Source organism: Cannabis sativa, chromosome 1 (assembly GCF_029168945.1).
Source record: "Cannabis sativa cultivar Pink pepper isolate KNU-18-1 chromosome 1, ASM2916894v1, whole genome shotgun sequence".
Classification (NCBI taxonomy): domain Eukaryota; kingdom Viridiplantae; phylum Streptophyta; class Magnoliopsida; order Rosales; family Cannabaceae; genus Cannabis; species Cannabis sativa.
In genome coordinates, this window is record NC_083601.1 from 41,066,558 (window position 1) to 41,138,220 (window position 71,663).

The window sequence follows — 71,663 nt, forward strand, 5'->3', positions numbered from 1 at the left end:
TATATTTATTTAAAATGATATTTTGTGCCTAGAACGTATACACGTGCCAAATGAACATAGAAGTAAGGTTATATTTCCTCTGAATTAAACCAGAAGAAGTGCATGTATATGATAAATAGTATTAATTAATTAATACTCTTTATTGCGATCGGCATTTATATGTACATAATCAGTAGCATCATCATGAAGAATATCATTAGTTTCTTAATCCTTGGACTGCTGCACTTCAAATTTTATAATGAAATAAGGAATGAATTATAGATGACAGACCCATCTCAGCAATAGCAATAGAAATAATAATAATAAAAAGAAACAGATATTAAGAAAAAGGAAGGTTAAACACATGTGCTAAGCAATATATATGAGTCTTTGGTGGGGTGATTTTCAAGAGCACGCTTTGGGTTGTATCAAGGAGACAGGACCACTGACTGGGACTCACAAGTTTAAGAGAATGTCTCGTGCATTGGTTAGCCAAATAAATGAAATTTAAAACAATAAAAAACCACCATAAAAGATCTCCAAGAAAGGTGAGCTTTAAGTACATTGATCCCGTTAAACAAATAATACAACAGAGTCTAAAGTGACAAATCACTTTCTAGCCCCTTGATCATAATCATAGGTGCCATAATTACTTACTTTTTTTTTCCTTTTTAAAGAAAAGGCAGACATCCCTCGTGGATATATATACTTATAACTCTTTGTACATTTAGTACTATTTCCACTCCTCTATCTTATATATATTCTACTTCCACCCACATATAATTTCTGATCATCATCGCAAAACAAACAACTTAAGAATATTATATGAAAGTGGAAGTATCAAAAGCAGTAGTGAAAATTGATTGCTGCTGACCCGGCCTTTTGATCGGTTGGTGAGACTGATCATGATGATGATGCACGATTATATTTGTAGAACCCTTTATACTCCTTAATTAACCATATATCACACAGAAGATGTAATGATGAAATTACATAAATATAGAGTTTTCTACTTTTCTTTTTTGGGCCAATTAATAATATAGAAAATGGGTTGGCTTTGATGAGGGTGATCTGGAATGTTAATCATTGGTAATGAAATTAATGATGATGAGAATGATTAAAAGGGCTACTACATATGGTTAGGTTATCATAACTAATGAAAAGGGTTTTTCGAAATGATGATTAATTAGTTTTTCTTTCTTTTTTCTTGATCATCTCAACACTGGTAGTGGCCGTGGTGGACATGATTAGGGTTTTGGAGTTGTAGTAGTGATGATGGGACATTATGGGTTTGCATGGGAAAAGAAGGGTTGAAAGAGAAAGCAATGTTTGTTGGAGGACAATTCATGGAGTCAATTTTCTGACCAAGATTTTCAAGTGCTTTGACCTGTGACCTAAGAAACTTAAGATAATTGGCAGCTTCATCAAGCATTGATGCAGTGTCCATCTTGCTACCACCGGGAACCAGCTTCTGCAAAACCCTAATCCTTTCACTAATCCTCTCTCTCCTTTGTCTGGCCGCCACCGTCTGAGGGTCCGTCGAGATTCTGACATTCTTCCTCTTTGGCTTCTCAACCAACTCCAAACCCAAGTTCACCGGCCTAAAAGCCGCCGCCCGGTATATCATCTCTTTCATTTGGGCTATGGCCTCTGGATCCGGCTCCTGGTCCACCGATGAATTCGAAATCGACGAATTACTCGGCTGCTGGAAATTGATGTTGGATGAACTCGGTGGACGTTTCTCTGTTCTGGGCTTCTTCGCTTTTGGCAAATGATCATGGTGATGACTTTCCGAGATTAAACGAAAGCCAGCTTGACCTTCTTTGTTGGTAGTCGGAGAAATTCGATCATCTCTCTGGTGGAGAAGATTGAAAAAACTCATGTTGTTGTTGTTATTGTTGTTATCATAATTCTGGTGATCATCACGGCTTCTCTTTGTAGAATTATTAGACAACAACTTTGACTGATCATGATGCAGGCTTTGGTCAACCTCATGATGATGATTAGTCAACGGACAAGTACTCATATTGTTGTTGTCGTTATTATTAGTAGTATTCTCGGACTCTCCAGAAGAGACTGCTGCACTAGTACTCCCAGCTCCAATATTGTTGTTCCATAAGCTTCTACTGTCGGAGAAAAGCATGGAAATCCCATCATCATCATCTTCTTCAGCTGAATTAGTGTCTGTGTTGCTATTTGTACCCGAAAGCAAACAATCCAACGACTCCAGATCGGAGCACGTTGTTGTCGTAGTCGTCGCCGCTGGAGCCTTTCCAATATTATTATTACTACTAACAACTTGTGAAGACTGCACCACTTTTCCTAAATCAGTAGTATTAGCAGTTCTAGTACTACTGATGAAACGAGGATTGTAGATGTTGTAAGGCGAAGAACACAGCTCACGAGAAGTCAAAGTTTGACCCCTCCAAGCTCCTGTTGTTGTTGTTGGTGGTGGTGGTGGTGATGGTGCTCCTACAGATTTGACAAAACTACGAGTACTACTGATCATAGATTGATCTTGGCCATTCGAGAAGCTCAAATTTGAGATAACATCAGCTGATGTTGATGATGATGATGAGTTATTAAACATGGGAAACGTGGACAGTTTGATCTGATGAGTAGTTTTATTCTGGAGTAGTTGTGGGGCTCGAATAGCATTGTTGTTACTGACCGAATAATTGGAGTTAGAGATAAAGAACCTTTCATCGATCTCGCGTTGATGATGATGAAGATGATTATTACTACTCCATATGGCCGGAGATGTATCCCAACCCAAATCCATGTTTTGATGATGATCGAGGATTTTTGAAAACTGTAATAATTTCAGCCACAGGAATAACGAAAAATGTAAGCCATACAAAATAAAAAATATATATATTATATATACTTTTAATTATGTGATTGCGATGATGATGACCTGTGCTATAAATATATATTAATATCTATATCAGTCTGGTACATGCATGTCAAATATATATCATAAACTGATCTAAAAAATCATTATTGCTATTGAGTAAATTCGAGGATATATATATATATTTATAAGACGTACCAATTATTCCAGGATTGATTTAGCTAGCTGCCACTTGATCGAAGAAGACGACAAAAGAAAAACAACAGGGAAAGTTTGAAGATTAATTGTTTCTTGATATGATCACTTCGATGCTAGCTTATTATATATACTACTGAAACCAACATTAAATGTAGCCTCAGCTTCTGGTTTTATTATATGTAACTTTGTCTGTGCATTCTGGTACTTTAACAAGCCGCCATATTTGATTGGATGACATCAAAACTGTGAAAGAAGCAACCAAATAATAACCATATATATAAAGCTAACGTCAGGCTCTCCTTGTAAACAGGGAAATAAAACTCAAAGAATATGCGTGATCCAGCAAAGATTTTATAAACTGAAACTTCATCATCGAAAACACTCAACTCAAAGACTTTACATTTATATGATAGAAAGAATTAATTAAAACTAGATAAGGATATACATGATAATTAACAAACTTGGTTTCTTTGCTTATAAATATATTTGATTACTGGGATTGAAGAGCTAATTAAGCTGATCGATAATGATTAATTTGAAAAAGCTAGCTTTCTAATTTCTACGTACCTTGAGCTAGCTGCTGTAATGGAAGTATCAAAAGTGGTATAGTATTATTATGTTCGTTTCACAAGCATGCTTATATGTATATATAGATATAGGGAAAACGAAAGCTGAAATAATTAATATAGTAATATTATATAAAAAGTATTGGTATTAGTAACATGTATTGTGATATGAAGGGGAGGAAAGAAAAAAGGAAGCCAAATAAAATATATATTTTCGAACACAGTTGAAAGAGTATAATGGGTTTTAAAAAGATAAGGCTTTTTGGTCAGTTTGGTGGGTGTGTAAGAGTATATTTTTGCAGATGGGGAGCATGAGATTTCAGAGTAGCATTTTGTATCTTAACTAATTAAATTGTTTAATATATATGTGTGTATATTTGTATTCTTTTAGTGGGGGGAAAGCTCTGACCTCCTTTTGGTTGTTTATGCCATTCCATGCGCACACTGTAAAGTGAATAATAAAGTGGCAGTCAGTAGTAAAAATATTACAGTAATGAGCATCTTTTACTGTGTACCACGCTTTATTATCCCCTTTTTTTTCTTCTTAAAATTAACAAAAATTAATTAAATTTAAATTAAAAACAGAATTCCATTAATCATAGTTTTAATCATAACCATATTAGTACTGTTCTACCTTTCTACTACAGTACTTTTTTCTTCATCATTATATTTGACGCCATTATATCTAACTTGTAAATCTCAATTATTAGTCTTAATTAGATACGCAGTCTCAGTTTGTGTAAAGAAGCAAAGTCACTTTTTATAAAGCTAATAAACCAGACCTCTTTTGTTTCACTTTCTTTTTTTGGGGGTTCAAAAAAGGTGTTGCTAGAGCTACCCTCTTATGTGAGGATTTCATTTTTTAAAAAAGAGGAAAGTTTATTGAAGAACAATATAAAGGTGGTGGTGTACATAAATATAAAAGAGAATGAATATGTAGAGAGTAGAGTAGTACTGTGGTATAGTATTGCAGAAAAAGAAAAGGCAGCAGCTAGCTATAGCATATAATAATATGAATCTATAGTAAACGGTCAAAGTACAATTTCCAACAGTAAAAAAAGGTAACAAACTTAAAATGAACTTCCAAATATATACTTGATTTTTATTTTGGAATTTATCCAATTTTTTGAAACATAAAAATTATAGTAGTGGGAGTTTAGATAATGAAAGTTGATGGCAGGCAAGAAAGACAGTCAGAGAAGAAGATAGCAGAAGCAAAAGCAAGTTGCTAACACAATTTTGTCTCATCATGCAAACCTAGTTCTCTTTCTTTTTCTATTTTCTTTTATTATTCATAAGTAATAATAATTTTTTATTATTAAGTAATAAATTTATAAAATGAACAGTTGCTAGAGAGAGAAAGGGAGAAAGAGATGTATATCAGCTGGGTTCTGAGTCCTACCCACATGCAACCCATCATTACAGCTCAGTGAAATGGGTTCCCATAGCAATTTTTGCTTATTAACATCTCTTATATATTGTCAACTCTCATGCATGTTTTTCTTCACCCTTTCTCCCTCCACATTAGTTTATAAATGTAATGTACATTAAAAAAGAAGAAACATAAGATTTCTTTAAAAGATATGATCATTTAACACCCCACTCATTTTCTATTGCAACAACAGCAAAATTATAGTAGTGAATTAATAAAATCAATTGAATACATATTAATTACCAAAATTTAGGACTCATGATGAGATTGAGATCTGCTGTAGTTACTATATATTAATTAGGCTGGACTTTAATTTCCTTTATTGCTTGTTTACTTCAGTAGTATATATAAGAGAAATGCTAAACGCATCACTAATGCCTAGCACTTCTTTATATGTCAATATCACTATTGGTCCAATTAAGTATCGAGTTCCATATAGTTTAATATAATAACTTTTAGAGAGTATCGCTAGCCAATCGCAACGCGACATGTCGAGAAAGTACTAATACTCTGGTGCCTAATAACAATGCTCTATATATAATTAGTAGTGATTATTACTTCTCTGTATATTTGAATTTGGGGGCATTATTATTATATATATAAAGGCTGGCTCATAACTAAGTTTGTTTTAGTATTGATAGATCTGATCACTCTCTCTCTTCTCTCTTCTGACTGCTGTACTTATCAGAGAAGTTAAGTTGGTGATCATGTGGTCTTAATCTTTAATTCTATTCAAGACAATTCTTAATGGAGAGATTGAGATTTTTTATTTGTCTTTATTAGCAGGCCTCTCTAAATAACAGATTAGTTTACATTAAATTCATTCTGTTTTTCTTACCGTTTATAAGGTATATATATTTTTGTATGAGTTATACAAAAATGAAGAATGTTCAAATGATTCTGTAATGCTTAAATAATTATTAATTAGATCTTCCAACGTTTAACCAACTAAATTATAAGACCATTATTAGCTTCAAGTACATTGTTCGTAAATGTGACATATAATAGAAGTAGAATTTGCTTGTGAAATGCCATTATTTATTTGATCATGCATGAATGATATTTTTTTTCTTAATTTTAACATTAAAGAAAACATTTTCTTCAAAACTTACATTATTTTTTTTGCCTTTCTTTCAGAGAGAATTTAATAAACTTGACCAATATTATTTTTTATAAATATACCAAAGGAAGAAAAAAAGTTTTTTTTATATTTTTCTTAACAAAAAAAAAAAAAATCAAGGTTCCAAAACTTTGACTTTCATATTGTTATGCAAACGATAAGATGTGAATTATCGTTTTATGAAATTATTGATACCATATTGGTCTTACACCTATTTTTTATAGCCGACATTAATTTAATTCAAGAGATACATTTAATTCATTAATAAATATATTATTGTTATTATTATTATTATCTTACAATCAGTAAGGCAATTGTTATGATTCAATTATAGAACATAAATCAAAACAAAAAGACATTTAAAAAGAAAAAAAAAATACTAAAATTAATATTTTCCCCAACAACTATCTTTTTCTTATCTTTTTTTATTGATGTGGATCATTCAAATTAGACTCTTCAAAAATATTCTTTCTTGTTTGTTTGCAATGAATTTATCATGGCAAAATTATCTTTTTTATTTGAAATAACATTCAAATTTATTTAACATTTTCTTTTTTTTTTTGGAATATTAATACATCCAAATTCACAACCCAGCTAGCCTTATCATCAGTCATCACATTATGCCCCGACGGTTAACCAAAGTTAGCTTCATCTGGTGGGCCCCCAATGTCTTGGGCCTGGCCTGGCCTGGCCGGTAAAGAAGTGGTCCATTTATTATCTCATTGCTCTAAAATGTCAAAATCTCAATAAATGCTCTCATTTTTTTTTTCTTTGAAAAAGACTCATGATTTTTAATTACTGTTATATTTTATTGGTGAAATACTGTTATCTCATTCTCACCCGCGTTATTTTTGGCTTTCTTCTAATGGAAAATGAGCTGTCGGCTCAGATAACCCAGGCTTTTAAGTTCCTAACTATGTATCGGCTCGGCTGCCATTGGTAATTGGTTGTGTGATGTGGTCCCCTAAAACTAAGCCAAAGTAGGTCCCGCCGAACTCTTCATTGTTCATCCCATTATTACTACGGCTCACACGTGAACATAACGCTCTCGTGCACACTTGGCGTGATATTATTGGTTGGAGACCAATTGGATAGAGGTTTCCCACATGGGAAATCGAAATTAGTGGAGCTGGAAGCCTGTGAGATGGGACCATCTTCTACTCCGAATCTCTCTTAGTTTAGCATTATCCTCCTCAATTTCAATCCATTTCACATTTGATGCGATTGTCTTACTCCAAATTATTTTACCTTTTCTATTTTTTCTTTCTTTCTTTCTTTCCTCTTAGCTATTCGAAAATTAATGGTTTTTACTTTTTACTCTCTTTTATTTCGAAGATTTGTTGGTGGAGAAAAAGAAAAGAAAGTGTTAATTTGCTCAAATTAAGCATAGTGAGGTGACGTAATGTTTAATTTTAGATATAACTGTAATCATAAAAAAAAACATTTCGAGGTTGTTATATTATAAAATTTAGTACGAAATAATATTACTGTGCTTTCTAGTTTTAAAAGAGTAAATTAATAAATTACATGCACGATATATACTAAGAAAGCTAGCTACTACAACTAGTTTCTGTTAATTAAGATAATTTTTTAAACTGAAACCTAGTCGTTATCTAATCATAGAAATATTTTTGGAACTTCAGAAGCCCAAGAGTAACTTTTAAAAGCCCAACAGGGTCTAATTCTAAAGATCCTATACTGTGTAATGTAACACAAGATTTTCCCTACGGTTTGAAACTGTGATATTACCTTGAATACCACCTTTGGATTTTGCCAGTTAAAGACTAAAAAAGAAAAAGAGCAAGAAAACAAAACAAAACAAAATGAAATGACATAAAAGGAGCATGGATGGACCATGACAGAGACTTGGTGTTGAAGAAGACACAGCAAATTTGTGCAGAGGTAGCTCAAAGCAAATCCAAATGGAGGGACCAAATGCCCCAATGAAGAGGAGGAATTTAAGAGAGTAGTAGTGAATTGATGAGTTTATATTTATATATATATATTGATAATGATTTTGGTTGGTTTTTTGGCGCGCGTACAATGCATGTACTCTATTTTGTCACATTCAATGGGTTTTATAGCTCAACAACCATAAAACAAAGGCCAAGAAAACTCTTACATATAATGCAATTCATTGAAGGGGTCCCATGTCCCCTTTCGTTACCAAGGACGTCACTTACACTTAACCAACAACGTTTCTAGAACTTCCAATACTCACTGTATATATACATACATATAACATAACATAATCCTAGATTTCCCAAGCTGGCTTCTTAGCCTCATCAATCATGATTTTGACTCCCACGTGTATGGGACACTATACCCATTATCACTTCACTATTTTTCTTCTTTTTTTTTTTATGTGACTTTTTCTATAATTGACCACTACTAATTCTCTTTTAATAAGTTGTCCCAATTCAATTCCACTACATATTTCCTTTTGGGTTTTGGCCATAACGACTATGTTGGTCATCACACTTTACAAATGATCTTTAATGCTTTTTAAACTTCATTTCAAATATTATTAACATAATAAATTTGGTACGAAGCTGTGATAATTGTGAGTTTAATTAGTTTCTCTTAAACACATGGCCTAACTGCAGTTAATTATTGATTTTTCCAATTGTTGGGCTTCTAGATCTTTTTATTGTTTCAGGCTTACTCCCACGCACAACTAGTTCTATAATCAATCTATATCTTTTGGTTGTTCTATATAAGCAAGTGTTACAAAAATTGTAAGAAATTAAAACAATCTAGACAAGTAATATTATTCTTATAAGTAATATTGGCAGGTACATTCCAATCCAAACATATGCAATCATCTACAAAACAAAAGTCTAAACTCTTTTCATTTTTTAACAGTTAAACAAAAGTGTAAAACTTATAAGTAACTTCCACTGCACGAGCATTTAATACTGGAATTTGATAACTTCGGCATCTTTATTTAAAATATCAGATAAATAAATAAATTATCTTCTCCTTAAAACTATCTTTTTTCACTTGTTATATATATTTAGAAAGCACAATATTAATGTCATATGACATATGATAGTTATAACTTGATAGTTCACATTATCATCATCATAATAAATTATAGTTAACCACGGGTATGTGATTGAGTTATGATCCACATGGAGGAAAGACCACTGGAAAAATAAGGACATAGAGGACTAGGTTTTAGTCATTACGAGGTGCTTGAAAACAAATGTCAGGTCTTTAATGAAATTCGAGATTTGGGAATAACAAAACTTGTTCACAAAAAAAAAAAAAAAAAGCTGAACCACAGAATCGACAGGTATCAAGAACAAGATTAATTTCCTCCAATATTTCAGGTGGCAAATCATAAAATCTTGCCATGATCTACATTAACCATACATAGACTTTCATATATTAAAATGTTGCTTAACTAGGACATATGATATGATGATATTCAACTTGTTTAACTATTACTTTTTAGACCAATTTCTAATCTCCATTGAGTTGTAAAATTATCCTAAAACCTAAAATCACACCAAGAACTAGACGAAGTTTCAAACTCTTGAAAGACATGTAATGAAATATGAATATTTTGGATACTAATAAGGTAATGATATAGTCTAAATATAGTATAAAAAAGTGTAACATTTTTAAATTAGGTGCCACTTTTAAGCATACAATTCAAATTTTAAGGGGGCATGAAATTTTTAATTTTCAACTCCCGTTATAAGTTAACGTGGTATAACTTTTTTAAATGAAAAAATCTCCATAAGATTGTTCTAGTAATAGAAAGTTAGTTGTCTCTCAAAAATTTTTTCTCGGATAGCTAACTTGTCCATCTGAAAGAAGTCTCGTGGAATGATAATTCGGAAGGGTGTTGTTCACTTTGGGTGTAGTCTTCAGGAAAGATACTCCTCCTCCGGAAAGGAGTTCCGGATAGCTAGTTGTTCCTCCTGGAAAGGAGCTCCAAATAGTCAACTCCAACTAGCTAATTTCCTATCCGGGAAGTCCCTTCAGCATACGCTTCGATCCTCTCTATTTTGGAAGCTCGTCCGGAAGCGCTTTGTCTTATGCTGACATGGAGATTCTGTTTTGAGGAGTTGTTAAGTTTGTTAAGTCGTAACTAACTTAACAGTTACAGCCACCAAATTAGGATCTTTATCCCGAGCCTATATATACCACCAACACTTATTAGTTCAAGGCGTGATTCATCATAAGAGTTTCAAGAGGTAATTTCAAAGAGAGAGATTGAGAGGTAGAGAGATAGAGATATAGAGAAAAAAGAGATATTAGATTTGGGTTTTGTATGAAAATTCTTCTATAGATGAAGAAGATTCTTGAGTAAGAGTGTGAGAGTAAACAATTTGAGAAAATCCAATAGAGAATCAATCTCGACTGTATTGTACCCTATTCTTGCTTAATCAATAAAGAGGATTTTGGTGGTGTTACGAAACTGGAGTGGAGCCATAGATCACATCGATATATTGGACTTAAACCAGTATATATCTTAGTGTTGTTTTTATTATTTTATCGCTTAGACAACTCTATTCATCCCTATTTTCTCTGATTACTATTTGCGTTTCATTAATCTTGTCGTTGCTAAACTGTTTGGTGATTGAAATTTTAGTTATTTTGATTATGCACTTTAGTCATATTTTTCACACAAATCAAAGCTTGGTAATCGACCAAGAATGCATAATCAAGATTATTTCCACTGCAATTCTTAAAGAAACAGTTAATGTCATCAATGGAGAGATTCGAATTGGAGAAGTTTGATAGAATTGAGGACTTTGCGCTATGAAGAGAAAGTTTAAAAGGGATCCTAGTGCATCAAAAGGTCTCTAAAGTCCTTGGTGATGAGAAGTTATTGGCTGAAAAGAAACAAGAAGAAAAATCAGAAATGGAGGAGATGGAATATTACACGATCATCATGTATCTGTCAAATAATGTTCGAAGAAAACTTGTAATACTCTAAGATTTAATAATCGGATTAGTAACCCTAACTAGATTAAATATGTATTAATGTGGAATTATATCAGTATATAATTTAATATGTGAAATTATTCTAGTTTATTGCACTTTAAGACCCCGTTGGTATGTGAGGAGCATTTTCGTAATTTTGATCCGAGAAGGGTAAAATCGTAATTTTATGGTATATCGTTCTTATGGACTATATTATTATATAGTATGTTTATTTTGTCTTTCTGCAGGTATTTTCTGATAAGTCGGCGCGGTACAGTCACAATCAGGTATTTTGTGGCGAATTAGGTTCGGGGCCCAAAATACATTTTCGAGATTTGTTTATGGAATTTTTGGGGGTTTCTAGGGCCCTTACTGCAGCCATGGCTGGGTTCGCCGCAGTGTGGGCAATCTGGAAGGTGCCGCCGTGGCTACGGCCTTGCTTGCCGCGGCGATGCCCTATTTTCCTCAAGAATTTTCGGTTTCTTATTTTTGCCATAAAACTTTTCACTCATGACTCCATTTTGGATGTTCTTGCGTTGGAAAGCTCATTTTGAGCTCTAAATGTTAATCTGTAAATGGAATGCTAATTATGTGTTTATATGAAATTGAATTTGGGATTATCCCTATATGTAAAATCTTAGGAATGTGTAATTAGGATTACAGGCTCTTGCTCAGGAACACTCGTGGATTTAGAATCTCCACATACTTGCAATATCAGGTAAGACAATAAACTAGCACGTAGAGTTTAGCACGGTGGCGCCCATGTATGCTATTTGTGTATGCTATGTAAGAAACCGAGATTAGGGTTATTACCCTAAACTTAGCGCTTAAGTGGTCTAGGGTTATTACCCTAGTATTTAAATAATTTTGAATGCAATATGATATGGTGTATGTTGATATAAAGAATTATGCACGTAAGGCATAATTAGGTTAGACTCGGTAATCAGAATCGAGATAAACTATTCTAAGGCCTTAATGTGATTAAATGTGTGAGCGTAACACATAGGTCTATGTTAAATAGACGATACATACGGGGGCATCAAATCTTATGTGATTTCTGATTATATTGCATATTGTTATTTATACTGTCTTGTTGGGCTTGGCTCACGGGTGCTCTATTATGCAAGAAATGGTAAATCTGTTACTGATCAACCATGAGTTCAAGGGATTGGCGGTGTATTGTACATGTTCGGGCTATACTAGACCACGAGGGTTGGGTCTACCATAAGAAATATTTTGTATTCCAGCTTTTGCCACCTACGTCGGCGTGTAAAATAACTTGTAATATTTTGTAAAAGTTTTTACGGGATCCCAGAACAAATGTAATCTTTTGGAATGTTTGTAAAGGTAATTAATTACAAGTTATAGTTTTACTCTCTATTTGTTTGAAAGTTTAAATTTTTCGCTCTTATGGCATGTTTACTAATAAGTAATGAGAATCAATGGTGAGGTAATCATCCCCTTATATTTGTTTACTTACATTATTAAAATTAGGAAAATGAGAACCTGATTAAATAAGAGAGAGAAAAGAAAAGGAGAACTTCCCCCACCAATTTTATAAGGAATGCCATTAAGGGTAATGGATTTTAATTATTTTTATTTTATTTTTTAATATTAAATATATAATGACAATTTTATTCTTTAAAATATATCTTACAAAATAACTACCATATATTATAGTTTAACTCAAAAGGGCAATTTAGTCAATTTAAGCAGTCCGATTACGTTTTCTAATAAAGTAAACAAGATAAATCACAACTATTCTATTTCCAAAAAAAAATTTAGTAAACAACATATTACAAATATTGATTCCGATTATTTTTCATTTATTCTTTTACATTTCTCCATTAATTTATTACGATTTTGAATACTGTATAGTAAACGTGCCATTAGCTTTAGTAATCTCAGTTTAGCGGGATCAACTTATGTTTAGTCACTATTCGTGGCGTTCTTATTGGTAGGGCATTACAAAACTCATCTCCGAGAAGACGACAAAAGGATTATGGAAAAAGTTAGAAGAATTATACTTAAAGACATCAATTGCTATTAAGATTAATTTTCTAGAAAGGTTATACGATTTTAGAATAATTTATTCCCTTTCTTTAGATGATAATATTGACAAGTTAATGAGATTATTGTAGGATTGGCTAATATAAATCACAAGATTGATGAAGAAAGTCAGGCCATCCTTTTTTTGAGATCGCTCCTAATCACATATCAAGAAGTTAAGGCTGCCACCAAGTATGGCAAAGACATAATTGCATTGGAGGATTTCTTGACGTACTCAAGTAGAAATATTTCAAATTACAATTGGAGAAGGAATCTAAGAAAAAGGAAGTGCATTTAGCAAGAGGAAGATCACCCAGGAAAGGAAGTTTGAAGAGTAAACACCATCATTCTCAATCAAGATCGAAGTCCAGAGAGAAAAAAAAAACTCGAAAGCGTTACTTCTGTGGAAGGTCTGAACACTTGCAAAGAATTTGCAAAAAGTACAAGGAGCAACAAGACTTCAACAAATCTCATATTAGAGATAGGAAGAACAATAGGCAACATCACCACATGAAGGATTCAACTGTAGTCGTAGAAAATCGTGACGAATGCTCAACAGATGGGGATCATTGTTCTCTATCTTAGAATCTTTGATAAATAGAAAGTGGATTCTTGACTTCAGATGCACTTATCACATGAGTCCAAGTCGAGAGTCATTTTTTGATTATAGATCAGATGATGGAGGTGGAATCAAGGTGTTGACGAATGTAAGGCACATTCCGAACTTAAGATGAAACATCATATCCCTGAGTGCACTTTAAGATAAAGATTACATATACAAATCTATGCACGGAAGCTTGAGAATCACCAAAGGTTCGCTTATATTGATGAAAGGTGAAATAATCAATGGTTTATATGTTCTCTTAGGAGAAATTGTTGCAGTCGGAGAAGCAAGTTTAATAAAAGGGCTACAATCAAATATGCAGTTGTGGTATCATAGGCTTGGGCATATCAGTGAACAAGGCCTCAAAGAACTGCACAAACAAGGTATAATTGAAAATTTAAATTCTTGTGTCTTATCATTTTGTGAAGCTTGTGTTTTAGGGAAACAACATAAGCTGAAATTCACTTCGGCAAGGCACACAACCAAGAAGATACTTGAATATGTGCATGTTGATATTTGGGGGTCATACAAAGTGTCTACTCATTCTGGTAAGCAATATTTTATTTATATAGTTGATGATTATAGTAGGTGTGTTTGGACCTATTTTCTAGCAACTAAGGATGATTGTCTGAAACAGTTTAGAATTTAGAAAACTCAGGTGGAGAACCAAACCGATCTAAAAGTTAAGAACTTTAGGACGAACAATGGGTTAGAGTTTGTTAACTTTGAATTTGACATGTTGTGTCAAAATTATGGGATCACTAGGCATAAAAACTGTAGTAAAGACCCCGAAATGAAATAGTGTTGCTGAAAGGATGAACCGAACCCTATTGAACAAAGTTAGATGTTAGTTGTTTAGTTCAAGATTAGACAAACCATTTTGGGGGGAATCTCTAGCAATTGATCAACCTTATAAACAGAAGCTCAAACCGAGTTATAAGCTTAAAAACCCCTTATAAAATGTGGTACAACAGAACTCCAAACCTAACATATTTAAGAACCTTTAGGTGTACAACTTATGTACACCTATCTATTGATAAGTTGGAACCTAGATCAGTTAAGGGAACTTTTCCAGGTTATTTCTTAGGTACCAGTGGGTATAGAATCTATATTTTCAAGAAAGGTAGACCAAAGGTTGTGATTGCTAAAAATGTTATTTTTAATGAGTTGGAATATTCTCACTTAACATCCGAGAAATGTAGTGTGTCTCCGTGTGATGCAGGAAAAGTAGGAAACAAGAACACTACACACATGGAAATGGAATACAGAATGAAACATCTAGAAGAAAGTTCATAGATGGAAGCTATTATGGAACCAGAAGATAGTGCGCTGACGGAAGCTGATTCTGAGCTAGAAGATAACAAAGACCAAATAGAGGTTCCAGAAGGATTCGGACAAACAGGTCTAGAAGATTATTAGTTAGGGCGTGATAGAACCATAAGAGATTTTCACCATCCGGCAAGATTCGTTGAAGTAGACTTAATAGCTTTTGCACTGGCAACAGTGCAACAAACTGAAATTGAAGAGTCTAGAAACTACGAAGAGAAAATTTTAGGTGGAAACAAGTCAAAATGGCTTCAGGCCATGGATGAGGAGATGGATTCTTTCAGGACGAACAAGACTTGTGTAGTTGTACCGAATCCAGAGAACAAAAAGATTGTGGAGTGCAAATAGATTCTCAAGGTAATAAAAGAGAGAATCAATGAGAATAAACTAGTGCGGTTCAAAGCCAGATTAATGGCTAAAGGCTCTTCTTAGATGGAAGGAATAGACTACATTGAAATCTTCTCACCTGTGGTAAAGTGCAAGACGATAAGACTAATGTTATCTTTGGTAGGTCAAATGGAGTTTAAAGTTAAACAACTTGATGTTAAAACTGCATTTTTGAATAGTTTCTTAGATGAATAGATCTACATAAAGTAACTACTTGGGTTTCAGGTGGAAGAGAAAGGAGTTGAATTAGTGTGCAAGCTTAACAGGTCATTATATGGTATGAAACAGTCCCCAAGATAATAAAATAAATGATTTAATACTTATATACAACAAATCAGATTCAAAAGATCAACATATGATCACTACTTATGTTTTAAGAATCCGAAGCAATTTACAACAGTGCTGTTATTGCTCTCTGTGGACGATATGCTCATCATGAACAAAGATAAATTCGTGATCAAAAGTATCAAAACCAAGCTTAAAAGAGAATCAATGCGTGTATTTTTTTTTTTTTCTAATGAGATTGTATAAAGCCCCTGCATTTTGCATCCAGTGAGGGGCGTTTCATCTTACTTGTATAGCTTTATGTGTTTCAAATTTGTATACTTAAATGTTAATATCCTTTTTATGAATATTTCAATTCAGTGAACATTAAGGGATGGCTTCAAATCCCCCAATCTGCTGCAACATCTTATATTCAAAGAAGAATCTTCTAGCAAATGGGAACTTCAGACGCCAGTAGGCTTTGTCATAAGTGGATTTGCCAGAGAGAGGTTAGATAAGATATAATTGTGATTCATTGCTTTCATTTCATTTCAATATTAGTTTCTTTTTTTTTTTTAATGAGCAACAGGAAAGCATTTTGTGAGGCGGTGTTAATGTGTTAATGTAATGAAAAAGTTTTCCCTTGCACAAATTAAAATGTGAAATGTTTTAGTTAAAATACTTGTATATATTTGTCTCAAATATAACCAAAAATTATTGTACATGATAGACATTTTTCACTTGTAAATGGTAAATTACTTGAATTCAATACTCCCAGACCAAATGGAAGAATACTTGATCGAAATCTCCAAGCACTGGCCATGTATCCGGCAACTGATTCCAACAATGAAGTCGCGGCTCATCTTCAGCATTTGTTCTTTGGGAGATCTTCATGCTTACACTTTTTAAGTCATGCCGCCAACATCTTCGGTTAAGAGAGACGCAGCATTCACTTGTAATTGCTCTCTCCAATAACACACGAAGAATCTAAACAAAATACACAAAAGAATTTTATATATTTAATCAATACATGAACAAATGAGAGACTACATCTTTACATGTGTACATATCTATCGTGTCATTACCAGTATGCAGTTTCTTTGGTATATGGAATCCGAGCAAATAGATACTTTTTTGGGGTAACAACTCCAGAGCAGCCCATCTATGAGATTTGCAAAACTGGTTATTGATCTCGAACATTTCAACACTAAATCCTCAATTTCGACCACCGGAGGAATAGCAACTTCTTGCAACTCTTCAACCTTAAAGCTAACCTTCAACATCCACAAATTAACCAATTATTTATAAAAATTTCAGGTACTAATCAAAATGATATAAATAATATTGTTTTATATATATATATATATACCTTGCTGTCTTCGAAGTATACGTGGAATGTTTTACTGTGAGTATAGAAAACTTGAAGAGATTCCCTTAGCTGAAGGAACCAAGAAGTTTCAAGCACATTGTGTCGGTCAATTTCATAAACAACTTCAGTCGGATGTTGTTCATTGTTGGGGAAGAATATAATTGGGTCTTTATAATTAGTATTATAAGATGTGTATTCAATTGATGCGAGTAAGGGAGCATTAACTCCAACACTCTCAATGTTGCCACTTCCACTAAGACAAAAGTTTTGGAGCCTTGGTGCTGAAATCCTTATCATATGCAACAAGTAACAGTCATTAATATCTAGGGATTCTAGGAGAGGCAACCTAGAAAGATTCGAATGAAGTGTGCGATCAGTAATGCCACATTGGGCCAACCTTAAGGATTTGAGGTTAGGGCAATTCAAACTCATCTCACAACAACGTCGTTGTTGGTGATTACTGTGAACATAAGAATACTCCAAACAAAAGGTGGTAAGATTTGGTGCATTGATGTTAACTCTTGACAAGTGTTCACGATTGCCCAAAACTTTCAAACACTTGAGTTTACTTAGATTGGAAATATCAAGAGATGATTCCAGTCCGTGGCAGCAATAAAGACCTAAAAATTCGATGTTGGAGCAGTTTTGTGTGATGTCTCTGATAATGTCTTCAGTTATATAAACAGAGTATAGTACAAGCCTTTGTAAAAAGGAAAATTTGGAATAAGAGGGGCCTCCGTTGATTGATGATTTTCCATGTTGAAAAGTATTTTCAGGCAGAATATAATATGGTTTACCACTTATGGAGATCTTTAAAAATAAATCTCGAACACCATTATCCATAACTGATTTGACCCATTTATTGACCGTTGAAACTAGAGAATCAGCACAATCAACACGAGGTATATTCAATGAGAGAGCAAATTTTTGGATTATCAACTTATCATTATGGAATATTGGTTTGTGGTGATGAAAGAATCTATATAACGAGTTGTTAACTATATTTATGAAGTCATGAAATTTCAACAAGTACTCTGGCGTTAAATTAGGTCGTTGTTTTGTAAAAAGAATTTCATGAAATTCAAATTCTGGGAAAGAATTCCATGCACAATTCCATTTTTTAGAGAGCACACAAGTTCTGGCAGCATCGATTTTGGGGAGTAATGATAATATACGATGCAAGATAAATGTAGGTAAGTCTGACACTTTGTCCCTGGCTTCGATTGGCTTTCCTGTAACAACAATAAAAATACATATTAATAATCAACATCGTCTTCATCGCATGAAAAATATATTTTTTTTTTATAATGTTAGTAAAAAGAACGTACTTCTTTTAAAGTAAATCATGGTAAAATCAATAGAGATATCTTTAGAATGTGATCGTGAGTTAGGTGAGCGAGAGTACGGTGTCAATTTTTTTCCACTAGATTTAATAGGAAATCACTTATATATAGTGAACAATATGGGCTTTAAAAAAATATAATAATGTATTCAATTTAAAATTTAGATATTTTAAGAGAAAAAAGATTTTACTCTAATATTATCATTTAAATTTAAACTCCCTACAAATATCTTTCTTATCTTTTATAAATATATAACATGATTTTTTTTAATAATACAATTCAAAATAAATTTTTTACAGATATTTAAACAAAAGTATTTTTTCTATTATTTTTTTTTTTTAAACTTTCGATGAAATCTTTTTTTTTTTTCTGTACATTTATATACACGTGTGTCGTATATCATAATCATTTTCTTTTTCTTTTCTTTCTAAATGAAAAAAAATACAAATTAAAAATTAGTAAATAGTTGATGTTGTACATAAAAAATGTAAAAAAATTTAAGAACAAAAGGCTACATTAAAATATAGAATTCATCCAAATTTTGATCAAGAGATTTGGATGAACTCATTTTAAACCCAAAAATCCTTTCCTTCAAGAAAATTTTGTTGGTTAGGGATTTTTGTTGAAACTGTTCTTCCAGTTTCTTCCAAATCTGGGCAGGGGTTTCTTCCTTGTCAATTAGTCTGATAATGGCATCTGATAAGTTAAATATCATGATACCGATGCTTGAGTTTCAAGTATTCTTCTTGTTGAATCTTGGTAGTTCCTTCTGGCCATTCTATAGGGTCATTAAGTACTTTCAATAGTTTCTGTTGAGCCAAGAGTGACTTAATCTTTCTCCTCCAAATCCTATAATCACCAGAACCATCAAATTTGTCAATGTCAACCTTTAAATTGCTCATAATTAATGAAGTTAAGTAAAATCAGATGAAATAGATAATAATAGGCAATTCAATTGTAAAGATAATTATAATGTGTCCCAGAAATCCTTTGTTAAAGATTTCAAGTTGATCTGGTTGAGTTCTTGAATTTCTTGGTTGAGTTTCTTGCTTCCTTGCTTGAGTTTTTCCTTCCTTCTTGATTAATTTGAGTGTTGATCTTTTCCAGCTTTAACCAAGCTCTGATACCATTGTAGGAATTTTAAGATAGAATTTTACTATCTTGCCCCCTACACCAACAAACAAAACTAATCAAATATAAGGTCAATTTCGACCTTTCCCTGTTCAAAGACTTTTCAAAGTCAGAGAACCCAAAACGACAGCGTTTTGTATTTGAACAAAACCCAAGGCTCGAGAATCTTCTCAGCCACTTTCTCTCTTTCTGCCAAATGTACAACTTCGAAACCCTACGAGAGAGTTTCTCTCGAGAAACTCGAAGCCAGGTTTCAATCTACACGGAAAATCAAGCCCCAAACACACACGGATCGGATGTTCTGATGATCGATGCCCTACACACTCACACACACAAATAGGAATAGATTTAGGGATAGAAAACACCAGAAATTTCCCGAAGTTCACCAATAAAATTGGCTACGTCTCCGTTTGAGCTGCTCCTCAAATTTGAGAGCTCGATTCCACTATCAAGATGTTTCAAACATACAACAATGAAGATTCCAAGTCACGGAGTAACAATTTCGGACGGTAATCTTCTTTTAATACATGTATTAAGTGTTTAATCCCTCTCTCTCTAGATCTAACTCTCTGTGTGTTTCTGTTGCATGTACGAGCTTGGATTCTTCCTTCTTCAAGTCTTCTTACCCAGGATCTTGAAGAACTCACTCAACCACACAGATCTGGTTGTTGCTTGAGGTATATATAGATCTAGGGTTTTAATTTTTTGCTTCTGAATGTATTAGTTAGTTAGTTACGAATAGTAGTTAGAAGTGGATTTAACCAAATCCACTGCTACTTTACGATTAGGTTTATTAGAGACCAAAGGTCAACTTAGGGATTTTGCATGTATTTCCTTTTCTGTCCTTTGTGTTCAAGTTGTATTTAGACTTAATATCAGTGTAAGTGGAGGTTTAATCCAACAATTTCCACCTAAACCTTCACTGAGCTGATATTATAGAGGTCGAGTCAAATCTGAGGGTCATAGCTCTGTGATCCATAGGATCACCTTATCCTTGATCCAACCCTATTAAGTTTAAACAATGTTTAAACTTAGATAGGGTGATCACTAGTTCCCATGTACGGGATTCTCTTACGTAGGCACCTTGTCGATGTTTATGAGTCCTTGTGTCACTTTGTCTACGATAAAGTGATACTTTATCTCTATATGTTTAGTTGTCATGGAACATTGGGTTTTACACATAGGTGTACACAACTGCGGCATCGAGTAAATTCTTGGTTTTGTGTCACAGTAATCTTAGCTCTTCTAGGACTCCTTTAACCCATATGCTTTCTTTAATAGCTTCTGTAGTTGCAATGTACTCTGATTCAGTTGTGGACAATGCCACAACAGGTTGTAATTGGACTTTCCAACTTACACAATTCCCTCCTAGTAATAGTATGTAGGCTGATGTAGATTTCCTGCTGTCCCTGTCTCCAGCATAGTCTGCATCACTGAAGCATTCTATTGCTGTGCTTCCTTGCTGCTTTTTGTACTTGAGTCCTAGTTTAGTTGTCCCAATTAAGTACCTTAGTAACCATTTCATAGCAAGCCAGTGTGTCTTACCCGGGATTTGTCATGAATGCTGCTAAGTACACTAATAACATAAGCAAGGTCGTGGTTCGGTGCTTACCATTAAGTACATAACGGATCCAATAGCATTAGCATAGGGAATTTTACTCATTTCCTCCTTCTCGGCTTTGCTCTCGGGGCATTGCTTCTTAGATAGTGTGAATTGTAGTTATAGGTTGCTAGCAATTTTAGATCCCTTCATTGAGAATTTCTCGATAATCTTGTGTATGTAGTCTTCCCGATTTAGGATAAGTGTCCTTACCTTTCTGTTTCTCTTAATAGAGATTCCCAAAATCTTAGTAGCTTCCACTAGGTCTTTCATTTCAAACTCGGTCTTGAGTAGGCCACTTCATTGTGTTTACTCTTGCCCTTTCTTTATCGATTATAAGCATATCATCTACATACGAAGTAGATATATGACTTTATTAATATCGATACCTTTGTAGTACAAACGGTGATCATAGTAACTCTGAAAACCCCGGTTTAGCATAAATCCATCAAACCTTTTATTCCATTGCCTAGAGAGTATTTGTTTTAACCCATACGGTGACTTAACTAGCTTGCATACATAGTTTTCCTTCCCTTTTTCAATATATCCTTTAGGTTGTCTCATGTAGATCTCTTCTTCTAGTTCACCATGTAGGAAAGCAAGAGTAACATCCATTTGGTCAATTTCTAGGTTGAATTGAGTAGCTAGACTTAGCATTATCCTTATAGTCTTGTATTTTGCAATGGTGCAAATACTTCATTAAAATCTATACCCTCTTCTCTTGTGTAAACCCTTTGGCCACTAACTTTGGCCTTGTATCTTATAGGTTCATTCTTAGTTACGCCTTCTTTCTCCTTGAATAGCCATTTACGGTCCATATGCTCTTATCTTTAGGTTTGTGCACTACAATCCAGGTTGTTCTTCTTAAGAGATTCCATCTCTTCATCCATCGCACCTTTCCATTTCACGGAATTTGGTCCTTTAATGGCCTCTTCATATGATTGAGGTTCATTATTGGCCATTTCAATTCACTCATAAAGGCATATGCAATGTCTTCATCCCGAATATTAAAGCGTACTTAGGATTAGGTCTTGGTACCCATACCTCGTCACGACTAATTGATAATCCCCCAAGTCCTCTTGAGTGCCTTCATCAACAATGTCGGTGTTGTCCTCATCGAGTTCCACACGAGACGGTTTCCGGGTTCCACGAACTGATCTCCACGGATTGTTCGGTGTGTTCCTTGTTTGTTCCACTGAATAGATCCAGTTCCTTCATTTGCAGTGTTACCTGCATTTTCAGTGTCTTTTGTACCTCCACTAGGGTTAGAAGAAATAGGCAAACATGGAAATATATCTTCTTTAAATATTACATCCCTACTATTAATAGTTTTAAAACCTTTTTGTTCCCAAACCCAAAGCCTATATCCCTTAACTCCTTCTGGATATCCCAGAAAAACACACTTCATAGCCACTAGGTTCTAATTTCCCAACACTTTGGTGTGCATATCTTTGCACAACCAAACACTCTAAGATTAGAAAGGTTAGGAGGTTTACCGAGACCATTTTCTTCTGGAGGTTTTGAATCCATTTACCTTTGGATGGACTCGTTGATTAAGTATACGAAATGTTAAAGGCTTCTCCCAGAAACCTTGTGATAGTCCAGTTACCTTGATAAGCATCTCACTTTGTTGAGAATGGTTACATTCATTCTTTCGCAACTCCATTCGTTTGTTGGGGTGTAATTCTAACTGTTTTGTGTCTCTGTATGCCATTTTCTTTACAATAATTGTTAAACTCTTCATTACAAAATTCTAATCCATTGTCAGTCCTTAGAGTTTTTAATTTTTCATTTGTTAAATTTTCCACAAGTGTTTTCCACTGTGTAAACTTAGAAAAAGCCTCATTTTTATGTTTTAATAGAAAAATCCAAACTTTCCTAGAAAAATCATCAACAATAGATAGAAAATAGACACGACCACCATGAGTACTTGTTTTTTCGGTCCCCACAGATCGGAATGAACATATTCTAGTATTTTCTTAGTGTTGTGTGTGCCGGTGGAAAATTTCGATCTATGATGTTTTCCAAGCACACAACACTCACAAAAATCAAGTTTGCATACCTTGTCTTTACCTAGTAGGTTCGTTCACTCATTAGTTGCGATCCTTTCTCACTTATGTGTCCTAGCCTCTTGTGCCATAGCATTGCATTTGAATCATCATTGTTGCTGTGAGCAGTAAAATTGCAAGGTACAACTGGTTGTCCTTTTAAGTAGTATAAGCCTCCATCTTTGTGTCCTTTCATGATAGTTAGGGCTCCTTTGCTTATTTTCATTTGGCCGGATTCAATCTTGCTAACAATGCCTTGGTCATCTAGAACACTTAGTGAAATTAGGTTCCCTGGCTAGGTTAGGAACATATCTAACTTCAACTTTAGAGTTACGACCATTCCATCATGCATTTTAAAGCTGATAGATCCGAGCCTTGTATATCACGGGTACGGTTGTTTCCAAGTATAACTCTTGCCCCCATTTGATTTCACGAAATCAAACATGAAAGATTTATTATTAGTCATGTGGAAAGTGCGGCCGAGTCTAGGATCCATTCATCTTTGATGGATGGTCCAACTTGGTACACTTCACCACTTTCATAACCATCAGTAATATTAGCATCATGCATATCAGATTTAGGTTTAGAGTTAGAATATTTAGAATCTCCCTGTCCATGTGGTTTTTGTTTGTTATTTCTTTTCAAGAAATAACAATCTCTTTGAAATGACCGGAGTTTTACCACGGTTGTAACACCCATTAGTTTCATCGGGAGTTTAGGGTTAGAACTTGATCTGCACTCTTTGAAAACCTCCCCTGTTTGTTTGAACCTCGCCTTGGCTTCTACCTCTATTATTCCAAGGTTTTCTTGGCCCCGTCCGCCTTTACTTAGGTTGACTTCACCATTAAGTGTCCCACCTTTCTCTCGTCCTCATTTCTAAGTCTTTAGATTTGAGTGCAGAGAGATCACCTCCTCCAGGGTTATAGATGTCCTTCCATACTTAATAGCGATCTTGACTTCTACCGTAGGATTCAGGTAATGAATTTAGGATAATAATGGCTGGTTTTCATCACTTTAGTGCCTCATTTTCCCCCGGAATTTGCAAGTTCGATATGCATCCTTAAGAATTCATCCAAATTTTGATCGAGATTTGGATGAACTCATTTTAAACCCAAAAATCCTTTCCTTCAAGAAAATTTTGTTGGTTAGGGATTCTGTTGAAACCGTTTCTTCCGGTTCTTCCAAATCTGGGCAGGGTTTCTTCCTTGTCAATTAGTCGATAATGGCATACGATAAGTTAAATATCATGATACCGATGCTAGTTTCAAGTATTCTTCTTGTTGAATCTTGGTAGTTCCTTCTGCCATTCTATAGGGTCATTAAGTACTCTCGATAGTTTCGTTGACAGAGAGTGACTTAATCTTTCTCCTCCAAATCCTATAATCACCGAACCATCAAATTTGTCAATGTCAACCTTTAAATTGCTCATAATTAATGAAGTTAAGTAAAATCAGATGAAATAGATAATAATAGGCAATTCAATTGTAAAGATAATTATAATGTGTCCCAGAAATCCTTTGTTAAAGATTTCAAGTTGATCTGGTTGAGTTCTTGAATTTCTTGGTTGAGTTTCTTGCTTCGCTTGAGTTTTTCCTTCCTTTGATTAATTTGAGTGTTGATCTTTTCCGGCTTTAACCAAGCTTTCCGATACCATTGTAGGAATTTTAAGATAGAATTTTACTATCTTGCCCCCTACACCAACAAACAAAACTAATCAAATATAAGGTCAATTTCGACCTTTCACGTTCAAAGACTTTTCAAAGTCGAGAGAACCCCAACGACGGCGTTTTGTATTCTGAACAAAACCAGGCTCGAGAATCTTCTCGGCCACTTTCTCTCTTTCTCTGTCTTCTCTTCGAAACCCTACAGAGAGTTTCTGCGAGAAACTCGAAGTTGGTTTTGATCTACCGAAAATCAAGCCGAACACCTTTGCACGGATCGGATCTCGATGATCTGATCTGTACACACCCACACACACAAATAGGAATAGATTTAGGGATAGAAAACACCAAAAATTTCCCGAAGTTCACCAATAAAATTGGCTACGTCTCCGTTTGAGCTGCTCCTCGAATTTGAGAGCTCGATTCCACTATCAAGATGTTTCAAACATACAACAATGAAGATTCCAAGTCACAGGTAACAATTTCAGACTGGTAATCTTCTTTTAATACATGTAGCTATTGTTTAATCCCTCTCTCTCTAGATCTAACTCTGTGTGTTTCGTTGCATGTACGAGCTTGGATTCTTCCTTCTTCAAGTCTTAACACCCGGGATCTTGAAGAACTCGCTCGACCACACGGATACGGTTTGTTGCTTGAGGTATATATAGATCTAGGGTTTTAATTTTTTGCTTCTGAATGTATTAGTTAGTTAGTTACAGACCGTAGTTAGAAGTGGATTTAACCAAATCCACTCTAACTACTTTCTGTAAGGTTTATTAGAGACCGAAGGTCAACTTAGGGATTTTGCATGTATTTCCTTTTCTGTCCTTTGTGTTCAAGTTGTATTTAGATTTAATATCAGTGTAAGTGGAGGTTTAATCCAACAATAGCAAACAAATCTGCCTTCTGTTTTCCTTTTTTCATATCCAAATGGATGGTTTTACAGACACGAAATCTTGATTAAAAGAATAATAAATTAAAAAATGTGTAAATGGTATGGATTTCGATACAACAACAATCACCATTTTCCCTAAGGAGTGAATCACCCCTTAAGAGTGAAGAATTGTCTGGCCCTAGCTAGGATTATCACAGAGCTCCAATAAACATATGCATTCGATATGAGGAGTGTGTGGGAACATGTCTACAGGCTGTACACTCTTTAGCTTGTAGCACCCTTTTATATTTTTCTCCATCTGCGCACAAATTTTTTGATCTAATAAATATCGCTACGCATTAAAAAAGTGGGAACTGGTAAAGATGTGAAACTTACCACTCCATGACAGAGGTAATCAAGATCACGAGCACAGGTTGCAGGATTGCATGATACATAAATTATTTGTGGTGCCTTGAGCTTTAAGAGGAATTTAATCAACTTCATGTGCATTCCCGGTCGATTTGGATCTAAAATTTTATCATATAATTCCAAAAGAAGAAGAAGAAGAAGATATGTTAGCAATGGAGAACAGAGAATCCACTACATCTGTTCTGTTTGTTTCGAAATGCAAGATCATTTCTCTCTATTTTAGTAGAAACTGAAAAAGGAGGTTATAGCTTTGCTTAACCTGAAATAACAATGTCAGGTCTGGGAAAATTACTCCCAAAATTTTCATCAATTTTATTTAGATCTCCTTGCACAAAAGTGGCGTTATGGATGTCATTTAGCTCAGCGTTCAGACGAGCATCTGAGATTGCTTGAGGAACTACTTCATACCCATAAACATGTTTGACCCTGTAATATGAGATCCAATAGCATATAGGAAAAAATTATCAAATGGGGTTATACATGACAGCTCAATCAAATGGGCAGAGAATAGAACCACCTTCTTGCAAGAGTCAGACCTATGGTGCCAGTCCCACAAAACAGGTCCAGAACTATCTCCGAGCCATCTCCTCTGAGACCAGCACACTCCTCTATAAGTCTATATAAAACTTCAGCCTGAAAGTTTAACAATTTAACGCAATAGGTGTCTTAAGAAACCAACCAGATTCAAGTGATTTGTTTTAGAGCAAACTTTATAAAACAAAGGCGACGACTAAGTTGTGTTACACACCTGACGAGTATTTGTCTGGAAGAAAGAGTTGGCTGATATTTGAAAAGTAAGCCCTCTTAAGGTTTCTGTGATGTACGGTTTCCCATGTAAAGTATACTCTTCCTCACCCACTGATGTGTTACCAACAGAAGTGTTAACATTATTCATGACACTCACCTACATGTAAAGCACGAATCCATACCATAAGAGAAACTAATAAAAAAAATGAAGTAGATAACATGATGATAATGCAGTAGGTGATTGAAAAGTAAGTCCACAATATAGATTAATTAAAGGTAAAATACAATTAAGAGCTGGAAAAAAGAAGATAAGGAGAATAAACTTTTAACTAAGTCTGCACATACCACTTCAGGGACAGCAGTAACTCTTTCAACCAAAGGCTTCAGCAGTTCTGGCTTGTAAGATGAGGTCACAAAGTTAACCATGAGTTCGGGAAGACCATTATTCAAATTCCTGGAATTGCAATTACAGCTTGCTATTAAGCCTAAACGAAATAAAAATATAATTTTACTATATTATTGAGATGCATGAAGATCTATATTCACATAACTGTGAGAAAAAGCTTATGATTGACATCATAGAACTATAATACCTTCCGGATCTTAGCATTAGATGTTTAAGAAAACCAACATGAGAGCGAGCATTATAAGGAGAGAGACCTAACTCCGCATCTCTCCAGCAATCTTGGATAGCAGCAAGAACCTATGGAATGGATACAATACAAAAGTTATGGATAAAATAACTTAATTCTTCTGATGCTACTAACACAATAATGAACCACTACAATTACAAACAAAATGGTAGTAATTGCTATAATGGCAATTAATGGAATAATTACTCAAGAATCCCTTCGCTAACAAACTATCATATTGAATGAATTAGTCCTTACCCTTACAATTCTTTTTTTCGATTAACATATGAATGGGAATCATTACCACACAAATAATTCTTTCTCATAAACCTTATGTGATAATGTACTTCAAATGATGCTGGGCACCATGCTACAAGAAAATGACATGATTAAAGTAAGCCAAAGAAAAGGCTCTTCATTTGTTTTAGCATATGCTAAGCACGTTGTCTTGCAAAAGTTGTAACATAGATCTAATGTGCATTTCTTGCATTTAGACATATAGTATCATGGTTAATAAAAGGAAAGCGGATAATACCATATTGGCAGGCTCACTTTGCAGCAAGCACTTATTGACGTCTAGGACCTTATCAAAAAATCCAGGAGCATGCAGTCCCAGTGCATAATTGCTATCTCCCTCTTGTTTTTCTGCAAGTGCTTCTTTCGGTAGCCATTTCGCAGAACCAAATGAAAACTCCATCTGTAAAAGAAGAAAGAAATTAAGACAAGATATCTGTTTCTCTCCGAAAATTTCATACCAGTAATAAGATAAAATTTGCAAAAGTTACTTCATAAGGACAATGAAACAAACCAAACTTAACAAGGTTTACATCATTAACAAACCTTATTCCTGTAATGAAACTGGATATCACAAGGAACAATAGGCTTCATGATCCTTAAAGATTCCAGTTCAGACTGAGAAAATTTCCCAACATGTATCACCAAATCATGGACTTGTTGCTCCTTGGCTCGGATTTGTGCCTCATATGACAAATTTTGCATTTTGCAGCCTCCACAGTAAGAAGCGTATTCACAGGGAGCATCCACAAGGTCCCAAGGAGGAGATAATGTCTTTAACTTAGTTACCTGCAATTTGGGTCACAAAGGAACACTGTTATATAAATATATATATAAGCGTGCCAATGCCATATCATTGTGTGTACTGTGTCTATGTGTAACGTTTTGGTGCACATTTCATTACTCGTGTGTAATGTTTTGTTTAAATAATTTTGGTGCGCATATAACGTTACTAGTGTGTTATGTACTCACGCTTGGGTGTAAGCTTAAATTGGATATTTCAAATGTATAAAACCTTTGTAAAAGAGAACACAAGCATGCATGTTAATCTTCACGGTATGTTATGAATTTTTCCAGATGATCAATTAATATATGCTTTACTTAATTAATGAATTTCCATTCATCAGGGTGAGTAATTTAAGTGAGATATGATAGCTAATCCCACAAATTCGTCAGCTAAGCTCGCCATTATTCTCAAACAACACACACACTCACAAAAATCATTCACAATCAGTACAATTGACAAGCTAATATAACTGCTTCATTTTGAAACCAAATGCAGCATATAGATAACACGCCAACATCAAATTCTAAAGTTTCTTTTTCTTAATTTTCTCACCAACAAAAACCAAGAGAATCCCACTTATAAGAATCCATAGGAATCAGAAACTCCATTACCTCAGCATAGTTCCCCTTCTTGCGAGTAACACGCCCAATGAAGCGCTCACCAGGGAGTGCACGGTCGCACAATACAACAAACCCAGTATCCTCCACCTTGCATAGACCCTTCCCTTTGAAAGCCAGTGACTCGCAAACCAGTTCCAGTGTCTGGTTTCGCTTCGGAAAATACGGGCCGGATTTTGTAGTGGATGTTTCGGCGGCGTTGGACTTGGTTTGTTCCGAGTCTTCGGTGAAAGAAGAAAGAGAAGCCAATGAGGTTGAAAACCGATAGGTTTTCTGCCATGGACGCGTTGTGTACAAATGCCTGAGGCCGTGGCTCGGCATGGTAGCCATTTTCAGCGCCAGAAGAACTATGGTCTCGGAGGGAAAGCAGAGATAAACGAAACCCGGTTTGCTTCAACTTTTTGGATGGAGGGTATTTTGGTAAATACAAAAGTTTTTAACAAAATATGAACAAAACGACGCCGTATTAAAAGAAATAAATTTATTTAAATAGTCCAAGTGAGAAGTAAACCCTAAATCAGAAGTCCAAACTCGCAGGCAACAAAAGGTTTCGTCTTTCTCAGTCTTTGGCGTCTGTACGAGCAGTTATTGAAATCAACCATGGGTAATTCGATTCATTCCTCCGTATTTTTTTTTTTAATTTCTTCATAATTTCAACTATATATTCTCTGCATTATTTGAATCCGGTTATATGATTGATCTGTGATTGTGTCGGGTTACAGGTAAGGTTCACGGTTCGTTGGCACGTGCCGGAAAGGTCAGGGGTCAGACCCCAAAGGTTGCTAAGCAAGACAAGAAGAAGAAGCCCAGAGGCCGCGCTCACAAGCGTATGCAGTACAACAGGAGATTCGTCACCGCCGGTATGTTTAACTTTCACTCTTTTTGTTATTTTTATAATAATAACGTTGACACATTCTCAAATGTATAACATTTAAACCCAACTATTATTTATTTATTAAATTATCAAAAAAAAAAAAAACTATTATTTATTATTATTATTATTATTATTATTATTATTATTATTATTATTATTATTTGAATAACTTTTAAACCCAAATGTTGATTCTGTGGATGGATTGTTATGGTTGGTTGTATTTGCAGTTGTTGGATTTGGAAAGAAGCGGGGACCCAACTCCTCAGAGAAGTAAATATGACTTTTGAGGCATCAAGTCTAGTACGAGTAGATTAGCTTATTTAGTAGTGATGTTGAAGCTAGTTTCTTACTTTGGGACTGGTTGAGTGGTTGTTATATTTCCTTGTCTCTTGCTTTTTTATTTTAGAACTGTTGGTTTTGTGATTGAATTCGGAGAATGGATATCATATATTAACATCAGCTAAAATTTTCTTTTTCTTCTTTTAATGGATATCATATTAATGTGTGTAGTTTCTTCGAAAGATTCATTCTTTTTTTATTTTCTACTTTTTGACAACTCCAAAGATGCATTATTTTGAACTTTGGTGACAATAAGATTGCCAAACAAGTATCAGATCTACACTGCGTGGAAGATGCAATTTAGCATTTATGTCACATGTTTGATAACTTTGATCATTATTTTTGGTACTATTGTGAATAAAGCTGAGGTCCCCTCTCATTTTATGGGCTATGTATTTATTTGGTAGGTTTTAGTTTGATGTTCGGCTGTGTACTAATGGGGTTAAATGGTTAGCATTTATCGACATGGGTTTAAACTACTGTTTATAAAATTCTTTCAAATTTTCAATGAAGATGATCCCAAATGTTATGTGAATTCGCTTAGCTTATCTGCAATTTTCTGTGGGAAATTTGTCAAAAACTACTTCGTAACATTCAGCTCAGAATAAAAGTTTTCAAAATACCACCAAGACCATACCAAATGGCAATTAGCAATTGTGTGCACATATTATTCATTTTTCAACTATTACGCCGACTTGATTCCTTTGAAGGTACTTAAAGATTCCTTTATGTCATGATATTATTATGCATTAGTATCCCATAATTTCACAAGTATACCTACAATGACTAAACTACTCACCGATAATATGTAGTTGGCTTAACTAACTAATTAACGCTGCAAGTACAGTCTCAAGTTTACTAAAAATAATTAATATTAGTTTGAAAATTGTTGCTTCAACTTATATTTAGAGAAGAAACTAGAAAATGACTATTTGACATAACAGAGGATCAGTTGATGGGAGGACACTTGTACAAAGAACAAACCGCTAAACCAAAGTAATAATAAAACTTAAAAAAGCATTGAATAAAATTTCCAAAGAGAAACAGTAATGCGGAGGCGATGTGATGTAAAGCACAAGCTTTCCCCTACCCCAAAACCCAAGCCAAACAAAAAACAAAACAAGGAAAGGAAAGCAAGAGACAAAGCCAACCAAACCAACCCAAAGTCCTAGGTCTTAGGTCTTTTCACCACCATTCCAAAAAAAAACATTACATGCATCATTCTCGCTTGCTTTACTTAATTATAAAGAAGAAGAAATAAATTCGCTCTTTCCGACTAACCAAATCCTTGGAATGGTTTCCCCTTTCAAAAAAACTCCATCTTGTATGGAAAACCGGCGCTATCCATGAAATTTAAGAAATTTGTTTTGTGACCCCAGTTTCATTTTCATTTTCCTCCCTTAATCCATCTACTTTCTACTGGTAATTAATTCTCACCACTTTTGATTATTGTTTATATATATTATTAATAATAACCGGCTTCCAACACGTAATTTCCTTCTTTTCTTTTTTTCCGTTTTGGCCACGATGTTGGGAGTTGAAACTGGAAATTTCTGATTTTGATTTGAATTTTCCCATCTTTGACTGGACCATCATCAATGGGCCAATGTTTGGAAAGAAGTGAAAATTTCTTTTTATTGTAATTATTCCTTATATATTCTTCCTTATTTGGCATTATGGGCTTGATATGATTGTAATTTGAAAACCCAGATCGCTAATCCAACTTTTGCTTCACGTTTTTTCTACCTCAAATCACAATGAGTGCTTTTCCATGCTGCGTTTGAACAGTTGTAGAGATTTTCGTAACATAAAAGGGTTTTTTTTTTCTTTTTCTTTTACCTTTGTTCCTTGTTCTATGTTCCGTATGTAATAAGATTCATAGGTTGGATTTCATTTAGGATTGAAACTAAGATGGCTGTAGAGGAAGGCAAGGACTTGGGCGTTACACTGAGAATCAACCCCTCTAGGCTGTTCCCTCTGAGGCTTCTTCAGTTTTTCTTGGTGTTTTTAGCCTTGGGACTTGGGCTTTCAGTTTTTAGTATGTTTACAGTTCGGTATTTAAAAGTTCAGAATTTTGTTCCAGTAACACAAACCATATTAGAACAGCTTCCGGTAAAGCATTGTTATGAAGAGCCACATAGTTTGGAAAGTTGGATCCGACCACCCTCAAAACTGATGCATACTATGAATGACTCAGAACTATTATGGAGGGCTTCTCTTGCTCCTCGAATCAAGACTTATCCTTTCAAAAGAGTTCCCAAGATTGCTTTCATGTTCTTGACAAAAGGACCATTGCCAATGGCACCTCTTTGGGAGCGATTCTTCAAGGGTCATGAAGGGCTTTACTCGATTTACGTCCATTCTATGCCATCTTACGAGCCCCATTTTCCACCTTCATCAGTGTTCTATCAGAGGCAAATCCCAAGCCAGGTATCTATTACCTTTTGTTTTCATTTGTTATGCTTGTTTGTCAAGAGATACAATCTGATCTGTATTATAGCTTCATCAGACTTAATACCAGTCTCCTCCGTGAGTATGAAGACTTAATAGCTTGTTTAATTACTTCAGATTTGTCAGTAGAAATGTATTTGTTTGTGTTTTTCATGGAAGGCCAGTGGGAATGCTAAGATCTCGTTTTATTTTCTGATGCACATGTTATTATTTCAATTGTGATGATTATAGTCTTTGTGTTAAGATATTTTGTGCATCTAATTTTCTTTTACAATGCCTAGATCTTATTTTTATTTAGCCTTAATTATGCAGTAGGTTATCTTGTTTTTTATTGAGTAGAACTTCATACCAGTGCATGGAATGGAAATCATGCTTAAATTTAGAGACAGAGGGTTCCTGTTATGGTTTGAGCTTTCATCTCTTCTAAATATAATTTTATAGTTTCTCTTAAATAAAACATTAGTGCTTAACATTTTATACCGCCCTAGCATCTTTTTACATCGAGATATTAAACTAAGATCGTGAGATCATGTTTGAAAAGTAAGATATGATTGATTGAATTGGATAATTTTTTATGATTGGATTTGTTATTTGTACTGAGTATCTTTGAAAGATTGATCCAAATCCAATCACTGAATTACCAAGCACCCACACTAAGGCATAATTTAGTTCCATATTTTGCAATCAATAACTCACTCATTCTCTTCATTTATTCTATTTTTTTTTTCATTTAAACCTTATTTAGCTGTCAGTATTGTGGGCACCCTATGATATAATAGGGTTTGAACCTAATTGATTACGGTATAATGCTGTGATTATAGATGTTGATAGCAAAATATTCCTGTCTTGGATTTCGGTTTCTTTCAGTTGCATTTGCATAAATATATATTACTTTTGTGTAGTGGAAACTATGGCTGATTACATTTTTGGGCATGCCTTCATGCAGGTAGCTGAGTGGGGAAGAATGAGTATGTGCACGGCTGAGAGGAGACTCCTCGCTAATGCATTGCTTGATATATCAAACGAATGGTTTATTCTTCTTTCAGAGGCATGCATTCCTCTAAACAACTTCAGCATTGTCTATCGCTACATATCAAGATCCCGTTACAGTTTCATGGGTTCATTTGATGAAGATGGACCTTATGGAAGAGGGCGTTATAACGAGAACATGGCACCTGAGGTAAACTTAAGTGATTGGCGTAAAGGGTCTCAATGGTTTGAGATTAATCGGATGCTTGCTGTAAGAATTGTTGAAGATACAACCTACTTTCCCAAGTTCAATGAGTTCTGCACACCGGCTTGTTACGTGGATGAACACTACTTCCAAACAATGCTGAGCATCGAAACTCCACATCTCTTGGCTAACAGGACCCTTACTTATGTGGACTGGTCCAGGGGTGGTGCTCACCCAGCTACTTTTGGGAAAAATGATATCAAGAAGGAATTCTTCAAGAAGATAAGTGAAAGTAAAACATGCCTTTACAATAACCAACCTACTACACTATGTTACCTCTTTGCCAGAAAGTTTGCTCCCAGTGCTTTGGAGCCTCTATTAGAATTAGCTTCTGATGTATTAGGGATTTCATAAATTCATCGATTTTTGTGTTATTTTTGTTCTTCTCAAGTGCTGATCAGAGATTATCAGAATTTTGATACAAGCTAACCCAGATTATGTTAATGTCAAAGCTTATTACATATACAAAATTGGAACCCACAGTTAACATTCTAGTGAAACTTCCTGGTATAAAAATATTATTTTAGATTCTTAATGGGGTTCCAGTTGATTTGATGTCATAATATAGCACTATATATATATATCTTATAAATATTTGATCTCTCACTCTTATATAACATTTTTTTTCTCAATTTCTTGTGACCTGTGGATATTAGCGTACTCTTCTTTGTTTCTGTATAATTGTTTAGATAAATCTGTATTGACTTGTTGATGTTTATTTCCAATACATGTTTCATTGCTAAATTAAAATGCTCGTCCCTTAATTGATATCAAGATACAGAGTGCTTGTTTTAGTTGATTAGTTTAAAATCTAATTTAAAAAAAGAAAAAAAAAAGTTCAGTGACGGTTTTCATTTCTTCCAATGAATTAAAATATAATTATTTAACTTATTTTAGCAGAACAAAAAAAATTACTCGTCTGATTTATCGAAAAAAAAAAAAGATAGTATATACTTAAACTGAAATGGAAATTAAGACTATGTTAGGTATAATTATACCCGGATCATAAAAACAATTCCTAAAGTAAAAGTTTATGCAAAATGAAAACCCATCTTGGCAGCTGAACCAATATACTAATTTGTAATTGTCTTTAAACCAACTACAATTCATCATGTAATTCTCCACCTATTAAAGTGGTTTTGGGATGGAATTCGGATAAATAGGTAGAAGCTAAGGAAGCGTGAAGTGCAGCACCATAACTAAGTGCTTCTTCATTGATGTAAAAGTGAGGTGAATGAGCTGATTCAGGCTTTCCAACACTTGTATTTTTCATCCCAAGAAAGAAGAAGTATCCAGGTATGACCTCTTGGTAGAAAGAAAAATCTTCTGATCCCATTAATGGTTGCATTTCTTTAACCTTATGGCTTCCAAGTGTTTCACCAGCTACCCTTTTGAAGTAATCATGCAAACTTTCATGGTTGACTGTGGGAGGGAAGAAAGGTTTCTCATTTTCGAAGAAACTTACACTAGCCTTGCACCTCTGCACACTGGCCTGTCCTTTTATAACCTATTAAGAAACAAAGTTGAGCTTCTTATAAATAGAGGCAAAGAAGAAAACCAAAAGATTAAAAGAAAAAAACAACTCAGACGCTTGTTGAAAATTTGGGTCCTCATCAAACATACTAGTTGTTGTAGAAGACAGAGGGAAGTAAATTAATCATTGAACAAAATGTTAATTCATCTGCAAAATGTTCAATGTTTACCTCTTCTATACGCTGTTTAAGTTGATAGAAACTTTTCTTTGTAAAGGCACGGAAAGTGCCACCAATTGTAACAGAATCAGGAATGACATTAAAAGCGCCACCTCCTTGAAATTTTGCAACTGTTACTACCTGCAAATCAATGTTTTTCCCTTTTAGTATAGCCTCAACCAGAAACACAAAATTCATAATGTGAATTACAGAAAGTTATAGCAGCCAAGCTTTTGCAAAATTTGTTAGAAGAGCAAGCTGCCTTAGTAGTAAATATAAAGGAAACTTAAAATGATTAAGGAAACGTGTCATTCCCTCAAAGATATTTGGACATAGTTTCACACTAAATCAATATCAAATTTTTATATGCTTCAGCCACCAAAAACGAAAGAAGCTAAAAGAAGCAATTTTTATCAGGGAACATTGCCAGAGGAAAGAAGAAGAAATGTACCTGGGAGTCAAGTGGATCAGCTTCACGGGAAACAAGATGTTGTAAGCTAACAATGACATTTGAAGCAGCCAGTATTGGATCAATGGAGTGTTGAGGAAGGGCTGCATGACCCCCTTTTCCACTAATTACTGCCTCAAAAAATCCACTCCCAGCCAACAGAGGACCACTTCTGGAGGCTACTTCACCTATAGGTAATTTGGAATCCACATGTAACCCGAATATCGCATTAACATTTTCTAAAGCTCCAGCTTCTACAAGTCTATGAGCCCCACCACCTCCTTCCTCAGCTGGTTGGAATACAAGAACAACTGTTCCCTATAAACACAACAAGTTTGCAACAGTATTATTAGGCATTGGAATAAATAGGGGCAGGCCAGGCCAGCACTAGCTCTTTTTTTTCTTTTTTCTCTAAGTTTCGGTCAGGAATTTAATCAAACAACAGTAGAACAAAAATAAGAGAACAAACTTGCAACTCTTTCTCAAGCTCTTTGAGTATCTTGGCAGCTCCAAGAAGCATTGCCACATGGGCATCATGACCACAAGCATGCATCTTCCCGGGGACTTTGCTCTTGTGCTTCCACTCCACCATTTCCTGCAAAATTGAGATCCGTTGACTCAAAATTGACAAAGAACTCATATCTTCACATAAAGTGTGTTAAAGAGGAAAAGTCACTCTTTTTCTCTATCACAATTCTCGATTTCCCAATCATCAACATGGCAAAATCTAACTCTGGACATTAAAAACCAGTTTTAAAAATTACCGTCAAAACTAAATAATACACAAATCAATCGACTTTTAAAATAACTAATCTCTACACAGAGTTTTCGCTTAAAGTAAGGAAAGACAAAAAAGTACGATCCCACAATTCACACGTACCTGCATAGGCAGAGCATCCATATCTGCTCTAATCGCAACAAAAGGTGGTTTTCCGGTCCCAATAAAGCCGATGATACCGGTAACCACTACTGGGTGCTTATAAGTAATGCCCAGATTATCTAATTCAGCTCGTATCAGCTTACTGGTCTCGAATTCTTCGTAACCCAGTTCCGGATTTTCGTGTAACTTCCTCCTGATTCCGACCATCCAATCAAACAGGTCATGTTTCTTCGCCAAATTGAGAAATCTAGACGCAATTTGTGGCTTTCCATCTGAGTTAATGGAAGATGCTACAACTATAGGAGCAGGTCCTAGAAGAGAAATGACTAAAATCAAAGAGACCCAGTTGAACAACTCCATCTTGGGGTTGAAACTGATCGGTGTAAAAGTACTGTCAGCTACACACACTGATAAAATAGGATATTAGTAAGTAGTGACGAAGAAACTAATGTAATATGTTTATATACTCAAAATAAAATGGGCACTAGCTTTATAACTATGTTAGTAAAAAAAAAAAAGGAAAACATAAAAAAGAAATTAAAAAAAAAAAAACTAAACAAACTTCAGAGGCAGAGTAATACTTTACTTTTTTTATTATTATTTGTATATATATATTTATATATATTGTTTTGTGTGGTCAGGAACCAAAAATAATTTTAGAAATATGGAAAATGTGCAATTTGAATTTTCAAAGAAAAAGAAAAAGAAATTAGGGAATTTCAAAGATTGCTGACTAAAGCCATTACCTAATGGCGATGTAGATGGGCATGGCGTGGGCTTAGCTTAGCAAATACCGGCCACGGGCCTCTCTAACTCTACTCTATATGGTCCGTTGCAACCTAATTATACACGTGCTCACACTGTACCGACCACGACCAAGCTCTTTTCACTTTTGACCCTTCCATTAAATATCTATCTATAAATATAAATAAAAATATTAAAGGGTAGTATAGTTCAATATTGTATTTTATTTGTTTTATTTTAAAAAAAAAATCATTAATTAATTATAGAACGATATTTTATCGTGATATTAAGTATTATAAGTGTTTGCCTATATATATTAAATTTAAGACTTATAATTATGAGTTCTCTAAATATTTTATATTGTTTGTTAATTTTTTTTTTAAATTTTAGCCGCTTGAGCTTTTTTTTTTTTTTTTGGCTAGGCGTGTCAGCCTTTTCTGAATTTAGACGCGGCTTGGTGAAAGTATGTGGTTTTGCTACTATGTAATTAGTCTTATTTTTATGATATGATTTTAAGTTGCTTTTATTTAAGTTATTGTAATTACTTTTGTTTCTTTAACATAGTTTTATTTTGTCTTATTTGGTTATTGGTTTGTGTTTTATTTTTTAATGATTCACTATAAATTTGTATAAAATGTGAAGTAAACTAAATATAAATGTTTTTAAGATTAATTATAATACCCTTAATTTTTGTAATTTTTTTTTTTTAAATGGTATGGGAATCAAGAGTATGATTGAGTAGTTGATTAGTTTTTTTTATTATTATTATAATTCTAGTTGTATTTGAACCGACAGATGTTTCTATTAAATTGCAGATTACTATTAATAAAATATTCTTCCAAAAAAATATCTATATATAATTATCTAATAGAGTAATTAATACGTGTATTTAAAATATACTATTACATGCAGTTACGTAACTGTATTTTTAAAATAATAGTCTCAATCTAATTATTTTAACAGAATTATCACGTATACCACCAAAAAAAGATTATCACGTAATTCGGCGAATTGTTTAGTACATGTTTTTGATTGTTTTTTTTAATTATTTAACATCTCATCACTCTATTTAATTATTACATCTATATATGATGTAGACGTAAAATAGTTTTGTGATCATAAAAGTCTTCATGGGTTTGTTAGGACTATTTTAACTATCCCATGCGGATTAAATTAGTTTTCAATAAAGAGATTATTACATTAGTGTCTGACCTTATCTCAAACAAAGAATTAGACAAATTGATCGAGTATATCTGGTCATTGACAATGATATATCACTATTATATAATTAACATATTATATAATTACAATCCCATTAATCATTAATTAAATTTAGAATGAGAAATAATTAATATGTGCACACATAATTAGTTAAACATAAATGTGACACATGTTTATTGTAATAAGTCACTTCAACTAATTACTAGTCACACTTACTAAGTTGTCATATTTATATGTGGTTTATGTATTCCACATATCATTACTCTTTAACAACTAATCCTTATCAAAACAATGAATAAGAATTCAATATATATATGTTTTCCATTATTAATTAAAAATAATTAACATATTAAAATATATAAAAATATATATATATTTATCTGTAACATATAAAATGAACGAAATTATAAAATATTAAATTTTGGTCTATATTTTCTTTTTTAAAAATTATGAGTTTATTTTTTTATTTTTTATTTTTTATTTTTGACTTAATTTCAATTTAACCAAATTTCGAGGCAAAGTCGGCTCAAGTATAGAACAGCTACAATACCTTCTATATTTAAAGGCTCATTTTTTATCATCATTATATATAATAAATATTTTTTGTATAGTGTATAATATATAATATAATAAATATTTATAAGAACAAATATGTACTTTTTTTTTTATGAAATGTAGCAAATATACACTTAATACTTACAAAGAAAAAATAATAAAATTTTGTGGTCCCAATACACATGATTCAAAAAAATTTACCTAGTAAACCTATATAATTTTTGCTCAGTTTTATCGATGGAACTGGCAAAAATTATAGTTTTACTAACATTGAGTTAGTTCTGTCAATACAGGCCGAATGTTTTGATACAGCACGAGCTCAGGAGGTACATGCATATGACCCAACACGAAAAACAATATGAGCTTAAGCACGATACGATACGATGCTGCAAATCAACATAGCACGACATGAAAAAAAAAATAGACTTAAGCACGAGACAACAAGCCCCAAGGCTCAACACATAAGCAAGAATAGACTAGCCTAAAAGTACGACATGTTAATAATAATAAATATGTATTTATTAATAATTATTCAAATTCTAATCATTTTAAATAATTATATGTAAATTATTGTTGAAAAATTATATATAAACAATTGAAACTATAAAAATACATATAATTTAGTGAGTAACTTATTAATTGTAAGAAATAACGGAAATATGGAGTCTAAAATTGAGCTCGTACAAGAAAATCGACTAACCCATTTATGATAAATGAGCTGGCTCGAGTAAAGTACGGTACGAATCTGAATACGATACAGTAGAACCTCTATTTAAGAATACTCTATTCAAGAATAACCTCTAATTTGTTATAAAAAAATCAAGTCCCGATTTGGGCCAGTTATAAATAAGAATAACCTCTAAATTGTAATTAGTTATACATTTTTTAAGTCCCGTATTAACAAAGTATACCTCTATATAAGAATAATTACATCTTAATAAAATATATACATGTATTTTGTAAATTTATTTATGTAAAATTAATAATTTTATTTTAAATTATAATACATGTATGAAATTATATTTACTTTAAAATATTTCTATTATGATATAGTATTAATGATTGTTTATTGTTATTATTGTTACATTGATATTTTTTGATTTTTTTAATTTTTTTTTTCTAGTGTAACTCTATTTAGTTATAATCTCCCAATTAGAATATAATTTAGTTGGTCCCAAGTGTATTCTTGGATAGAGGTTCTACTGTACCAAAATATGAGCTTACAGGTCATGTCAGATTTACTCTTTCAAATATGGGTCGACAGGACACGACCCATATTACTCCTTGCTTTTAAAATATGAGTCCGCCCAACTCAACATGTATGTATTTTTAACTATGCATTAAGATCGTCTCAAGTTTTTAGGGGAATAAAATTTTAAAATGAATCATTTTTTTAAAAAATAATAAAGTTTTTTTTGAAAAAAGAATTGATAATAAACTTTCAAAAATTATATAACTGATTTTCTTTTCTCCCTTCACATGCTAACCAATTAATTTTTATCAAAGAAATAAAAAATTACTACTTTCTTTTATATATATATATTTATATATAAAGGTTAGCATAAAAAATTTGGTCTACTGACATTAATATAGACTATAGTTGGTCTGTTGAGATCTTTCTTGGAAACTTATCAGTTTATTAAAAAATAGCTAGTAAATTAAACTTTTCTATATAAAAATAAAAGGGTAAATAGGATTTTTGCTTCTTTGAGAGGTACTAAATTATGCCTTCTAAATTTTTAAGGTCGTTAAAAATACTCCTTGAACTAGGAAATTGTTAGATTTAAGGACTTTTGTCTAATTTCATTCAATTTTACTATTTCATTGATTGTTCATGTACTATAAACTATGTTTTCCAGATTTTGATATCTACCAAATCATGTCCCTCGAACTTTGACATGTACTAAATTATAGCCCCTGATGAACTTTCATCAATGTTAGACTTTTTTACTAAAATTGGACAAATATCCTTAAATCCAACAATCTCAATTGTTCAGGGGGGCATTTTTAACGACCTTAAAAGTTCAGGGGTATGATTTGGTACATGTCAAAGTTTATGGGACAAAAATCCTAATTAGCCAAAATAAAAATAAAAATTCGGAGGCTCTTGGGCTTGGGGCTTGGGACACTAACCTGTGGTGCTCCATCCTCCAATCGCCTCGCATCCTGTTTATGTCGCTAAATAAATTAATTAAGAAAAATGCTAAAGGGCATCAGTGGTGCTTAGCACCCTCATATGCGTTAATTAGTATCTATTGGTCTAACTAATTAGTATCGGGTTTCATATAATTTAATATAATAACTTTTAGGGAGAGTATCGCTAGTTTATCGCAACACGAATATTAAGAAGGTTCTAGGCAACACTATTACTTAATAACAATGCTCATAAATTAACTTTATGATGTTTACACACTCCAAACATTTAATTACTACTCAAATAACTTTTTAAATCTTTAATTAATATACATGTATATATTGTAAGTGCTATAATTAATTCAATTACACAATATAATAATATATATTTTGTATGATTGCTTATATAATTATTTGTATATGATTATGATAAGTAAGTTTTTAGTTTGAAAAATAAAATAATAGTAATAAGTAAGTGTTTTGTCTTTACATTATATATATCGTATTATAGTATATATGTAGATACAAAAATTGTGCAATATATTATTCGAATGCTAAATGGAATCAGATGCTTAGCGTTTTATTTATTTATTTATTTTGGTGGAACTTAGCGTATTATTATTTGTATGCGTTAATTTATCAATATATATATATTTGTATTATATCATTGAGAGATGAGTCGTCACCGGCCTAGTAATTTACTATATAATTATCGTTAGTTTGTGGAAACTTTTATTCTTTATGCTCTTAACTTTTCTTTTTATCAAATCATTATCATTTATTTATATATGTACTAATGATAACAAGAAATTTGGCTAAAATGTTTGTAATGTTGATAAAACTAAGAATAATAAGGCACATATTATCAATTAGGAAAAAATCATTTGCCTAAAATGTTTATTTTTTTAAAAAAAGAAAAAATAATTCAAAAAATGTACGTTGCTTTCGGATATGTAAACAATAATATTCAATTCGATTTTTTTTTTTCTTAATGTGAATTACAAATTACAACGGTTATATTATATACTGGCACGTAGAATTAAAAGCAGGCTAATTGGTTTTTGGTTGGCATATATTACAATGATTTAATGATGTGTGTGTGTGTTTTTTTTTAAAAAAAACAGAATGTACGTTTGATAAAAAATTTGAGATTTTCTCATGGGTTTGATTGATTTATTTTTCACATTTTGTTTTTGTCTTTTTATTTTTTTAAATAAATTAAATAATTCTAAAATAGTATTGACCCTTGGATTCCTAGGCATAGTGCTTTCTTGCCTTTTCTCTACAAGGGTCCATCAAATGGTGTTGTTGCTAACCTTATTTCTGATGAACGGCAGTGGAATGTTCCTGTATTACATCAGTTTTTTTCTCCTGCGGATGTGGAAAGAATCTTAACTATCACATTGAGTTATTTCAGCAGTCGTGACACTCTTATTTGGCATCACCATAGCACAGGTATGTACACAGTTAGTTCGGGCTATCATCTTGCTTCTGATCTTGATGCAGTGGATCAAAGTTCTAGTTCTCGTGTTCACTCTTCTTGGTGGAAATTCTTTTGGTCATTGCAACTCCCGCCGAAAGTTAAAATTTTTGCTTGGAAAGCTGTCCATGATGCTCTTCCTGTTGCAATTTTGCTGGTCAAAAGGAAAGTGATTACTGACTCTACATGCTCGGTCTGTAAACAAGCTTGGGAATCGGTTGGACATGCCCTTTTTCATTGCCGGTATGCTCGAGCTGTTTGGCGTAACTCGAGTCTGAGTTTTGACTGGCGTCTTGCTGCTACAATGCAGAAAGGTGATTATATTTTTCACCTTTCATCAATACTTTCAAAGGCTGAAATGGAGCAACTTTTCTGTACTCTTTGGACCATATGGAATGAGCGCAACCGTGTTGTTCATGGTCAAAAAGCACGGCCAGCATCTGGTTTAGCTTCCTTTGCTGCAACTTACCTTTTGAATTATCGAAATGCTCAACAGAGGCACGGTACAGCTGCAACACCTGCTGCAACTGCACATCAGCAGCCACACCAGACCACGGCTACAGCAGCATCGCCTCCTAGCTTGAATCCTCGGCCCTCTTTGCAGGCTGTTCCTGCAGCTCAGCTTTGGCGACCACCAGATTTCAACCTTTTAAGTTGAATGTTGATGCTGCAGTTGATTCCAGCAGAGGTGTAATTGGAGTGGGTGCTATTCTACAAGATTCAAATGGTTTTGTTGTTGCTGCTCTTTCCAAAAAGCTGATTGGAAACTTCCGCTCTCATGAAATGGAAGCTACTGCTCTCTTTCATAGCTTATATTGAGCAATTCAACAACAACTACCCTTGTCTATTGCTGAATCTGATGCTTTAATGGTGGTTAATGCCCTTCGAGCTCCCTTCAATTCAAACTCATCTTTTAGTGATTTGATTATAGATATCTCATGTCTCTTATCCTTTCTCCCTAATGTAACTATCTCGCATGTCAAACGTTCGGCCAATATGGCTGCTCACGATTTGGTAAAGTTTGCTTTAGGGGTGGATGAGGCTTGTTCTTGGTTTGAGGAAATCCCTCCTCCCATTTACTCTGTTATTGTAAATGAATGCTCTTTTTAATTTATAATAACAAATAATTTTACTCAAAAAAAAAATTATTAAAATTCTATATATTGTAGGGTTAAAACTTGATAGTGTTTTTTATTTATATATTTTTTAGTATGTACTATGTAATACTTGTGCTAGCTTTAGACTTTCTTTTAAGTGGCTTTGTTTGGACTCATTACATGTTGTTATTATTATTATAGAAATTATTTTATATACTATTTTCTAATTTTTTTTTAAAATTTATAGTTTGGGTTACTCTTATAATTGCTATGTAAATTTTAGTTACAACTTAAATTGCTCTGTTAGTTGTTATAGATATTTTTATGTGAAATTCTATAAAAATATCAAAATAAAACTATTTTAAAATGTAAAAATAAAAAAGTCATTATTATTATTATTATTTATCATTTTGTTTATCATAACATAATGTAATTATTCATATTTAAAATAAATTATTCTTCTTTCAAATAATTGAATGATTTTAGTCAAATTTTCTCATAAATTATCTCTAATAATTTTTTTTCATAATCTTCTTGATAACAAATTTTTTATAATTATATTAATTTCAATGATTTTATTAATAGCCCAATTATCTTATTGTTTTCTAAATATTATTAATTCAAACTACACGTGGTTAATGATTTTTTTGGTTATTTATTTTGTTGGTTGGTTTTTCTTCTCCAAACAATATTGGTTGGTTGAGGGTGTGTCACGGTTATTAATAAGTTATTAATTAAATAGAAGACCTTTGATATATAATGGTTGGATTTAGCTCTCACAGATATCAAAGTTTGTTATCTAATTTTCAAAGTATCCCTAAAGCCGCTCCATGATCTTCAAATTTGATAGTATATAAAGAGAATTGTTAAAAAGTAATACTGTTCTGTTGCTTAACATATTTTTGGTATTATAGACTTAGTGTAATTAACTATCAGATTTTATATAATTTAAGAACATAGCTTTTAGGCAATATCGCTACCAATTATCGGGTGCCACATATGGAAAGTGCTAACCAATTATCGGGTGCCTAACATATTTTTGACACTATAAATTATTTAAAAATTTTCAAAAATTAACAGGGATAATGTTATAGATATAACAAATACCGGCATGAAAAAATTTTTTAAAAAATATTCCAACTAATTTTGAACGTGAAAATTGACTAAAAAATTGTAATAGGAGATTGACATCCTCATAAAATAAAACTAAAATGACTCAAATATTTTTTTTTATATACATATCAAAATTAAAGAGAACAATTTTATCAATTAATCACTGATTCTAATATTCAAACAAACAAATCGAACATCATAAATATATCTTACTATTATTATTAAATTTAATTATTATTACCAGTATATCATTACATTATACTAAACTAAAATATGTATATGTAAGGATAAATTTGGGGAGTTGTATTGGAAATGCATTGTGGTTGTAAAAGACCAAATTAAAAATATTTTCAATTATACCAACTATTCATGAGCGATTTCTATAGCTTTAAACAATGCTATCAGCTACTATTAGGAATGCAAACCAAAGTTTATTGGGCTACCATGGTATATTGGAGTCGAATGAATGTTCCTAAACACAATTTTATTTTATGGTTGATACTACAACAGCTAGCTGCACACAAAGACAAGATTGGGTCGATTTAATATAGTAGCTGATACAAAATGTATGGTATGTGCTAACCTTTGAACATGTTCTTTGCTTGTGAACTTAGCATGAGATGTTTGATTGAAATAAAAATTTGGTTGGATTGGAAAGCAAAAGCAACAGATATTACGTACACTTGTGTTAGGATGGCTTGTTTGAGGAAAGGCAACAAGAGGCGCAGGCGCATGGTTATGATGGTTGCTTGTGCAGCCCTTGTATATACAGGCTATAGTTGAATAGAAATGAAAACTTGTAGAATGATAAGTGTTATCCAGTAGATACAATATCAACTCTCTGATTTATAAAAGAAAAACGAAAAAAAAAAAATAGTATAATGTTTACATTTTTATTTTTCATTAATTGTGCTGACTGTTTAAGATTAGGTTTTTAATTGTTTTTTAATTTTCATGTATCATTTTTAATTAAATATCCATTTTCAAAGATATATATATATAAATATAAATAGGGGTGTGCAGAAAGTCCTCCAATCCAATTCCAACCGACCGATTCAATTCCAACCGATCCAATAGAATCGGATCGGATGCAAATTTTAAAAATCCAATTGGATTGGATCGGATGTTGGATGAGACATCTGATCCAATGGATAACCGATCCAATCCAATCCAATATCATCCAAAGTCCATCCAATCATATTTAATATTTATAATTTTATATATTTAATTATTTTATTTAATATTTTATATATTATTTCATTATCTATGTTAGATTATTAGGTTTTAAATTATGTTTTCTCATATATATATATATATATATTAATTAAATTAGCCTAAATAGTGGTTAAAATGGATTGGATTCATCCATGGGATCCATTGGATGGATCCAATCCAATCTAATAAAAAACCAGTTAAAGCATCCAATGGATGGAACCGATCCAATCCAATACATCCATTAGATCGGATCGGATCGGATGACTCAATTTAATTGGATTGGATCGGATGGAAAAATCTAATATCCAATAAATAATTGGATTGGATTGGATGGGTCCAAATCTATTGGATGTGATCCAATAAACACCCCTATTAATATAAATATAAAATGTCATGTATTTTAATTTAATAATTATTATAAAAATTTATTAAGTATTTCCTCATATAGCATCATAACTAGTAAATATGTTCTTATTTTTTAAACCAAATTTACAATTCCTACCTATTATATAGTAAATGACTATAAATAAAAAGAAAATTACTATATATATTATTTTTTTATTTTCCTTAAATTTGTGATTTGGGTTGTTCCGGAGTTATTCTGTTAGTTTTTATGTGGATTACTATGTAGATTTTGATTGTAATTTAAGTTGCTCTGTTAGTTGTTAGATTTTTATAAAAATACAAAAAAGAAAAAAAACTACTTTTAAAGTGTAAAAATGAAAAAAAAAAAAACCTAAATAAAAATTGTGATTAACTATTATGATATAAATTTGTATTATGAATATATTACACATAATAATTATAATTTTATGTAGATGATATTCATCATTTGTATGCAAATTAGAGAGAAAAGGAAAAGGGAATGTGATATCATGCTTTTTCCAAAGCCATCAAATTAAAGTTATATAGTTGAATATGTAGAGAATATATATAATTATTTATTTACATATATAGACTATAGTCTATATATTGACCATTAACCAAATTCTAAAGTAAAGCATTAATACTAGTATAGTACTAGTTGTGCATAATCCCACTGCATGGTGCTGATGAAATTAGAACCACACAGCATATAGCAAAATGTATATATTTATTTATATTAGCATATATGTACTATGCGTGCGCATTAATAAAATATGCCTTAATACAGTATGTTATTCCTTCATATTTTTTTGTAATTCTAGTCATGTATTAGTGTATACCTTACATAAATTGCTCATGATTCATTTTGGTACTAGTAGTAGTTGGGAATTGATGCACTACTGCATTAAATCATCTTCAATCCAAAATTCCACTACCCCCTCTTCATAATATTTAAATGAATATATAATAATGACTGATTGTGACTTAAGTTATATATATTATTTTCTTTTTCCATATTGTATTATTAATTTGATTTCAGTCATATATAGAATTAATAGTACTGATGTAATTTCTGTTAGAAAAATTAATAATAAACCCAAGATCTATTTGTATATAACATAGAATACAATAATAAGATATAATGAATAGGTATGTGTACCTGATTGATCCATAGCAATTATCTCAGTTTGATCAACAGCAATTACTCCACTTTGATACATATCAATTACTTTACTTCAATCCGATAGTGCAATACTATCAACTAAGTCTTCCTCCCTAGATCTCTAAATCAGAAGCAGTTTATTTATCTGATTATCAAAAGGTATACAATTGTGATGAGACAATATGTATTTATAGAGTTAGGGAGGGGACTTAGCTACAAAACCCTAGTTGGGCTGGGCCTGCTCATCAAAGGCTTCAGTCAACTAGAAAAGCCCACACTTCTGCTTCACCTAGACTTTACACACAAATGCTAAGCCCATTAACAATTGATCACCAACAACATGGGCTAACACAGCAAAGAACTATCCAATCAACCCAAGTTTTAATAAAACCAATAAAACTTAATGTAAGCCCAAATAAAAAGTCTAACATTCTCCCACTTGGGCTACATTAATTTTAATACATATATATTATATATCAAAATAATTTTATTTGAAAACGACTCATGGGTTGAACAACAGAAAAACATTTGTGGCCACTTTAAAAAATGATAGTTCTCTGATAGCATCTCAACATACCGGTCCAATTTAACCTTTGATAATGAACTATGACAGGCATATTGTTTTTAACTCAACAAAAGACATTCATAATCACAAATACCAAAGTATTAAATCGACATGGTCAATAAGTCTAGTAGTGTGGTAAGAAATTATGTTCAACATGTGATCAATTTAAAATAACATAATATCCTTATCAGTCCTCAATTTCACTGATACCGTGATGCTTAATAAATAAGCCAGTGAAATTAAACATACACAACTTAATAAATAAGTCAGTGTCACTAAATTTGCTTAAGAATTAAGCCAACAAAATATCATTGTCATTAAGCAAATATACTTAATATACAATGATCACAACAAGATATGAACTACATGCTTTCAATTCAATTATTCTCGAGAATATAACAAAGCCTAACTGAAAGCATAAACATCCAATAATCAAAAAGTATTGGCCCACAAAGTAGTTCATAACATCAACAAGTAAATTACATATAAATGTAATCTCAAAAGATAAAGCAAGAAACTCCCACTAACCCAAAGGAGCAAAAGATTATAAAATGCCTATATTAAAAACATATTTATCAAACAATATGACACTTAATCCTTTGGTTAGAGGATCTGCAAACATCAACTTGGTCTTTCAATATTCTATCACAATGTCTCCTTTCTTGACCAAGTCTCTAATAGTGAGATACTTTATTTCCATATATTTAGAAGCACTACTAATCTCATTATTCTTTGAAAAGAAAACAACAATACTATTATCACAATAGATTAGTATAAAAGAGGAAATAGAATCAACTAGTCGTATCTCTAAAATCAAATTCTTTAACCATAAAGCTTACAAAGATGCCCCATAACATGCAACAAATTTAACATACATAGTAGATGATACGATTAAAGTCTATTTAACACTTTTTCAAGAAATAGCAGCACCAACAAAAGTGAAAATATAGCCAGAAGTTGACTTTAAATCATCTACATAACCACCAAAATCTGAATCTGAATAACCAACAACTTAAAGATTGTTGACATGCTTATACACAAGCATAAAACTCTTCGTTCTATGCAAATATCTCAAAACTTTCTTGGCTGCAACCCAATGATCATGGCCAGGATCAGATAAATATCTCCTAAGAACATCGACCATGAAAGCAATATCAGGTCTAGTGCAAACCTAAGCATACATCAAACTCCCTACTGCACTTGCATATGGGATATTCTTCATTGCTTCTCTTTTTAAGTCGTTCTTAGGACAATGTTGCTTAGTAAAATTTGTCCCTTTCAAAATAGGAACGAAACCAGCTTTACACAAATCCATGTTGAACCTTTTGAGCACACGATTATTGTAAGCTTCTTGAGGTAAGCCAAGAAATTTTCAATTCTTATCATGATAAATCTCAATCTCCAAAACTAAAGATGCCTCTCCAAGATCTTTCATATCAAAATTGGTAGATAGAAAACTTTTGGTCTCATTTAGTAATGACAAATCACTGCTGGCAAGTAAAATATCATCTACATAAAGAACAAGAAAAAATATGATGACTCCCACTGATCTTCATATAAATACACTAGTCAAACTTGTTCTCGATGAAACCCAACAGTGTCACAACCTTATCAAACTTCAAGTACCACTGGTGAGATGCCTGTTTGAGACCATAAATGGATCATTTCAATTTGCAAACCAAGTGTTCTTTTCCATTCTCTTAGCTTGCTTGTTTCAGCTATATAGTGAGAAATAAGGTTATTAACACTCCATATTTTACTATAAGTGTTTAGGTTGTCTTGGTAAAGCTAAAAGAAGTAAGAAGTTCATGAAGAACTTGAAGAATGGTGTAAAAGTCGGGAAGAGGAATATTATGATCTTTCAACTTGGACTGAACATTAAAAAATGCAGAATAAAATCTCGCACTCCTTTTAATTCCTCATACTTAATAGTTGTCATTTCATCCATAAGATGTCCAGCTTCAGCGTTTTCACCAGTGTCATATAGTTTTTCTACAACATTGAAAAACTCATTAGCATTTGTGGTGTTTGGCAAACCACCAAAAGATGTTCAGGAATTAAACGTTTCATAGCAATGAGACTAAGATGATTTGAATTTTTCCATTGTGCATGAAGAATTTTTGGGCAACAATTCTGATATTAGTATAAGATCAGCAGATTTTTCTTCTCGAAGGCATAAGTCCAAATCTATTATGCCTAAAGCAATTTTCACATCTCGTTTCCATGTCTTAAAGTTGAAGCATTCAGAATTCAGATGAAAACGGTATTGTTGTTCGTAGAAAGGAGACCGAAAAATCCAAAAAAATAAAACTTGAATAAGCAATATGAGCGATGCATTAGAAAATATTGTAGAGTCAACTGGTCATTATAAACTCCCCTTTGGGGTGAGAATATAACACACACATGATCTACCTTCATGAAGTTAACAACAAAGAAAAAATACATATCATTTAAGAATTTTATTACCTTTGGGCAAATAAAATTCTTAAAAATATGTATTAATTCAAGCAAAAAACTAATAATAAATTTATATATTTAAATTATTACCTTTGGGCAAATAATTAAAATATATACATTTAATATTAACTCACTTCATGGAATGTGAACTAATATATGTAAATACTACCTTTGGGCAAGTAATTACACATATAGTCAACCAAAAGATATAATATTTTCTTCAACATGTGAAATTTGGTGATAAAACAATCATTTAATAATTTTCAACCAAATTTCCAAAAGAGATATATAATTGCTTTTATTATATTGATAATCAAAAAATAAAGTGTCCACCATAACACATTATTTTTGTATCAAACAACCAAGTTTTATAACTTTAGAACAACAAATAATCAAAAGATGTGAATATAAGAAAATTGGTGGAGACTACATAGTCAAAATAAATTAAATAAGGGAGTGACTATGTCTAATGGAAGGAGAAGAAATTCAAAAAATTTTCTATGATTTACGGATTTTGAAAAATCATCAAAAATTATTTTTAATAATTTTTTAACTGCATAATTATCATTAAAATAATAATAATTATTAAATTGCGTCAAAAAATTAATTAAAAATCACCAAAAAATCAGAAATTAAATTCTAATAACGCTGGAAAAAAAAATCGTCAAAAAACAACGTCGGACGGCAGCGCACGCGCCCCCACGCGCCGCTGCCGAGAGTGGGCTTTGCTGGCTGTTGGTTGTCTTCAACCTCAAGCCGGATCTCCAGTGGGTCGCACGACCCGGTTCGGCCGCAGGCGGGTCTGGACGAATTCCGGCCAAAAAACACCACGAAAACTTGCGATTTTCGATGGGTTTTGTTCGGGACACGATTTCTCATCAATCTATGGTATTAATTTCGGGTATTAAAGATGATAAGGGTCTCGATCGGATTGTGTTCAATCCGAAAGCTAAGAACAAAAAAAATGCCCGATTTTGATTTTTGTTGCACGCCGAATTCAAATTAAATGATGTAGAAACATTGTAAATTAGTTGATAATGAGATTTGCACCATCAATTTTAGTGTATAAACTATAGAATCAAAAATCCCAAATTGAATTTCATAAAGAAAAAATACATAAACCCTAAAAGTTTAATCTTAAAATTCTCCTAATTCACTCAATGATTTTATGCAAGTAAAAGAAAGAGAATTTAATGAGGAATAAAACCCCTAAACTTTTAAGATCGAAAAATAAAAAATTCTAACATAAAATAATAACGAAATTAATATGTAATTGGAAAAAAAAAAAAAAAGTAACATATACATATTAATTGTTATAAAAATTATAGGTTCTAAATCATATACAATAGGCAATCTGGTACCACATGTTAGAAAAATTAATAATAAACCCAAGATCTATTTGTATATAACATAGAACACAATAATAAGATATAATGAATAGGTATGTGTACCTGATTGATCCATAGCAATTATCTCAGTTTGATCCACAGCAATTACTCCACTTTGATACATATCAATTACTTTACTTCAATCCGATAGTGGAATACTATCAACTAAGTCTTCCTCCCTAGATCTCTAAATCAGAAGCAGTTTATTTATCTGATTATTAAAAGGTATACAATTGTGATGAGACAATATGTATTTATAGAGTTAGGGAGGGGACTTAGCTACAAAACCCTAGTTGGGCTGGGCCTGCTCATCAAAGGCTTCAGTCAACTAGAAAAGTCCACACTTCTGCTTCACCTAGACTTTACACACAGATGCTAAGCCCATTAACAATTGATCACCAACAACATGGGCTAACACAGCAAAGAACTATCCAATCAACCCAAATTTTAATAAAACCAATAAAACTTAATGTAAGTCTAAATAAAAAGTCTAACAATTTCCACTTAAAATTATATAATATAGTTTATAATTTCTCTCTCAATATATGTATATATGCTGAGAGTCCTTATAATAGGGACAAAAGTAATGTTTCTAAACAAATTTCAGATCTATAAAATTAACTTTAGAGATCAGATGAGTTACTCATGTTTTACGTACCTGTTTTGATAATTAACTTAGGTGCCGTTTGGTAATACTTTTGTTTTTTAATTTTTTAATCACAAAATGAAAGTAAAATTTTTGTTTTTAAAAAATTTATTTTTGAAAAACAAAAATGCGTTCTGTAACCACTTTTGTTTTTCAATTTTAAAAACAGAAAACAAAAGTGTGTTCTGTAAAGTTCATTTTTATTTTTATTTTTTGATTTATTTAAGTCTGGTCTAGGTCCGGGGTCAGATTCGGGTTCAAGTCAAAAGCCGGGTTCAGCGCCAGGGCCGTGGGGAGGAGATTTGGGTCCGAGTCTGGTCGTAATCCAAAAGATTGATTAAGAAAAAAAAACTGTTTAAAAAAATATTGAAAGTGATTTTTTTTTTATTTTTAAAATTTTGATTTCTAATTATAAAATTGAAAAGTAAAAACAGTTTTATAGAACATGTTTTTGAAAAATATTTTCACTTTTCTACTTTTAAAAACAGAAAACTGATTAAAAAAGTGTTACCAAACGCCACCTTAGTAAATTAAATTAAAATATGGGAAAACATATATATGGTAGTCTCGATAGTTAAGGAATCCAATATATATATATAAGAAAAAAATTAGTAAGAGCGAGAAAAAAAAATCCTTAGCATGACTTAATTTATATATTGTGCAGGGTGCAGTGATAAAATAAAATATAAACTGCTGCCATATTTGTTTTATTCAATTATTATTATAATTATTTTTTTGAGAAATATTTCAATTCATTATGTGTAAAGTTAGTAATTTCATTATTTTATTCTTGTTGTGTAGTGGACTAGTAGGTCTCTAGCTATACAAGATTTTTTTTAGTCACGTTACATTTATTGTAATTATTATATCTACAAAATTTTAAATATCTACTATATATAAGATATTTTCAATTTTAAACGTTGTTAGTGTGGTGCATATTTTGTTTTTTATAGTGTTGTTACTGACTGGCATGAGTCAGCTGCCACTTTTGTTTGATATGCCCAAAGGAAAAGTTGTTATAGTTAGGAGGTAAAATTGTCATATATGTGTACTGTCCCAAATTCCTAGCATTATTGTATACCTTATTTCGTATTAATTCTACATAATTTTTCTCTATTTTTTTCTTCAAAACTATTATATATTTATGGCTTATTTGGTAATATATTTTTAATTAATTTTTTAATTTAAAAAGTAAAAGTATTTTATAAAAATATGTTTTATATAACTGTTTACATTTTTAATTAGTTAAATAAGAATCACAATTTTAAAAATTTAAAAATAATACTTTCAAAAAAAAATTAAATAGATTTTTTTTTTCTTAATTTATATATTAAATTCTAAACCGATTTAGACCTAGACCAGATCTAAACTCAGACCCAAACTCAAAAATTACTCCATGGCTGAAATCTTCTAGGACAGCTCGTGGTTTGATTTTTACCAACTTTTGTTTCATCTATGCTTAAGTGGTACAAATTGTCTTTCTCTAATTTACAACTTATCAAATCTAATTATTTAATTATTAATTTTTAATTTAATAATTATCCAACAAAAATATGATTTAAATATATTTATTAATTAGACTCACAAAATTTCTTAATTAACAAATTAACCTATATTTATTTTTTCTTCTCAAAATAGCTCAAACTAAGAAAATTAGAGAAAGACAATTTTTGTTCCAATTGATTGAGTCATCAACATGGAGTAAAGATCATGAGCCTATGAAATCAAGCTCTTAATAAGTAGATCTGAAATTTATTGAGTAAATTCCCTAACTTACTAATTTTTCCTGACCCCACTGTAGATTCAGAATTGTTCTCTTGATTGTATACAACGCTCTATATATCAAATATAGATACACTATAAATTACTTATTCTTTCAATCTAAATAGTCAGTGATTCTCTATAGATGGTTTACATAAAGTATGGAAAAATTTACTATTTTACCCTTCAATGTATTTTATCCTTAAAACATTTAGTTCCTTGTAAATGATATTTTAGTAAACTAATGTAATTATCGAAATGAGCGTTCTATTATTTATTGCCTTTAGCCAAACTCAAAAAAAATCACCAGTTCACTTCTAGGTTCAAACATAGAAGTTATATAGATATCCATATCTATGATTACCGTTCTCACTCAATTGAACTACCAAGTTTCCAAAATATAAGTATTGGTTAGACCAATAGGTAAGTTGGTGATACGTGTCGTTTACCACAATAAATTTTCTATTTTTTTTATTTCAATACTATAAGTTACTTCAGTATAATAGTAAATCCAGGCCGAATCCACGAAGACTATTGTTAATATTTTTTATTCAAGAATTAGAATTAAGAATATAAAAGGGGATTTTTAATATAAAGAATGAGTAACATAAACTAGAAAAACAAACAAAGATAGATAATAAACTATTAAGAAATAGTTAAGAGTCAATCTCCACTCTCAACAATCATTCAAGATCGATAATAATAAAAATTATTCTAATTACTCAATCAAACTATTAACTCTGTAGAAAATAATGAAGCAGTCAATAATTATTTACTAAGTAATAGATCTATGAAGCATGCAATCTATTTAATTTAGGAAAAATATTAATTTCTATGGATCAGATAAGTTAATCTAAGTAACAAATAAATGAAGAAAATAATTCATTTAACCTAAGTTCTATTTTTTATCAAATTAAATAATACTTTTGACATCAATATTAATTGTAAATTATCACTCTATTTAGAATCCTAAACTATTAAGTGAGAAGTAATTCTAAGCTGATAATAGAACAATGTAAAATCTTAATTAGCTGTACATCTAACAAGAATTTACAATATTCGTACCATTCAAATAGAAAAATAGAAACAATTTTATATAAGGGAAATCAAAAATGATATTCATTATAACTAATCAAGAATTCATGTTTTACGATTTTGAAGTAACCCTTAACTAAAAATTAAAGAGATTAGGGAGAAAAAAAGAACTAAAATAATGAATAAATGATGATGCAATCTTCTTTTTCTCCACTCTCTCTAAGTTTCTCTCTCAATAACGCAATTTAAAAGGGGTTAATTTCACAAATGCACAAAAACAACAAAAAAACAACAAAAATACGGTTTCACGGAATTTTAAACATTTTTACGATTTTTTTGATTTTATTTACATAAAATACGGTCTTTTTATGTTAAAATTTTGTTCATTTGTTGTTAATTTTTTGTTATATGTATGTTATTTTTTTGTTGTTATTTTGATGTTATTTTCATGTTACTTTTATGTTGTTTTCTTGTTGATTTTATGTTGTTTCCGTGTTATTTTTTAGAAAACCGTAAAAATGTAAAAAAAACATTCTTTGAACGTAAAAATGTAAATATTTTACAAAAAATAGTGCCTTATGTAATTATTCCATTTAAAAGTGCTAAAAAATGAACTTTAAAAGTCTTATTTATATAACCCTAAAGTCCATTTAAATTTAACTTATAAAAAATATTATTTTTTTTTGCGAACTATACAGACGTGTGTTTGCCTGTGGTCGCCCCAGTGATGCTTAAGTACCGTTGGGGCAGAGGTTGCTAGAAAATTTGTGTCGTGTGCCCCAGTGATTCACTGATTTCTGATCTATATTGATAAATAAGATTATATTTGTCGAATAATTTTATACTTTCGTGTTCATACAAAAGAAATTCAATATCTCTGTAAACTCCACCATAAATCCAAGGTCATCTCTTATTGTGGATCAAAACCCATAATCAACCAATATAAGCTTCGCACTTAATTCATTTCCAGAAGGCCTCTTCCTGTGAACCCAACTGTGTAAAGCCCTCATTGTTATCATACGAACATCAGTGATGGAAGCACGTGCATGGCCGAGGATGTGTGTGAGAGAGAAAAGTTATGAGAGGGAGAAAGTGAGAAAGAGCAGATCTGAGGTGGTGAACAACGTTAGAGATGGCGATGGTGATGACAATGGCAAATGACAGAGATTGGGATCTCGGGTTTGGGTCTTGGTCTCGAGATTCTCAGTGATGGCGACGATTCTCGATCTTATTGTTCTCGGGGCGGGTTTGAGGTCTTGACCACCGGTGTTGGGATCGGTCGGGTGAATAGCCTTGCAGCCAGACGACTAAGATAGTGAGAAGGAGAGAGAAAATATGTTGGAGAAGATAGTTTAGGACTTTAAGGTTACAGAAAAAGAAACTGAAGAAAACAAATTATTTTTAAATTTTATTTTGGGGAATTACTCCATATATTATGTTTTAAATTTTTTTTCAAGTTTACGGTTTGAGTTTCTAAAGTGGTTGGAGCGCTAGTTGCAAGAGTTTCTATACGATTTTTTTGTTGGTTGCAGCTAGTTGCAATAAGGTTTCTATATAGAATTTTGTAAAAAAAAAAAATTATTTTTGAAGTGTAAAAATGAAAAAAAACCATTTTATTTATTATTTATAATTTTAAATTATTTTATAATATTTAAATAATTAAAAATTGGGTAGACTAATAAAAATATGTAATGTGTACACTTAAATGTAAAGTCCAAAACAAAACCTAATAGCACTCACATTAGATGAGCTATAATGCTATATTTTTTAAAATAGAGAAGAGAAATATGAAAAAATGACAAAAAACTAGCTCCATGAGTTATTTTACCTCAATTTTTTAAAGAATCCTGTGCTTTCTCTAAGCACTATTCATTCTTCAAATAATATTTTAATTAGGGGTGTTCATAAAAACCGAAAAACCGAAACCGACCATCAAACCGACCAGACCGTAACCGAATTTTCGGTTCCACGTCATCACCGAATTTGGCGGTCGGTTTCGGTTTCGGTTTTTTTGACACGGCGGTCGGTTTCGGTTCTTGAAATAAAAAAATAGTTTAACCAAAAAACCGTCAAAACCGCCAAAAACCGCCAAAAACCGCCAAAAACCGCCAAAAACCGCCTAAAACCGCCAAAAACCGCCTAAAACCGCCAAACCGAAAACCGCCAAAAACCGTACGGTCGGTTTTATACGGTTATAATTTCTAAACGGTCGGTTACGGTTTTCGTAAAATAAAAACCGTAACCGTCCGGTCGGTTATAAAATTTTAAAAACCGACCATAACCGACCGATTTTCACCCCTAATTTTAATATAATATTTACTTAATATTTTATTCATATTGAAAACCCAAATCATAACGAGTGCTTTTCTATACCTCAATATGGCTGATCCAGCTTTTGCTTCACAATTTTTATACCTCAAATCATAACGAGTGTGCTTTTCCATGCTGCATTTGAACAGTTGTACAGAGATTTTGTAACATTATAAAGGTTTTTTTTTCTTTCTCTAATATTGCATATTTTATGTTCAGTGTGTAACAATACACATAAGAATGAAATTAACATGGCTGTAGAAGAAGCAGGCAAGAGACTCCGCCGTTTACCCTCAGAATAAGCAACCCCCATATATATAGGCTTTTCCCTTAACTTGGGACTGATCACACGCTTTAAGTCTTTGTTATATTAGTATGTTTACAATTCAATCTCAATGCCTCAGGAAAAACATCCATCTATTCCAAGACATATATATTTCCATTTTGACATATATATAGAATAAATAATTGTTTATACGTACATATAATATTTATCCAGCTCGTAAATTGAAGGAAAAAAAAAACAATTGTGCCATAATTACAACAAGAAAATATAGTATTCAGTGGCTTCAGTTGGAATCACCACTACTTCTCTCTTCTCTCCCACACCTCAATATTGCTAATTCCCAATTATTATAGCCACCACAGAAAAATCTTTGCATGCAAAGCCACGAACAATAATCATGATGACCACAACCAATAAAGTCATAATACAAAGAGAGCATAATGACAAAGCTTATTATGATCGTGTTAAGTTTGATAGGAGAAAGATGCTCATTGGCCTAGGAGAGCTATATGGCATGGCACCACCATGACAGGGCTAATAAACTCCAATAAACCCTTTGCCATGGCCGATTGCACCCCGGCCAAGGCATATATATAACACCAACCAATTGCTGTCCACCATTATCTTCAAAAATCATTGACTTCAAGTTACCTCCTGCATGTGAACAAATTGCGCATTAGGCAAGCGACACTCATACGACCAAGTTGGGTTCCCAAATTTGCAGCTTCAAGTTCACAAACTCTTGGCTTTTCTTTCCTTTTCACCGTTATTACTAGCCAAACTTATGGATGACCCCACTTTCGCTCTGCCTTTCTGGAACTGGGACTCTCCTCCTGGCATGGAGTGCGGGCGCTTTATACGAAAATCAATTCTAGCCTCTTTACGACACGCTCCGGGACCCTTTTCCACCAGTCACCTACACTACTGGTACGTATAGACAGATGGTAGAAAACGGCAAAAATGCTCACCTGTTTTTGGGCTCGCTTTATAGGGCCGGAGATGAGGCCGAACCCGGACCAGGCTCTTATTTGGAGAGCCTTCCTCATGGGCCGATCAACTTGTGGACCGGTGAGAGTACCCAGCCCAACTTCGAGAACATGGGAGACTTTTACTTTGCTGCTCGTGATCCCATATTCTTTTTCCACCACTCAAACATTGACCGGTTGTTGAGTGTGTGGAAAACCCTTGGAGGAAGTAGAACAGTTTTCACTGATCCGGATTGGCTAGACACCGACATTTTGTTTTACAATGAGTATGCCCTCCTGGTTCGTGTCAAGATCCGAGACTGTCTCGATACGAGAAAGCTCGGGTACGTATACCAAGATGTTGACACGCGCGCCACACCGACCAAAGTCAACGATTTCTTTCGATCGGACAATATTCTCGACCGCTAATTTTCCTTTATATAAGATGGTAAGTACAGTTGTAAGTAGAAGAGGAGCAAGAAGGAAAAGGAAGAAGAAGAGGAGGTGTTGGTGATTGAAGGTATTGAGCTTTGAAGTTGGATGTTTACGTGAACAACGAGGATGAGAATTGAGAAGTTGCCGTGTGGACCTGAGATATCTGAGTTCGCGGGAAGCTTTGTTGACGTGCCGCACAAGCAAATGGATGGGAAGAAAACAAAGACTACTTGTGTGAGGTCGGAATAACGAACTTGGTTGAAAATTTGGCGGCCGAAGATGATGACACTATTCTGGTGACTTTAGTGCCAAAGCTCGGTCTTGCCACCGTTTCTAGAATCAAAATTGAGCTTTTGTCTTGAAAAGTCTTACTATTATAAAGAAGACTTTTTTTAATCGGAGAATGCTAATTAAAGGAATGAATGTACATTTTTTCAAATATTTGGTGACCATATATATATATAAATATGTAGACTCCAATTTGAGTTTGATATTGTAATTACAAACAAAACACAAGAAATCAAAGCATTTCGAGTTTAACTGGTTCGATCTTGTTTGTATTTTTTAAGACTTGAAAAAAAATATTATTATTTTTTTATTTAAATAATTTACAAAATATATATATATAAAACTTAAATAGTAAGTAAACAAAGGCAACCTTTTTCAGCCGCTGCCTCCATTACATCTTTATTTTGTGGTTCGTCTTGTTATTTTCAAATGATATAAAGGATCGATATATATGTATGTGCTTATTTTGAGTTTAAATTGCATTTCAATATATATTTTTGAGTTTAAATTTTTTTGTTTCTTTGGACTATTGAATTTCAAAATGTATTCCAATATACACTCGGAAATATATCACAACAAAAAATAATACTTTTCATAATACCAAAAAATATTATAAAAATATTATTTAGTTGTGTTATTAAAAGTAGTGACACTTTTTATAATCTATTCTATGACTTATATTAATTAAATATTATTGAAATTTTTTTATAATACTTTTTTAGTATTTATATAATATTTTAATAAGCTTATATAAATATTTTTTTTTAATAAGTTTAAATAAATATTATCTTTGTTAATTTTCACAATATATTTTCTTACTAATTGAATACTATATAATTATACATTTTATGTAATATTCATCACTAAGTTTAAAGTATAGTTATTAATGTTTTAATTTTTAAAAATACATTTTTCAATACTGCTCTTCTAACACACAAATGTCATGTGAACCCAACAAACCCACTCCTAATTTAAAAATATAATATTAGTTACATTAATTCTAGGATAGTTTTGCTATAATTAAATACAATTTTATAATAGCAAATTTTTTAAATGCACATTTCAATATGTTTGGACAAATTAAATGTAAGATCTTAATTCCTAATTAATTTCTTCTTCTTTAGTTTGCATAAGAAAGTAAATGTTAAAGGAAATGTAAGCTTTTAAGCACAATATTTACAAAGTTTCAAATACACTAATGTAATTAAGCTTTGATCACGTTAAAAAATACAGCAATTTAGTGTTTGTTGGATTTTCAGAACGTGATTTTTAAATCTGAAGTTTAATAACCATCAGCTCGTACACTAATTGGGATAATAATTTAGGAATAGTCATTTTTTTACTATATACAATAGGAAGTAAAATAATTAGTAAATTAGACAAAATAAATATACATAAACCGACATGACATAACAATCGACAAAAGAGATTCATTGACTTTACTTTTTGTTCTTTTTACCTTTATTTTGAAAAATTAAATGGGAAAAATTGAGGGCGATTATAAGAGATTTTTAGAAAGAAAATAAATGTAGTGTGAAGGAAAAATACGTTGTAAGATTAATTTTCCAAAAGAAAGAAGGTTGAGAGAAAGGATGCACCCGCAATGGTAAAAGTAACAAGTTGTTATCACTTATTTAGCATTGATGTGAGACATCAAAGTGTTTAGCATTACTAAAGTGGTATTTTATAATTAGCTAGTAATTCATTATAATATTTATTAAATTCAGTAAAATATATATGTAACACTTGATATTAAATTACACCAATAACGATATTACATATCACAAAAGTGTTAAGTACTATTTCCCGGCATGGTATGAGGATAAAATCTCTTTTGTTTAATTGGACAATAGGGGTTAGTTATCCCTTTTGTTCTTTTTTTTTTTTTTTTTTTCTGTAACCTATATAAGGTATTTTTAATTATGGTAATTAATAAATTAATTTCATTTTCTGAATTATAAGTATATTATTTTTTCTCTTTCTAAGAGTAGTGCCAACATGAAATATGGCATTGAAAATAGTTAGTACTACTATTATTAGGTACCAATAATACCTAGTCCTATCAATATAGATGATGTTTTACGATTGGTTATTGATTGATATTCCCTAAAAGTTATTAAATTAAAAAATAATTAATATTTTTTTTCTTAAACTTTCGACACTACCTAATTTTACCTCTTAAAACCTACGGCTTTTTAAAAATTCTTTTAAAATATAACAGTTACATAATTATGTCATTTTGTTAGGTTCTGTTTCTATTACCGTTAATAGCATTTTTACTCGATGACCAATACAAAATTTTGTCCCCTTTTATTAAAATAATTAATTTTAAAAATTATAATATTTTATTAATTTTGGAAAAATTAATAAAAATTATATAAAATCTGATACTAAATTATACCAATAACAATATAATACATAAAAAAAAGTACTAAATACCATTAAAATACTTTAACATTTTTCTTTCATAATAGTTATTAAATTAAATCGTATTAAATTGAATATTTAATTTTACCAATAATAAGATAATTTTTGGGTAATATTAGGTACAATCGGTGCTTTAGCATTTTTCAACAGTAAAAGTTAGGTAAATGAATGGTATCCGTTGATGAAAACAATAATAAAAAAAAGTCTATTATTAAATAAACGTGGGAAAAATAACGTCCGGTCCCATATTGTACACTTGCGTCTTATATATTGTCAAAACATAGGACGATTATAGTGACTTGACATAATTGTGAAGTAATAAAAGATATTGTATAATTGTATAATTATAGTGACTTGTGATAATGAAGTTATAACTTTATCATAATCACTCTCTAATTGTAAGTGCTCTGTATTCCATAACAAGACAGAAATCCATCTAAAACTCTTAATAGATTCGATTCGGAGGTGTATTAATAAAAGAGTAATTAAGATTTTTTATTTTCAAATAAAGTTTTATTAAATTATGTTTTTTAAATTCTTTTGACAATGAAAAATTTCCTTAAACTGTTAAAATTGTTAGATTTAAGAAGTTTTGTTTAATTTCGTTTAATATTTCTAATATGGTGGTGATTGTCCATCTATCAAATTATGTTTTCTAAATTTTAATATATATCAAATTGTGCTCCTTAAGTATAATAATTTTAATAGTTTTGAAGAATTTTTAATAATTTGAACAATTCAAGAGACATAAATTGATACGTATAAAAGTTTAGAAGATAAAAATTATAATTATAAAAATAGAAAATAAAAAAACTAGAAGATCATAGAAACAGTTAGAATTAATGAATGACTACTTATTTTACATTTTTAATGAAAGGTGTGCCTAGATCAAAATTTTCAAAGATGAAAATTTGAAACTTCATTTTAAAAATTAAAAAAATTGTATTCTCTAATTAAAAAAAATTAAATATACATATGTTTTATACTTAATATTACTTTTACAATTAATATCATTTACGTGTGCAAGTAGTATATATATAAATATAAAAAATTATGGGATTCTTAATATATAATTACTAATAGAAAAATTTATGATAACTTTTAAATCATAATATAAATTTTTTATAACTAAATGTTACTTTTAAGTACAACAAAAAATTATTTGTAATTAAAATATTGTATTTAGATACAAATTATCATTAATTTAATTTTAGTTACAATAAATTTTAATTTTTGTAACTAATAGTAATATATTTAACTACTGATTTTTTAGTCACAATATATAAAAAATAATTTATAATTAATCACAAATTTAATTATAACTAAAATAAATAAATAAAAAAAATTATTCTATAAAATGTACCCTTCTATCGTAAAAACAATTCTCAAATCATATATACATACTAAAAAATTTATAATATGAGTGATCACATTATCTACTACTATATATATTTGACAGAGACTTGTCTCATGTTATTGGAGCGATTGATTATGCATATCCACATATAATAGTTTATTATATTTGCGATAGATTACTTTTGGAAAATTTAATATATATTTATATATAATACATATAATAAATTATCTTGAAATTAATATTCAATTATGTAAATCGAAAAGGTATTTTTTTTTTTTTTAAAAAAAAAAGAAAGAAAAGGAGATCGATTTTTTCTTTTTTTTTTTTGAAATATGGTGAAGGATTTTCGTGAACGTAAGCCATACGTTTTATATTAATCCTTTTGTACAGCTTTCCAAATAAAACAAATGAGAAGGGTCTTCCATATTTATAGAAGGCGGCTCACATGCCACTATCAATCTTAGTAATTTATAAAAACTAGCGGTGCTATTTTTAGCATAATTTGTTCAACCAAATTCAATTCATATTATCTTGTTTATATAGTGTATTTAATTTTTATTTTTTTAAATTTAATCCAATCCACACAATAATTTAAATTCAAATTCAATTTACAAAAATATAGATTAAATCAATTACTTTAAATTGATTATTTTTTTAATATTAAATTATTTAATATTTATTAAAAAATATTTTTTTTTACATAATTAATAATAAAATAAAAAAAATTATTGTTATTTTATATCTACAACAACAAATTAAAATGAATAAAATAATAACTTTTTTAAAAAAATTATATGTAAAAAGCAAAAATTAATTTTAGTTTAAATTATATTTTTTCCATATAAATTATAATAATAGAATGTAAATTAAATCTATTAAGTTTTTAAATATATTTATATCATATGTATTAGATTCTTAAATAATTATTTTCTTATATTAAAATATTAATTGTATATATAATTTTTTAAATATATATATATATAAATATGTATAGATTATATTGGATTGATTCTGTGCACCTTTATCCTCTAACATATATGTAATCTACTTTAACCATTACACCAAGCTTACTATTATTTCTATAAATATCATCTTTTAATACAAATATATATTGTAACTAACTAAAATACGTATATATTTTTTTCCCGATTTTTTTTGAAGGGGAGACTGCACTCTTTCGCTACGATGTGGGTCTGCCTCGGTTACCTTTATATATCAATCATCATTCAATCCGTACAAATATAAATTTTGAATTTTTCAATTTAATCAAATCCATACTTTGCAGATTAAATTGGATAAAATTATACTAATTAAATTCGATCGGATATTTTATGAAAAATTTTAATTTCTACTTTATAATTGATTAGCCCTTTAATTCATATATTAAGATGCATGCATCAATATCAGTGTGTTATCTCTTAATGTTTAGCATATTATAAGGTGACCTTTTTAGTATTTCTCAAAAGAAAAATATGTTTGTGTGATTCTATTAGGAAAAAAACGTCATGCCAACATCAATTTAGATTACTAGTCAAATAAAATAACCTTTCATGATTATAATAGTATACCTACATATCTTAAGTCTTTGAAATATAGTTGGTTGAAAGAAAAATTTGGCTCCATCTTGGAAATTACATACAAATGTGGTACATTGGAGATGCAATTTTCTAAATAAGAACAGTATTTAATAAAACTGTTGGCCGGGTACATATTCTTCTTTTTCATAATGACAAAAATAATAATGAAAAATGGTAAAGAACACCGTAAGTACTATTCTCACACTAAATTTTAATATTGGTTTCTATAAATTTTAATTTAATAAAAAATTTAAAAAAATTATTCAATTATAAAGTATCACATCGGTATTGTATTAGGTACTTTAAAATATCAAATACTAATTGTTTACTGAAATTTTTTAAAATTGATTATAAAATAAATAAGCTTAAGAAAAAAGTAAACTAGAGAAGAAGAAACCAATTTTTTATACAGTTCGAGTGTTAATGAATATTAGTTCACGAGTCAATATTATTGAACTAGAACCTTAATTGAAAAACCCTAATTCTCAGTATTCAATTTCCAACTCATTGCATGAAGAAATAATATTCTATTTATAGGGGAAAATTAGGTATGGACATACTCGGACCCGGTAGCGTACGTGCTCTACCAACTGATACTGTGGGGAGGGTTTCGAGTAAGGCAATGTCTGGATGTTATACCTAGACGAGTCTTTGATTACTCGCTTTCAGGCAGTCTTTTGAAGGTATCCAGACTTGTCCGGGCAAGCTCTTAGCTTCTGGGTCAAAGGGCCTTTTCCGAATTAGCTAGGGAGATTTGATCTTGGCGAGTTAGTGAGATGGGCTTATGTCTGGATCAGATCATTAGCGTGACTTAGTTATTTGGGTGAATAGTAAATCAGATGGAGCCTAGGTTTTGACCAACCTTAGTTGGTATTTGGGCTTTGAAATTATATATGTCATCATTCTAGAAACTTTAATAACAACAATATTCCTAGTACTGTTATGAAATATTGATATGAATGTGTTATATCGATATCAGTGTAATTTAGTATCAGGTTTTACATAATTTAATGTAATTATTATTATAAGATATTACTAACTAGACACTATTGGTAATAATGCTCTATTATTTTATTATTGTTTTTGAAAATTTTCTTAAATGCCGTACATTAATTGGAAATTTCTTTAGAAAGAAAGAAAATTCTATTTTGGTTTTGCATTATGCAGTAGAAACAAAAGTCGAGAATAGGTCCTGGTTTCATTATAAAAGCACAATGGTTAACCCTTTTCCTTCATATATATCTTCCACAAGCCAAATAGCCAAATAGTACTTCATACCCATGGCTTCTCTTACTTTTAATCCACCAGTTTCAATCAACACTACTTCATTCTTCTCACCCAGCTCAGTCGTCTCTCGTAACAAATCACATAATAACCACTTAATTCCCAATTACCGTAGAAAAAGCTTTGTTTGCAATGCCACAAAAGATCAAGACCATGACCAAAGTCATAATAACAAAGAGCATCCAAAGTTTGATAGGAGAAACGTGCTCATAGGCCTAGGAGGGCTATATGGAACCACCATGACAGGGCTGAGCTCCAATCCCTCAGCCATTGCTGATCCAATTGCGCCACCCGACTTATCGAAATGTGGGCCGGCCGACTTCCCAGAAGGGGTGACACCAACCGATTGCTGTCCACCAGTATCTACAAAGATCATTGACTTCAAACTACCTTCGGTGAACAGATTGCGCACGAGGCCAGCAGCTCATGCAGTGGACGAAGCTTATATTGCCAAGTACAACAAAGCCGTACAGCTCATGAAAGCTCTCCCGGATAGCGATCCTCGTAGCTTCTCACAACAAGCCGATGTTCACTGCGCCTATTGTGACAACTCATACGACCAAGTTGGTTTCCCAAACTTGGAGCTACAAGTTCACAACTCATGGCTTTTCTTTCCCTTTCACCGTTATTACTTGTACTTTCACGAGAGAATTCTAGCCAAACTTATAGATGACCCCACTTTCGCTTTGCCTTTCTGGAACTGGGACTCCCTCCCCGGGATGCAGTTGCCGGCGCTTTACGCGAAAGTTAACTCGCCCCTTTATGACCCGCTCCGAGACCGTTTTCACCAGCCACCGACAATGGTTGACCTTGACTACAGCCCTGCAGATGCTGGTATTCCCACCACCAGTAACGAAGAGCAGTTAAAGATCAATCTTACTGTTATGTACAGAGAAATGGTATCAAACGGTAAAAATGCTCAGTTGTTTCTGGGTGAGCCTTATAGGGCCGGAGATCAGGCCGAACCTGGACCGGGTTCTCTGGAGTCCATTCCTCATGGGCCGGTCCACTTGTGGACCGGTGACAGCACCCAGCCCAACTTCGAGAATATGGGAAATTTCTACTCGGCTGCTCGTGATCCCATTTTCTTTTCCCACCACTCAAATATTGACCGATTGTGGAGTGTGTGGAAAACTCTTGGAGGAAAAAGAAGAGATTTCACCGACCCGGATTGGCTCAACTCCGCGTTTTTATTCTACGACGAGAATGCCCAACTGGTTCGGGTCAAGGTCCGAGACTGTCTCGACACAAGAAAGCTCGGGTACGTGTACCAAGATGTTGACATTCCCTGGCTTAACACAAAGCCAACCCCACGCCGAGCGAAGTCAACCAAAGTGGCGAGCCGTAGAGCAAGTGGTAGAGCTTTCGGAGCGGCTCTTGCGGCGGAGACGGTTACTTTTCCGATCACGGTAGATAAGGTGATGAGTACAGTTGTGAGAAGACCTAAGAAGAGTAAGAGGAGCAAGAAGGAGAAGGAAGAGGAAGAGGAGGTGTTGGTGATTGAAGGTATTGAGTATGACCAGAATTTAGTGTTGAAGTTGGATGTTTACGTGAACGACGAGGATGATAAGTCGCCGAGTGGACCTGAGATATCTGAGTTCGCTGGAAGCTTTGTTAACGTGCCACACAAACATGTGGGTGTGAAGAAGGCTAAGACTTCTCTGAGGTTGGGCTTAACTGATTTGCTTGAGGATTTGGAGGCTGAAGATGATGAGACTGTGGTCGTGACTTTGGTTCCCAAGGTCGGAATTGCCACTGTTTCTGGAATTAAGATTGAGTTTTTGTCTTGAAATTAATTAAAGTAATTAATTCCAGTAGTACTACTTTAGTTTCATCCACGTGGATTTATTTATATCAACGTATGTGAGAATTAAATAAATAATAATAATGCATATGTATCATCGTACTCTATGAATTTAGTTTTACTATCACTATCAATTAATAAATATCAAAGTAATTTTCTTTCAATAAGACAATTAGTCTCAACTTGTTCTGTAACTTTATAGCCTGACTTTTCAATATTGGTGGCCTAGTAAGTAAGATCTACGATTCTATTACTCATCACATTATTTATGTGACAATTTCAAATAGTTTCAAATAGGATAAGCTTTCATTGGTATATATGTGATTTCAGCTTAATTATCTTTCCTAGTATTATGACTAAAAGTTTGTCAACTCTATAAATTGGCTTAATTAATTACATGTGCTTTTTCTTGTAATTTTAATCTTGTGGCTTAAGAATTGGTTAAGGATATGATGCGTGTAAATCAAATTTAATAATTTTTTAGAATATTTATGAATTATTTCAATATAACGATAAATGGCCGAACTCACGAAAATTTATTCTTCAATATATGAAACAAAAAGTAATAGCTAGAGAGATTTTGAGTTTGAATAAAAAAATTTAATAAATTATGATTACAATTTTTCAAAACAATTAAGAATTATTCTCTAACAATCAATCAAGAACAACGATGATAAATATTATTTCTTATTCATAATTTGAACTATTAATTAACCCTACAGATATTCACTTATCACAATTAATTACGACAAAACGCTTAATACAATTAAATTTTTTTTACTAAGTAATAGATTCATAAAACATGCAATCTATTTAATTTAAGAAAATCATTACATTTTTTGAAGACATTAGGTTTAGATCAATAAAATATATAATTCATTTAATTTAAGGTGTATTTTTCATCACAATTAACATACGTGCCGTTTGGTAACACTTTTGTTTTTTAATGTTTTAATCACAAAATGAAAGTAAAATTTTTGTTTTTTAAAAATTTATTTTTGAAAAATAAAAATGCGTTCTGCAACTGCTTATATTTTTTTAATTTTAAAAACAGAAAAAATAAAAGTGTGTTCTGTAAAGTTGAGTTTTATTTTTATTTTTTGATTTTATTCAAGTCGGGTCTAGGTCCGGGATTGGATTCGGGTTCAAGTCAGAAGCCGGGTTCAACGCCAGGGTCGTGGGAAGGGGATTTGGGTCCGGGTCTGGTCGTAATCCAAAAGATTGATTAAGAAAAAAAACTGTTTAAAAAAATTTTGAAAGTGATTTTTTTTTTGTTTTTAAAATTTTGATTTCTAATTATAAAATTGAAAAGTAAAAACAGTTTTATAGAACATGTTTTTGAAAAATATTTTCACTTTTCCACTTTTAAAAACAGAAAACTGATTAAAAAAGTGTTACCAAACGCCACCATAGCCTATCATAATACCATTAAAAGTAATTTCTCACTTGAACATATGATCCTAAACTATTAGGTGAATAAACTCCTAAGAATAATAATCTAGAATTATAAAAATCTAATTTAGTAATTTTTAACATGTTATATCATGTAAAAAATAAAGAGCAATTTGCGGCGAAACCCCCTTATGTTTTGATTTTTATACACTTAACCCCCTTATCTTTATTTTTGGTGGCAAAACCCCCTTATGTTTTAATTTTTATATACTTAACCCCTTTATCTTTTTTTTTGTGGCAAAACCCCCTTATGTTTTAATTTTTATACACTTAACCCCCTTATCTTGTTTTGGTGGCAAAACCCCCTTATGTTTATTTTTCTTTGCAAATTTGACACGCCAGTTAAATATTACCGTTAAATATCAACTGGATGACCACTGTATACACCTTTGTATATGTAACGGTAAAACCTCGAAGTCGATACAGTAGTAATCCAGTTAGTATTTAACGGTAATATTTAACTAAAACTTTAAATTTGCAAAGAAAAGTAAACTGAAGGGTTTTGCCACCAAAACAAAAGATAGAGGGGTTAAGTGTATAAAAATTAAAACATAAGGGGGTTTTGCCACCAAAAAAAAAGATAAGGGGGTTAAGTGTATAAAAATTAAAACATAAGGGGGTTTTGCCACCAAAAATAAAGATAAAGGGGTTAAGTGTATAAAAATCAAAACATAAGGGGGTTTCGCCGCAAATTGCTCAAAAATAAATACGCCTCTTCCGAGTCTGTTGTTGGTTATGGGTAATATCTATTAAATGTGCAAAGATATAGATATACGGAGGTCACCAGTGACAAATGCTACATTGGATCCCACCACTTTACGTTGGTTGAGAAAAGATCAGAGGCAGAGCAGATACCACTAAAAGCATTTCTAATAGGGGTTTCCCACAAAGTGATCTTTTTCACATGTGCATTTTGATCAACATTTCAAACTAATTTTATGAATATTATTGTAATATATATTATTTTTTTATTATTTTTGAAGAAAGTTACTGATCACTAATTAATTTTTTGAGATAATATATATAATTATAAAATTTAATTAAAAAAATTGTATATAGGACCATGAACCATTGGAGTAATTTTTGTAGGAAAATATATCAAATTTTATGTGGATGAGAGAGAAAAATAAAAGAAAAATATTTTAAAATGATGTGTGTATTTTGAGAACTATAGTTATGGGTGTTGTCCACCAGGATATGCTCCAACTTGTGTCTAAATTTCCGGGGACATGCAAAAAATGATAATAGATCTCGTCGTTAGTTAATATTTAGTTAATAAATAATAATAATAAAATGAAATATAAATGATGTGAAAGCGCCTCTCTCTATATAAGAACGGTGCGTTCCAAGGTGTGAAGTGGGAGAGAAAGG

At 31.9% G+C, this 71,663-nt stretch overlaps 8 protein-coding genes and 1 pseudogene across 10 annotated transcripts; 5 read left to right on the top strand and 4 right to left on the bottom strand.

Annotated features, from left to right (window-relative positions):
* Positions 1 to 517: 517 nt before the first annotated feature.
* On the bottom strand, positions 518 to 3,942 carry LOC115704464 (transcription factor bHLH87). The gene is made up of 3 exons (XM_030631671.2): positions 3,599 to 3,942; positions 3,032 to 3,274; positions 518 to 2,791 (listed from the first exon to the last, which is right to left on the bottom strand). Exon 3 carries the CDS (start codon positions 2,759 to 2,761, stop codon positions 1,196 to 1,198), a length of 1,566 nt encoding a protein of 521 aa, XP_030487531.2. The 5' UTR covers positions 2,762 to 2,791; positions 3,032 to 3,274; positions 3,599 to 3,942; the 3' UTR covers positions 518 to 1,195.
* A 12,496-nt stretch (positions 3,943 to 16,438) lies between these two features.
* LOC115704598 (uncharacterized) lies at positions 16,439 to 19,099 on the bottom strand. Its single transcript, XM_061108367.1, has 3 exons — positions 17,090 to 19,099; positions 16,806 to 16,994; positions 16,439 to 16,707 (listed from the first exon to the last, which is right to left on the bottom strand). The coding sequence occupies exons 1-3, from the start codon at positions 17,930 to 17,932 to the stop codon at positions 16,486 to 16,488; spliced, it is 1,254 nt and encodes a 417-aa protein (XP_060964350.1). The 5' UTR covers positions 17,933 to 19,099; the 3' UTR covers positions 16,439 to 16,485.
* Positions 19,100 to 25,746: 6,647 nt separating this feature from the next.
* Positions 25,747 to 29,612, bottom strand: LOC115707586 (uncharacterized). The gene is made up of 10 exons (XM_030635599.2): positions 29,247 to 29,612; positions 28,395 to 28,637; positions 28,090 to 28,251; positions 27,516 to 27,625; positions 27,268 to 27,376; positions 26,924 to 27,079; positions 26,693 to 26,808; positions 26,435 to 26,601; positions 26,143 to 26,273; positions 25,747 to 26,065 (listed from the first exon to the last, which is right to left on the bottom strand). Exons 1-10 carry the CDS (start codon positions 29,580 to 29,582, stop codon positions 25,946 to 25,948), a joined length of 1,650 nt encoding a protein of 549 aa, XP_030491459.2. The 5' UTR covers positions 29,583 to 29,612; the 3' UTR covers positions 25,747 to 25,945.
* A 113-nt stretch (positions 29,613 to 29,725) lies between these two features.
* On the top strand, positions 29,726 to 30,647 carry LOC115707587 (small ribosomal subunit protein eS30z/eS30y/eS30x). Its single transcript, XM_030635600.2, has 3 exons — positions 29,726 to 29,856; positions 29,975 to 30,112; positions 30,354 to 30,647. The coding sequence occupies exons 1-3, from the start codon at positions 29,853 to 29,855 to the stop codon at positions 30,398 to 30,400; spliced, it is 189 nt and encodes a 62-aa protein (XP_030491460.1). The 5' UTR covers positions 29,726 to 29,852; the 3' UTR covers positions 30,401 to 30,647.
* A 711-nt stretch (positions 30,648 to 31,358) lies between these two features.
* LOC115707588 (glycosyltransferase BC10) lies at positions 31,359 to 34,685 on the top strand. Of its 3 annotated transcripts, none has more exons than XM_061108368.1 (3): positions 31,359 to 31,887; positions 32,176 to 32,895; positions 33,863 to 34,685. In XM_061108368.1, the coding sequence occupies exons 2-3, from the start codon at positions 32,377 to 32,379 to the stop codon at positions 34,502 to 34,504; spliced, it is 1,161 nt and encodes a 386-aa protein (XP_060964351.1). In that variant the 5' UTR covers positions 31,359 to 31,887; positions 32,176 to 32,376; the 3' UTR covers positions 34,505 to 34,685. The 3 variants fall into 3 exon arrangements, with proteins under 3 accessions (XP_060964351.1, XP_030491462.2, XP_030491461.2); XM_030635602.2 differs by having other exon boundaries at positions 32,348 to 32,895; XM_030635601.2 differs by having other exon boundaries at positions 32,364 to 32,895.
* A 388-nt stretch (positions 34,686 to 35,073) lies between these two features.
* Positions 35,074 to 37,758, bottom strand: LOC115707590 (IAA-amino acid hydrolase ILR1-like 4). The gene is made up of 5 exons (XM_030635603.2): positions 37,170 to 37,758; positions 36,759 to 36,884; positions 36,293 to 36,607; positions 35,854 to 35,982; positions 35,074 to 35,657 (listed from the first exon to the last, which is right to left on the bottom strand). Exons 1-5 carry the CDS (start codon positions 37,527 to 37,529, stop codon positions 35,250 to 35,252), a joined length of 1,338 nt encoding a protein of 445 aa, XP_030491463.2. The 5' UTR covers positions 37,530 to 37,758; the 3' UTR covers positions 35,074 to 35,249.
* A 5,521-nt stretch (positions 37,759 to 43,279) lies between these two features.
* Positions 43,280 to 43,960, top strand: LOC133034648 (uncharacterized). Its single transcript, XM_061109869.1, has one exon. The coding sequence runs from the start codon at positions 43,280 to 43,282 to the stop codon at positions 43,958 to 43,960; it is 681 nt and encodes a 226-aa protein (XP_060965852.1).
* A 15,140-nt stretch (positions 43,961 to 59,100) lies between these two features.
* Positions 59,101 to 60,743, top strand: LOC115705005 (polyphenol oxidase, chloroplastic-like; annotated as a pseudogene).
* Positions 60,744 to 66,760: 6,017 nt separating this feature from the next.
* On the top strand, positions 66,761 to 69,034 carry LOC115707591 (polyphenol oxidase, chloroplastic). The gene has a single exon (XM_030635604.2). It carries the CDS (start codon positions 67,033 to 67,035, stop codon positions 68,824 to 68,826), a length of 1,794 nt encoding a protein of 597 aa, XP_030491464.2. The 5' UTR covers positions 66,761 to 67,032; the 3' UTR covers positions 68,827 to 69,034.
* The last annotated feature ends 2,629 nt before the right edge of the window (positions 69,035 to 71,663 follow it).

What these genes read in the sequence shown, in the direction of transcription:
- LOC115707588 (XM_061108368.1), top strand. Translation starts at nt 32,377, where the DNA reads ATGGCTGTAGAGGAAGGCAAGGACTTGGGCGTTACACTGAGAATCAAC. An exon ending in AGAGGCAAATCCCAAGCCAG is followed by an intron (nt 32,896 to 33,862) that starts GTATCTATTACC and finishes GCCTTCATGCAG; the next exon opens with GTAGCTGAGTGGGGAAGAAT.
- LOC115707586 (XM_030635599.2), bottom strand. Translation starts at nt 29,582, where the DNA reads ATGGCTACCATGCCGAGCCACGGCCTCAGGCATTTGTACACAACGCGT. An exon ending in AGAAGGGGAACTATGCTGAG is followed by an intron (nt 28,638 to 29,246) that starts GTAATGGAGTTT and finishes CCCAAATTGCAG; the next exon opens with GTAACTAAGTTAAAGACATT. An exon ending in GGTCTGACTCTTGCAAGAAG is followed by an intron (nt 26,602 to 26,692) that starts GTGGTTCTATTC and finishes CTCATATTACAG; the next exon opens with GGTCAAACATGTTTATGGGT.
- LOC115704464 (XM_030631671.2), bottom strand. Translation starts at nt 2,761, where the DNA reads ATGGATTTGGGTTGGGATACATCTCCGGCCATATGGAGTAGTAATAAT.
- LOC115704598 (XM_061108367.1), bottom strand. Translation starts at nt 17,932, where the DNA reads ATGGATAATGGTGTTCGAGATTTATTTTTAAAGATCTCCATAAGTGGT. An exon ending in TATACTTCGAAGACAGCAAG is followed by an intron (nt 16,995 to 17,089) that starts GTATATATATAT and finishes TGGATGTTGAAG; the next exon opens with GTTAGCTTTAAGGTTGAAGA. An exon ending in ACCAAAGAAACTGCATACTG is followed by an intron (nt 16,708 to 16,805) that starts GTAATGACACGA and finishes TATTTTGTTTAG; the next exon opens with ATTCTTCGTGTGTTATTGGA.
- LOC133034648 (XM_061109869.1), top strand. Translation starts at nt 43,280, where the DNA reads ATGTACACAGTTAGTTCGGGCTATCATCTTGCTTCTGATCTTGATGCA.
- LOC115707587 (XM_030635600.2), top strand. An exon ending in CAGGAGATTCGTCACCGCCG is followed by an intron (nt 30,113 to 30,353) that starts GTATGTTTAACT and finishes TTGTATTTGCAG; the next exon opens with TTGTTGGATTTGGAAAGAAG.
- LOC115707591 (XM_030635604.2), top strand. Translation starts at nt 67,033, where the DNA reads ATGGCTTCTCTTACTTTTAATCCACCAGTTTCAATCAACACTACTTCA.
- LOC115707590 (XM_030635603.2), bottom strand. Translation starts at nt 37,529, where the DNA reads ATGGAGTTGTTCAACTGGGTCTCTTTGATTTTAGTCATTTCTCTTCTA. An exon ending in TGGATGCTCTGCCTATGCAG is followed by an intron (nt 36,885 to 37,169) that starts GTACGTGTGAAT and finishes TCAATTTTGCAG; the next exon opens with GAAATGGTGGAGTGGAAGCA. An exon ending in CTGATCCACTTGACTCCCAG is followed by an intron (nt 35,983 to 36,292) that starts GTACATTTCTTC and finishes ATTGATTTGCAG; the next exon opens with GTAGTAACAGTTGCAAAATT.